This window comes from Echinococcus granulosus, assembly GCF_000524195.1.
Source record: "Echinococcus granulosus chromosome Unknown EG_S00029, whole genome shotgun sequence".
In the NCBI taxonomy this organism is placed as follows: domain Eukaryota; kingdom Metazoa; phylum Platyhelminthes; class Cestoda; order Cyclophyllidea; family Taeniidae; genus Echinococcus; species Echinococcus granulosus.
The window spans coordinates 609,653-681,741 of NW_020170409.1; the positions used below are offsets into that span (position 1 = coordinate 609,653).

The 72,089-nt window shown below is 44.4% G+C and overlaps 4 protein-coding genes across 4 annotated transcripts; 2 read left to right on the plus strand and 2 right to left on the minus strand. All coding sequences in view use genetic code 11, as the record gives it.

The window, feature by feature from the left end:
- Window positions 1–253: 253 nt before the first annotated feature.
- Window positions 254–40,567, plus strand: EGR_04590 (Zinc finger SWIM domain-containing protein 4; the record flags this gene model as incomplete). The annotated part of the gene is made up of 14 exons (XM_024493839.1): window positions 254–580; window positions 631–734; window positions 773–900; window positions 4,352–4,495; window positions 16,787–17,122; window positions 18,546–18,922; window positions 22,237–23,044; window positions 25,435–25,943; window positions 30,401–30,765; window positions 33,945–34,428; window positions 35,416–36,084; window positions 38,014–38,213; window positions 39,078–39,270; window positions 40,493–40,567. The coding sequence occupies 14 exons, from the start codon at window positions 254–256 to the stop codon at window positions 40,565–40,567; spliced, it is 4,719 nt and encodes a 1,572-aa protein (XP_024351767.1).
- Window positions 40,568–40,968: 401 nt separating this feature from the next.
- Window positions 40,969–41,406, minus strand: EGR_04591 (hypothetical protein; the record flags this gene model as incomplete). The annotated part of the gene is made up of 1 exon (XM_024493840.1): window positions 40,969–41,406. One exon carries the CDS (start codon window positions 41,404–41,406, stop codon window positions 40,969–40,971), a length of 438 nt encoding a protein of 145 aa, XP_024351768.1.
- A 163-nt stretch (window positions 41,407–41,569) lies between these two features.
- Window positions 41,570–50,524, plus strand: EGR_04592 (Zinc finger SWIM domain-containing protein 6; the record flags this gene model as incomplete). The annotated part of the gene is made up of 6 exons (XM_024493841.1): window positions 41,570–41,680; window positions 42,690–42,777; window positions 42,865–43,259; window positions 44,502–44,735; window positions 47,202–47,445; window positions 50,208–50,524. The coding sequence occupies 6 exons, from the start codon at window positions 41,570–41,572 to the stop codon at window positions 50,522–50,524; spliced, it is 1,389 nt and encodes a 462-aa protein (XP_024351769.1).
- Window positions 50,525–60,543: 10,019 nt separating this feature from the next.
- On the minus strand, window positions 60,544–67,088 carry EGR_04593 (DNA-directed RNA polymerase II subunit RPB2; the record flags this gene model as incomplete). The annotated part of the gene is made up of 9 exons (XM_024493842.1): window positions 60,544–60,651; window positions 62,327–62,803; window positions 63,608–63,928; window positions 64,054–64,732; window positions 64,856–65,122; window positions 65,163–66,416; window positions 66,451–66,647; window positions 66,707–66,999; window positions 67,040–67,088. 9 exons carry the CDS (start codon window positions 67,086–67,088, stop codon window positions 60,544–60,546), a joined length of 3,645 nt encoding a protein of 1,214 aa, XP_024351770.1.
- Between the last annotated feature and the right edge of the window lie 5,001 nt (window positions 67,089–72,089).

Sequence of the window (72,089 nt, forward strand, 5' to 3'; positions counted from 1 at the left end):
AAACCACCGGCCGATAAACAATAACAATAACCACAATTAAATGCATGAACAAAAAAAAATAATTTTTTAAACAATTTTTGGTTGCTTGCAGTCAAATAAACAAGTTCATTGTTGACCTTGATTTGTTACAATCCACAGCTAAGCGTTTACCACCTGATCTTAACCGCGCGTTACGGACGCGGTGTAAATTCTGTTCGATACGTAGTGTCGTTCGGTTTGGAGGTTGGTTTGGCTGATATATGCAGAACCACAGATGAAGCGACAGCTTGAAGACCCCATAAATGTATCTAGGAGAAAAAGCCGACGTCTGGATTCAGACTTATGCAGTGAAAAATATGTTTCCGAAGTGTTGTCTTTGTTTGACATTAGTGCGATGTCAGTCGCCTATCATTTACCATTCGAATATGTCGAGTCTACTCTGGTGCATGTACCAGATCCTGTTCAGGAGCGTATAATTTTTTATTCGTTTCCTCGGGATAGCGCCGATATAAAAACTTATTCGTCTTTCATGTCATACAAAGCGGGTTCATCTGAAAACTCTCCTTTCTCCATCGGAGAGCAAATATTTCAAAGAAACTGCGTAGAGGATGCCATTCAAATAGGCAATTTGGACTTATTATGCACATTAAGCATTCTTCTACAGGTTTCCATCTAACGGGTGTGGTAAAAACCGATGGCAATATTCGAGGTTTATTAGATTCAAAAACCTACAAAGTTTCCATGACTTTTGACAGGTGCTACAGCTCATTGCTTTTTGTGACACCTTACTTAGGTGCAAAATTACGTCCGTTTGCTGTACATGCAACAGCCGTGGACTCTCCTGGTGCCCGCATGCGGTGGCTCTGGCACTTTTTCGAATAAACAGGCCTGGTGGTGTAAATTATCGCGCCCCAATATCTGGTGAGTTGGCGAGCTTACTTCACTTTTATTGGTTTTGAGGCTTTATTCCTATAAGTTTGGGGTCTTGCAATAAAATGGGTATAGTTTTTATTATTAGCCTCGTATTTTTCCCCGTTCACATTAATTTTATCGTTGACTTGGAACGTAGGATCATATCCTTTTGATTGGCTGATTTACAAATTACAAAAAAGGTTTATCCATCATTCATTATTATGGCTTTTCTCTTTGTTCCAGGCCAAATTATTAAGCTCTAATCCATCATGCAGATTTGTGCATTTGGTGACTTGGGAATTCGATGCATAGGGACCTTAATTGATTTCATGTTTACCCAACCTAAATTCATTGTTTGTTTAGCAAATATACCCTGGACAAATAGTCTTCTATTTAATCATGCTAGTTTTTTTAGTTTTTATCAATGATTTGCTCGGCGTTTGTGACGCGGACTTCGTGTTGAAGTCCCCATTTTTTTCAAAGGCGTAATCATGTGATCTGCCCTGCAGGATGATTTCCCGAGCATTGTCTAAGCAGGAGTCTAGTGCAACCTTTTGATTCATTGAGACGGTATGGGACAGTATTTTTATGCATTAGATACAATTACCTTCCGCGAATCCGAAAGAAACCTTAGCTTTGGGGCTGGCGGTGTCCGCTCCCTCTGGCATTATTGCATTTGCGTTTGGGGTTTTAAGAAATCTGGTGCTTCTCTCACAGCCACCGCACTAGTCGAGTTAAGTCGCGAAGATGACTAATAGCATGTCATTCTGCCAATAGGACACGAAAGAGAATTCTCAATGGGTCGGTTTCTGCGCTCTTAGGCTCCGACCAGTATGTGGTGAGGGCGCCTTTGGAGGAAGCTCAGGAAACAGGGGGTTAAAAATAAGGCTTTTTCGCGATAGATAACCGCGCACAAGTCTTCGCGTCAATGAGGGAGCATGATAGGGCACGCACATGTCCCATCAACCATTAATCTACCCCTTTCCTCTCCACCACGAGCTCGCAGTAGCTGACTAGGAGCAGTCAGAAATATTATTTAGCTTCTCTTTGTCGAAAAAATTTTTCCATTTTCACTAAATCTCATGCTTTTGTGTGGCCTCTTTCTCAAAATCCACTACTTTTTGGAACTTTTCTTTGCTTCTCTAGATGTCATTGTTTCAAATATTCCTCAATCTCAATAAAACAATGGTTTCGTGTAAGCTAATTCGTGCCCTATGGGAGGTCGTATTTAGGATACACCTCATTATCGAGGCACTCTTTTACTGTAGGCCCCAAACGTTACAGCCTCCCTATTTGATACTATTTTTACGCATCCGCTTCTCCTCACTGGCACCGATTTGGAACCATGAGCTTTCAAAAAACGGAGATCATGTTTAGAGCATATTCGCCTCATAATCACCAGACGGTACCCTCCGGAGTTAGTTTTTATCCTCGCTCATGGTGACCATTGAGTCTTTGCCGGATTGTGTTGTTTTGAAGGACCTGGTATTTTTTCAAATGCTAACGTTTTTAGAGCCTACTTGATGTTTGAGGCATGAAGATACCCGTGAGTTTCGGGTGAAATCTTCGATTTGATTGGCTGAAGCGAAACCATCACCTGGCTGGTTACCCAAGATGGCCGAATTCGCTTATCTACCTGAGGAGAGCACTCATTGAAATGGTGGTTTGTCACTTCCAAGTTTTACGCCACTTACCAATCACGTCGGGCGATGTCGTGAATGTGTCCAAAATTCTCCCTTTTTAAGTAAATTGATCTTGCCTCACTGGCTCAAATTTCACGTCTATTGGCTAGAAGTTAAATTACCTTACAGATAAATGACTTTCTTTTAGATGAATTTTTTTCATTCACCCCCAAAGTTTAGGCTATAATCTACGGCTGGCAAGGTATTCTAACGCCCCTTATCGCCTCCTCGCATCTAACATTTACACGGACCTGTGTTATTCGAGTCCTGCGTGGACTCCAGTTAGACGTTTACATTTGCATCAACAAGTTGACTAATGTTTGTAAATGCAACGAATCAACTACCCATTGTCTGACCAGTCTTCTTCCACACTTTGTTGATATTACGACCCCGCATAATGTGTCCTACGCGTTCCGATTCACATGCACAATGTTTACTTGTGAGCCCTCTTTACCCAAATCTGGCATCTGACCGAGCAAGTTGATTGCATGGTAAGCGTATTCATTATTGCAAGCAAATGACAAGAAACCTCTTCTGTAACGTTCTAAACACTTATTTTAAACAAAGAGCATACAAACTTCGTAGATAAAACAGGGATATCCAATTTGTGAAGAGTCTTTGTAAATTTTTTTCACTACTAAACCACTTTAAGTGACTCTTTAATGGGATCCTCGTATTTAGTCAATCATATTCAATCCAGTCATAAATCATGACTGATGGATTTGGAAATTTTGCTTAGTGGAGTTTGGCATCACCACTGGATTTATCGTTAATTTCAGTTCCCCCTCAAAAAGTAGGGTATACTGTTACACATGCCTCCAGTTCCCCATAATTCCAAGTCTTCATCTCAGAGTTACATTCGATCAGTCGGAAAGTCGAGGCTCATCCCAGTTCGAAATGTTGAGCCCGTTAAATTGGCCTTTTTCCCTGAGGCACTTTAGCTGTTGAAGCAGTTTTTGCCTAGCGCAGAAGTGGACACATCTGCGAGCTTGAGTGGGTAAGTGGGGAAATTGTGCTCTAAGTAGTTGCGGCATTGTTATTTACGTGTCTACTCAGCTAGGCTTGACACCATCATCGTGGCTTGAGGTACTGGTGTGTCGTAGCGTCACAACGAGAAGATGGCCGCTGTCAGCCGTTTTGGCGACTGCGGCTGCCTTGGCTAATTCCACTGCTCCGTGCATCAAAATCTCAGAGCCTGAATGATTTTAAGCGCTTCCCTAGTCTACTTCTCGCTCTGCTGGGCACTGTGCCCCCTCTCTTGTGAGCCATGACTTCAGTGCAACTAAACCTCCCAGTTGTCATAATTTCGACTGTGATGGAGGCCAAGTGAACTTGTTTAAGGTGATTAAGGCCCTGTACTCACTATCGCGTTTTGGAGTTATTCTACAGGGGCTATACTTTGCAACATCCTTATACTGCCGTAGTTCGAGTGATACCTCGGCTGTCCGAAAGCCTATCACAAGCCATAGCCGGTAGTACACTTTCGCAGCAATCGGTACACCTCCCTAAATTGTTTACTGTGGCACCAACCCGAAGTGGGTATTATCTCTTTCACGCAAATTAGCCAAATTTTCCGTTTGAAATTTATCCTATGTGGAGCAGCTAGCCAGGCAAACAGGCTGGCTGGCCACCCCGTCCTCTGAAAGAACTGCGACGCATACTTAAAAGTGTGTCCGACGGCCAAACTTCGCACTTACTTGAGGATAGGCCGTCAGCCAGCGCTGTATGAGCCCTGATGGGAAAAATTTGCTCAACTTCCCATCCAATTTACGTTCTAGACACGCTGGTAAAAATGGACCGCGGTCAGCTGCAGAAGTTTGCTCAATACTTAATCGCCTCGCACCCCAATCGCGTGCTAGCAAGTGCTCAACACCTCGCCGACAGACTTCTTCAACGTGACTCTCAATTGAATAAAACCTATGGTGAGTAATTTTGTGGCTTTTCACTTCCATTGACCCCCAAAATCCTACAGCTAGGCATCGTCAGATTTCACCCGGTCTCCTTAGGGATTGATGTACCAAGGACTCATCCTGGGTTATCCTCGAAGTTGTCTTTTGCGAGGATGTAGATTTTGCCCGTACGATGTTTAAGTGGAGAACCATGCCCTTTCTCGAAGGATGGGTCCGTTGCTTTTGCAGGTCTTTCCAGCCTCCATAGTTGTTCACGCTTTCTCCAGCTAATCGATGGATCTAGGAGAAGACGTATCTCCAAATTTGATGGTAATGAGGATTCCTTGTGGTATAATGAAGTCTCATTAGTTGCAGCAATTTACATAGAACTTGGGTGTATGCTAATTCCAGGCGAGGCACACGGATCGAAGCAAGACCGAAGGAGAATGAACACCGGAATCTCACCCCGGTTCCTTCCACATCCCATTCTCACTTTGCATGCCTAAGGGAGAGAGTGGGTGGGTTTGGTCTTTTCCTTGGGTCGCCTTATTCACGCCAATCGGGTGAGGGCGGTAACACATCTGTTGGCACTGGCACCCGCGCGCGTTCGCATCACCTCCCCCCCCCCCCCATTTTTCATACTCCAGCATCTCGTTCAATCCACGGTGTTTATATTTATCCTCTCACTAGCAGGTAGCTAGCCCGATAGAGAGAGAGGCGACAGATAAGTCAGCTGATACGAGAGACTGACAATCAGGTGTGTGCTATCCTGTGCTCCCTTTTCTCTTCCACAAACAATCTTCATTTCTTGGGTGCAGCGTCGAGTGAATGAGCGAGCCAGGGAGGGACTGTGTGAGCGAATGAGTGAGTAAACACCGGATGGTGAGCGTGAGAGCAGTTGAAAAAATCCTCTAATTGGCAGGCCGCACAAACGCCGCTGAATGCTTCTAGTCCACCAGCGTGATGTGTACGTGTACATGCTTGGACTTCATTTAATTTTCACTAGAGGGGGAGGAGCAGTGTAGTATAAGCCAAGACTACAGGGTCACATGATAGTCCATGAGTTCTTTTGGCAAGTCAAACACTACTCCTGAACTGCGCTTACTGAAACACAGTTGTTCCACTTCTCGTCCCCTCTAGAGACACAGAAGTCATGAAACGGAATCTTACCATCCAATTTCACCGCACTTTCATTTTTATACCCTCCAAAACCAAGCCCTAGTGGTTTGCTAGAGGCGGTTATTGGAGCGAAGACTGAGCTTGGCTTTCCCTTATACTTTTGTGAAATAAAAAAGGACCCAAAAGTGCGGCCACAACAACGAAAGGTACTTTAGCGTTAACGACATTGGCAAGAAGATCGCTCTGTGAGGATAAGCGCATTCAGCGCAGCTGGGCACAGCGGTGTGTCTAGACTGTTATATTGCATCTCCTTTGCCGCGCTTTTCGCTTTTTGTCGTGTCACCTCTCCTTTTTCGAGGGAATCGACCACACCCAAATCCACGTGACTGTGTGCGGTGTGTAGATGCGTTTTGACTCAGGATTTACACAACCTCTTCCAGCATCTTTCTACTCTATCACTTGCTCAAATTCCCGTCAAAGTTTCTATGTAATGCACAGTTGTACCAAGTTTTCAAGGAAGTTTAGCTTCTTTATTTAGCAGTTTGAAATATGGCTCTAATTAATCTTAACTAGCTTGTGCGTTTCATGGGTTTGTAGAGGTACCCTAGAATTATTCTTTTACTCCTTACTAAGCCCCTCATTATAAAACTGATTTTCCCTAAATGTACCCGGTTTTGAACCACATCTACCTTTCATTGCGGTCATAAAGACAATCCGTAGTATTGTAACTCAAAATTTGGCAGGAGACGCATAAACAAGAGCACTACAGTCGGAGTATGAATGCAGTCTTTATTATTCACTCGCATAAAAGCATAACCTCTTCACCGCCTATTGTGCGAGAGCTCTATCCACTGCGGGGGAGGAGGAGGGGTACAAGATTGACTGTCTGTGTCATTTTCACTCATCTTTGTTTACTTCAGGCCGGTTCTAAAAGTCCTCCTCGGCAGTAACCAGCAAGAGAGAATGGGAGAGGTGGAGGTGTAGAGCTTCAAGCCTTGTTTACGCACAATTTAATTACTTTAGCCTTTAACTAGCAACCAATCCGACCACCTCGCGTCCGGTTTCTGCATGTGAGAGACAGCATGACTCACATGCTTTGCTGGTGTGCGTGCTTGCGTGTCCCCTCCTGCTTCCACAATTGCATTTTCCGCCTCACCACCACCCTTGCTACTCCTCTCTTGTGAAAAGAGGGGAGGAAGAGGAGAGGGGCAGCGAGGTGGAATGAAGTGGAGCGAGGTGTACGCGCCCTTAACGTAGCACACAGCTGATGAAGAATGAAGCCTCGGGTCGGTGGTGGGTATGCGTGTGGGTATGCTGAGTTGGCGTGTCTGATGTCGATGCTCAAGCTATAAATCTAGCAACAACTAGCTTACCAATCTCCCTTTCCTGTTGACCGCACGAACTGTGGGATTACTAGGCTGTCCGTATAAGCTCTCTCGACCAGAAGGGGTTTTGCACGTGGGAAAGTGAAGCTCTGCTCATCTGAATTCTGTGTATCTGGAATGCTAGACTTCCGTATGCTCTCCATGTGCCATCACCTCTTCATCTACCATTAGTGTGCTGGTCTGGCTGGATGCCTTATACACCTCTGCCTAATCCACAGCACTGACGGCAAGGGAGAGGCGAGTGGCCTTTTGCATTTACGCGCCAGTAGATGCCCTTTTTCCAGAAATACACTGACCGGACACATGCACTCGCCCATTGGTTGTCCCAAGGTCACCCCAACAAACACCTGCGCTTGTGTGGCTGCTAGGTCCTGCTCTTCCGAGCGAAAATTGGTACATTCTGCCCGCTGAGCACTTCATTTCGTTCGCTTCATTTTGACATATCTATCAGATGATCCACTAACTTGACTTCGCCATTTTCCCGATGGTTTTCTACGCTAATCATCTTGACAAACAATGGATCATGTGTTCAACCTTAGCTCGTCATTAATCGGCTGTTTTTATCAACCCGCAATACCTGTCAGGATCGTTGTTTTAAATAATAATGCTTTCGTCGTACTCGCGTGTTGGGAACGTGCGGCAGCTAGAACCCCAGGGCTTTTGGTCTATTAGGGTACTATTTTTTTCTACTCAGTTGCCGAACCTACACGCATTATTATGTGAAACTGTACTGATGATGTTGTGAGACTAATCGCTTGGAGCTTGATCATTGGTCTGTTGAAATGACCATCGCGTCGGCAAGTAAGGTGTCTGGGCTCCACAATAATGGTCACGATATTCTTTCGTCTGAACTGCAAATCAAACTGGTGCCAGCAGGCACAATCTACCGCATTGGGTGCACATAAGATAAGATGGCATTTTCGTCGCAAATGAAATAACTTCTTTTCCTTATCACCACCGTTTCCCAGCTCTTCCACTGTTGGGTTGTAAGGGAATGCTTATGCAACCCTTTGGGTGTATAAATTGTTTTCAAAGTAATTTTTAGACAACAACCTTGTCACGGACCATCTGAGGCCGGGGGAAATTTCGACCTTTCATTAATCTCTTGAAGCCTCCTGGTTCTAAAAAATTCCAGAAGTCGACTATCTGAATGTAGTGTCCTCGCATGGAAAACTGCATTTCAATTTCGTTGTGAATTCACATCCCGATTTGTGAGTACTTTCAACAAATCGCACGAATTCCCACAGCTCAAAAACACGCGCCACGCTGTGTTCCAGATTTTCCTTCCCCATCCATCCCCACTAGTATTCTCATCGTTTATGTGGGTTTGATGTGGCTGAAAAAAAAACAGTTGGCCACGTTTGTCAACATTTTTTTCCAGTCCATCAACCTTTGTGATTTCAGAGCCTAGGTGGGCGGGCCTTACGCTATGCATGCTTCTCTCTCACTGCTTACCATCCGGACGTGTGAGTTTGGGTTTCTACTGATTGAATCAGCTTGTACCTGCACCCTCTAATCGCTTGTCCGATGCTCCCGGATTCGCTTTTCATAGTTGTGTCGCCAGTACTCAAACTAATCTTCTATTCCAAGGGTTCACGTGTCTAGTCATCATACGATCTGGACAGTCTTCTCTACCAAAAAGGACCTTAAACTGGACGAGCTGTTTTCGAATGCAGCGGAGCATTAGCCTGCTTCTCTCTCTTTCATATTCTGTGTCGACTTGAAGTCGCAACATGCCTGGTTAAAGTGTTTGCATTCACAATGCCAACTTTGGAAGCCTTCATGCTCGCTCATACGTAAATACCGTCCCTCCCCCTCCCTTTCATGAAATCCTCAAGCCTTTTTAGCAAAGGCTGTAAAAGGCGCGAGCTTTCTCAGGATCCAAATTATGCCCTACCTAATACCTGGCTTGCTCGCCTTTAGTTCGGGAAGGCGCAGGTGCTAGCATTTGAGCTGGGCTAGCTGAAGCCGGACATATCTTCTTCCCTATCTCCTAGTCTGTAGCCAGAGGGTGATTTGGCTTTGGGCATGCTGCAGAGTTTGCATAGTCTCGTCTGTTTGTCTAACGAGGTCACGACTCAACTCCCGGATCAATTATGCATGCAGTAGGGAAGCAAAGGCAATGGCAATAAGCAAAATTCTCATCTTCTGCGATTCATGAAGAATTCAGGAGATCTTTCATGCAGGAAATGTGAACCACTGCCTTGAAATTATCTTTTGCAGTCCTACGGCCTTTGAAAGAAGCAAAATCCCATAGTCGAGGGTGATACTAATTCTCTGTATTCCTTCTCATTAGATGGAAAGCTTTTACTACTCCGGCTTATGCCGTCGCCAGAGTGAGCATTGGGTCACCGGCTGCGATATTGTTGAGTGCTAAGCTTGTAAAAACCTGATTCGTTTGAATTATGGAAAGGAGATGATGCTGATAGGGTAAGAAAAGCGTCGTGATGGTGCTGCGTCATTAAACTGCGGAGTTGTTGTGTCTAAAAGTGGGTGTCGCGTCTGTCTAGGAAGCCGAGCAAATGCGACAAATGACCTCGTCGACTGAATTTCCACTGTTATGTTGCGTGGAGGTTGCATTGAACTTCGCGAGATGTATTTTTCCTGTTGACTTCAACTCTTGCGTGTGCTGTCACAACTGCTTACAAATTAATTTTTTACACCAGCTACTACTGTAGTCAACTTACCTATGGGTTACCGACCATTAAGCCACTGTCAGTGCTGCCATGATACGTTCATCCAACAGTTTACGCCCGTAATTCCCTCTACATTGTCTATTGGCCAAACTACTACATGCATCCATTGAAAGTAGGCATCGGTTGTTTCAACAGAAGTGGGATCTGGTCAGGACTTCATTTTATGTCAAATAGGAAAATTAACTGCATTTCCATTTACTCGTCTAAAACCCTCTGCAGCTCTGAATAGACTTAACTCCATCTAATCGTTTCCATAGTCTTGGAAACAGTCGGCAAAGGCCGCACCAAACCCATACTTCTGTCTTATTTGAAATATTGAATTCTATCGTCTAGATGTCACGCCGCTTTTCAATTGTAAGTGGTAGAAAACTAAGTCAACTACACTTTCCCTCTTCCCCTCCCCCACAGTCTTCAGGCATCACACCTCGATCCTTAACCCTAGAAGAATCCCAAGCAGTGGTAGTATATCCACAACAGTGTAGGTTGTGGATAGAGCGTGAACCAATCATTGCGTTTTTGGCTTCGTTACTGTTACTGCAACAAACTTCCTTGTGGTTGCAGTAGCGCTAGACAGTCATGATGTTACTCATGCCCTGAGCAAGGCGGGAGTGGGGGCGGTTTGATTGAAGGCAGACATTTTATCGCTAGATTTTTTCATCTGTCTGACTTAATGATTTTTCCGCGAGAATTAAAGGCAGGCTTTTGGCTGTCTTCACACCCTCTCAGCCGAGGGGATCAAAGGGGTCCCGTACACATCCTCCCTTCATGCAAATGTCTACTTACTATGGGAAACTGTGTGAGAATTCGGTATAACCGTGAAGCCTGAGTTTGCGAAAGGAGTCAAAGGCTCGAAGGAAATAACCTTAACCTATTTAGCTCTCCCAGCTTGTGTATTGCGTGCATGGCCAAATGTTGAGTTTGCGTTTAAGTTCAAATATCGTAAGATTTCATTTTTGGGTTGACTTGAGGACGTTGAATCGGTTTTCTATTTCCTCTAATCCTGCCATAGTCGCGTACAGTAGTCTGCACATTAAAATATTTGAACAGAACTTCCATCATAGTCATGGGGTTTGATTCTGCCGAAACCGGTGAATCTGAGTCGATTTACACGTCTAGTCTATGCTGCGTTTCCAACTCCAACTTCGTGGCAGATTTAAACATGAATTTAGGTAATTTTCCCTTGTGCCCGGCTCACTCATTAATCACAGTGATTTTCCGCTAGGATAGCCTGACTTCTGGAGAAAAATATGGCTTGAGCATCATGCAGGTGGTTAAGCTCCATCCCCATCCATCATAGTGTTCAAGAAGCCTTTCAGGCTGTTGAGCATATCAGTTTCAAATTGGATTTTTTCCTTATATTGATTCTTTGGTTGGTAAAACACCATCAATTATACTTGCATTAGGTGTTATTCGGAGAGAAGAAACTTTCGAAGAATTTTGACCATCGGCCCTCCCCTTCAAGCAGTGCCCACTTGGAGGTCTCTGCAAATCGTTTCAGCAGTTCATTTGGCTGCTAAATGCGCTTCTCATCGTTCCTCTAGCGGAAGTGTTGGGAACAGAGAAATAGACTGTTACATTATCGTACACTAGGGCTTCCGGAGCCCCAAAACACCTGATGACTTATCCGAGGCCCTTAGCTGGGGCTTCCGCTAATGCTAACAACATTTGAGGAACTTCTGGGCATTTATCAAATGCACCCACGAGAACCATTTAGTGGTAACTGTCAATGGGCCCAACATATTCCACGCGAATAAAGTTTATCTGCCCTAGGTGACACAGATGCTAAGGCATGCTGTTGATAGTACTTTTTTAGTCGTTCAAGCTGTACTGCTCAGTTGACAACAAGTCTCGACGCTGATAAGGCTTTTTTAGCTCACCTACAACAATTGCATACGGCTATCCTGGTTGAAGGCATGTTACCACCTAAAAGGTTGCTTCCGAGATCATGTAGGAAGTGGCAGAGGCAACTTTAATCGTAGCAGCAAGCACACCAGTTACTTCCGCCGGAAATCGCGTCTTTCACCCATCTATTTGACAGATTTAATCAATTTTTTGGTATGGGACAGTAAAATTTCCACCGTGTACTGTAATCGCCCACCTCTACACCCGCCTTGCCGAGGGGGTTTGTGTTCTACGATCAGCGTAAAGTGTCGCTCAAATCACGTCTTTTGGGATTTCTTGATTGCAAATATTATGGTTTGTGGTGCCGCTCCGTTGGCGTCAGAGAACGAGGAGCACAGGTGATCGCCCTCTGTTGCATCAATGATGACGAGAGAGATGGGCTGCACCCTGACCGTAGCTCGAAGAGGGAAAATGTAGACTTAGTTCTCTACCACTAACAATTGAAAAGCCGCTTAATATCCAGACGATAGAATTTAATATTTCGGACGATCTTCAATTGGGGAGCATAATGAATATGCTAACTCTGATCTAACCATTGACCCGATTCCCCCAAAAGACTTGGCGCTCTATTGGGTAATGCTGTTGGATATGCCTTGTGAGCACCCAATCAGGTGCACCACGGATCCCCTGCCCAACTGGTAGAAAGGCGCTGTAGTGACTCACTAATCCCAGAAACGAGCGCAGGGCTAGTATTCCATGAGGTGGAGGCACTCTACTGATGGGTTCGGTTTTTCACTGGTCCAGTCTTCCGGCGTGCTTGTTGATGAGATATCCCAAAACTGGCGCAAAACCCGTAGCAAAGGTACGTTTATCTTGGCGTAGATGGGATCTGTATTTTTTCATCCGTTTAAGGACGGGCTCTATCGCTTTGATCAACTGCCTTTATTATGAACCTGTTATGATGATGCTGTTTGGACAAGCTGATACACCTTCCACATCGAGCATCATGGTATTCATGATCTCATTATGCATGTTTGGGGTAGTTTTGAGGCCAAATGAGAGTCACATTCACGTGAATTGTCCATAATCTGTGGTGTTGGTCAAGAACTCTCGGGACTCTTTCTTCGCCTCAATCTGAAGATAAGCATCTGAGTGGTTGGGTTTTACGAAATACAACCCTCCTTTCAGTTTAACGAACAGATTAATTGATTGGTTGTTGCTCTGATCCAGAAGTTACAATCGCCAGACAGCAGTCGGTATTCTAGATGGTCTTCCATGCTTTAATTGCTATGAAAGGGATTTTCGAGATGGCGTTCAGCCACAATTTAACCACCACACTACTGATGGACAAAGCGGCATACTTCCTTCAGTTCTTCCCAAATTGAGTTAGCACAGAGTATTATCACTTGCCCACTTGTTTAAATGGGCTCAACGTTTGACGGGAACATAACGACCGCCTACATGACAGTGATAATCTGTGTTCCCTCATCTCTGGATTTCTGGCATCTGTATTTTTTGAATGGGTGCTGTCTGACAAAGTGCCATTGGCCACACTGTCAGGTTCATTAGCATCAAGCTTTTCAAATGTCTTTCGGTTTCTATATGCCATTCCATGGGCGTGGCTTAGAAAGACTTAGTAAGCCGTAACTACAGTGGTATCAGGTTTGAGATGAAGCAAACGTTGACACTTGTGTGTTTCAACTCGTAGGTTCATCGACGGATCCTATTCGACCTCGCTCGAGGTACAAGTGGGGAGGTCTGAAATGGTGGACGGATGTAATTTACAAACAAAAATAGGGCATTTCAATCGGTCGCTAGTGACCTCCTCCAATTTGAAGGATTCACCCTGACGATTGTCTCTTTCCGCATAAGTCACGAACTCTTCATCACCTACTTTGTCAAATTCAAGGGACTATAGTGCAAGTTGAACAATGGTGGCTGCTCTTTTGGAAACCCTGATAAAACGAGGGTGAAGTACTTTCCATGTTTGATCATTCTAATCTGCTTCATGAAGAACTGTCCGCCCATCACCAACGCCAGTGAATTCGTTTCAAGTATCGTCCCCCCATCTTTTAAAACAAGGTTCTAATGTAGGACCGGGATCTGAATAGTGATTAAACTCCGGATTATTAATTTTAGTAACTTGTGTAACTAGGTCTTGTTAGAGTTTTGGTTTTTCGGCTGGAAAAACACTATTGAGTTCCCTTGTTTTAATTTCCTCTGCGTCAACACTGTAGCATCTTCGTGAAGCCCGAGTATGAGCGAGAAGCTTTAAAGACGATTATGTACTGAGTGGCATGGCCAAATATCGGTCAACCGTTGTTTATAAGTCACTGTCACTGATCTCTATCCGCGTCGACAGCACCGGCGTCGTTCACGACAGGTACAACCGCTCGGTTCGGATCAATCGGGAGTGTGGGCGCAGGACTACCGAGGCGAACACTAAACTCCGCCTCTTCTAACAACAATCACCGCAGATTACTCTTTCCTTCGAGTCGACGTGGCTACAGATGAGCGTTCTTTTTGAGCTGTTGAAGTAATTGTCGTTGAGCTTGTGTAAGAGCAAGTGAGAAATTGCTTTCGTTATGCAATAATGCTTGGTCGTACTCATGAACGGAAGGAGAAAATAATTTAATTCCTCTTGGCCCAGATAGACCGCATGCAGCAACTTCTCGTGGTAAGGCACATTTCCCTGCTTCCAATTAAGCTCTAATGCGTTTTGGCGTTCATTTTAGCGACACTTTTTTTTGGGAAACTTATTTTTAGACACTCTCAGAGGTGCTGAAATCCCAGTTTTAGCCCCACCTCGAATACGAGGTTAGTCATCGTCGCATTTAAGCAGTACGAGTTAAGATGTTCCATTTTTTGCCTCTGGGGTCAGTCCTTGTTGTGCGTAATGGGCGAGCTCTTCCACTCCTGCTGGTGACTTCGAATTGCTTAAAAATCCCTCTAGGAAGGCAGATCTTTAAAGAATTTGCCCGCATTATTGTCACTACTCCTTTTTGAAGTTCTAATGATCCATGTCAATTTAGTCAGCCCAAAGCCATTTTCGCCCTCGGTGTCTGTAGAGAAAGGCTCTTTATACTAGAGTAGGTACTCTTTAAAAGCTGTCTTGGTGAGAAATGTCATGTTTGTGTCTCACCCACTGACGGAAGGGCTATTCGCTTTTACGCCTGTATACTTTGTCCAGTTTGGTTCCCTTTAATGGTTTTTTTGTTCTCCTAGTTATTTTTAAGGCAACTTTAGTGGATGTCAGATGAAATGGGTGTAACTTTTAAATCTGGATTGGACGTGAGGCAACTACAGAAAGCTGTATTGCCAACCTACCTGGCCTAATTTTCAGAGTGTGCATTTAGTTTTCCTCAACCTAATACGAGTAATTAGGCGCCGCAGTGGTGATGCATCAGAGGTAGAGGTTTAACATACGCCTTGCTCCTCCTCCTCCCCCTACTACCACCGCCTTGTAATTGTTGTTTAAGGATGTCATGTTTTGCTGGCTGAGTGACGCTGTTAAATTCCCGTGTTGCACGCCAATTCACGTTGCTGTAGCGTTTAGAAGCGCATTAACAATTCCATGTCGGTGTTCTTCTTCGGCCCTGCACCTGGGAAATCGGGCTGAGGAATTGATTCACGAAAATCCGAGAGGTCTGCCAACAGTTAACGTCATTAGTCAAGCTGGTCACCTGGAGGTTTGCATGTGCACCTAATTTGAAAGATTATGTAGAGTTTCTCCCTCTAAGGTATGTTAAAACTCGTAAAATCCAAAAGTTTTACGCACGCGGGTGCACAATTGGTCTGAAGTTATGCACAATAAGTAGCATGAGTGTTTAGGTTAGCCTGGGGGCATTGTTTAATCTGGCGATTTTTAGTGCCAAGGCATTTCACCAAAACGCGTCGACGGCGATCTCTGCTGCCTGTTATCTCATTTCACATGGAAATGTCTCTCAATCAATAGCAACCATAATCTGTTGAACGGCTGTTCTTCCACGGGGCCTTTGGGCTCTTCTGATCATATTTTTAGATCCGGTTGTATTTTTATGGGAGACAATAATGCCTCTCCCATAATAAGAAAGCAACCAAGCTTACTAAAATACCCCTCACATGCTTGACCTGAGCAATTCGATGGGAATGCGAATCCACTTCTGGGCTAGAGTTCAGTCAGCACTATTCTCAAAGTCCGGACAGCCAAAACAACTGTTTTTATCACCAACAGCATGCAAAATTGGCGCTTTCCCCTAGGTACATTTGGTTAGTGGATTATTCTGCGTTTTTATTCTTCGGACTTATTCGCGTCATAAATCACTCGTACGTTACGTTTATTGCAATTAACCCGATTGCCGTGTTTTTTTTCGGGCTACTCTGTCTGCTCTGCCACAGACTTTTGAGTGGCGGTGATGTCTTGCTCCTAATCGCGACTGCCCCGTCTTTTCTGTCTCTGCGTTCGTGTGCGTACTTTAGGCGAGTTACATTTTTCCAGTCTCGGTTGAAAAAGCTCTCAAGCGCGTGAGACCTCTTATAAGGCTCCTCTACGAGACATTTAAATCACTCTTGCCTCTGAAGTCTGTCTAAGCATAAATAATATTCTGCTCCTTGCGCTATGCTACGTCGACGCAAGCCAGCTACCCATCCTTACAGGCGTTTTGCTGGATCGATGCAAAGCAGACTGCTTCACTACTTGCAGAGTCGGAGCGGCAGAAGTGTAAGAGTTGGAAAGGTACATAAGAAAGTAGGACTGTCTTTTAGAGTTTAGGTAACGCTAGTGATGAATAAAGCCAATTATTTTTTTTCCAAAACTCATCAGCCTCAGTGTCTTTTGATTAAATGAACTTTCTATGGTCAAGGAGCTGCGCTCCATGAAACACACCGTGCAACTGTTTTGTGGGGCGAAAAAAGGTTCGCTACTTGCTTATGGCTCTCTTGATCGCGTGCTCTGAGGGTCTTGCGAACTTCCGCATTTAACGTCAATGTGACTGTGAATAAGCCATCCTTGAACTGAACGGAATGTCCAGCAGAACCTGGTGTGGAATAACAAATACTGAAAACTGTACGCCGAAAGACTTACCCTGATCTTAGTGTTGGTGTCTTGATTGTCTGACGCTCTTGATGTTTTTACAGTCTTTTTCGCTCTGGAACTTCTTTGTGGCTGAATCTGTTTAGAAATGGAGTAATTTTGGCATCGAATCCTGATGGACTTGGTGCTGCAAAATACGTCACGTGATCGAAGGTTCCGCTAGCACACTTGTGCCGCGAGTTATTTAGTAATTCCGTGTCTTTGTCCACAGGAGCGCCAGATCCCACAGCAGGCGGTGGCATAAACGACTCCTCCACTTGGTACTTCGACGAGAGCGGGGTTCAAGAACAGCTGCGTTTGAATTTGGCAGCTCTGGCCGCCTACGGAGTGGGTGGTTGCAACGCGTTTGAAATAGCCTCCTCACAAACTGTCTCCACTTTCTCCTCCTCCACCACCACCTCTTCATCTTCGTCCACATACGGAAGGCTCTTCACCAATAACGGTCACTCCGACTTCCACCACTGTCGATTTGGTCGTTTCTCTGCTCGGTATTCCACTGACGAGGGGCCAACTACAGACGAAAACGGCTATAAACCTCGGAATTTTGGTGAGATTTTATCCAAGGTATTTAACGTCAAAAATGTCAGATATCTCAGTGGAAAGGGAAAGGAGACTGGATCATCATGCGTGTCATGGTACGGTTATAAATTATTTGCAGAAAATGGCAAATCACCCTTATAGGGTGGCATTGCACTGTTTGCTTCATTTACACGGATCTGCTTTTTTAGTAGAGTGGAGGAGGATGGAAGCGGATTTGGTGCTCCAGAACTCTAGTGAAGTGAAAGCGGAGAAGGCTGCATCCCAAATGTTGTTTTATAACCTGTGCTAGGTCGATAGTTTCTTCCGAACCTAGAAAATCAACACCTCAATCGTTCTGATTTACTGCATGACGAATATACGTAAAATCTATTCGCAGAATTTGGACATTTTTGCATTCTAGGGCGTCCCAATCAGTCCATCCGAACTCCTCCTGCCGGCATCGGAGGAGAAATATATAGCTTAAGCTTAGTTTGCTTGGTCGGATGAACACTACCGACCATTTGGATCACCACAATTAAGGACTGAATGTGGCCTGGCTGGGTGTCAAAGATCGATAAGTGAAGTGAAGATTTGATCAGTCGGGACGCCATCATTCTTTATCTGAAGCTCTAACTTCTACCGGCCTCATCTCCGTCCATGTTACACACACTTTTGCGTCCATTCTGGTTGCATAAATTAAACTTTTTCCTAGTTTTTCTCTTCCAGATTGATTTTATAGCCAAACTCAATAACCGCGTTTCAATCTTCATCACGTGCTCAATTCTTTGATGTATCTTTCTTGCTGTGCACAAGACGATAGCGTTAACTCAAAGGCATATTCGACGTTTTTTCGTGAAATGAAGTAAAGGTTCTAGCCATTTGCATTTTGCAAGTACAGAAAGGCTGTCGAGGCCTCTTTGATTTCGCGGTACGCCTTTTTCGTCCAATTGTTTAATTTCGGATCTTCTCTTTCGGTCCCTGCCCTTCCTTCCTCTCTCTCAGTCCTCTCACCTCTCAAAGCTTTACTTGTCTTTAGCTGCCTTGATGTTGTTTTCCCTGCAGCAACCCTGATCCTCCCGTTAGTTAAGCCAAGTGGATTAGCCTCATTAGAAATTCCCTACAGATCCGTTACTTGCTTGCTCGTCTGCCTCCTAGCTTTAAGGGCAAGTAGCAACTAAATTGCCTCCCCTACGTTCCCCTAGCTCTAGAAGACCCCTCTTTCCAGGCTCTGGTGTAATCAGCAGTCCCAGTTTCTCAGGGGATTTCTGTTCAAATGGGTTTCTGTTTGTATAGGATTGGAGGTACCTGGGTCCGTAAAAACAAACAGATTCTAATTTAACGAGGTACAGCTGCAGTAAGTGAAATATTCACTTTGTCACTTGGATTTAGAGAGAGAGAGAGAGTCGAGGTTCCATGTTCTGATGAAATATGTACCTCTGTCTTCATTTTAGCCTACCGCTCGTTTGCCCACACCTGGCTGGAGAACTATCGCCATCTTCTACGCTCGAAATTGCCACCTTTCGGCTACACGACCTCCGCCTCCGCTTCTACCTCGAATCACTCGGTCCACTCTTCGGCGCACTCGATACATCACCACAGCGTGATCGGTAGTGGCGGAGGCGGGATTGGTAGTGGTAGCTCAATACAGATTCTCCTCCCAAGCTTCACGCCACTAAATATGAATACTACTGCTCCGCATCACTTTCCTGGCAGTCAAATTGCCATGGTGTTTGCGAAAACCTACGAACTTCTCGCCGCTCGCGACACAAATGGACCACGCCTCCTCGCCATTATCACCGAAGAACTGCTCAATTCCGCTAACCTAATGGTAGAATTCTGCTTCACTCTTATAAAATCCTTTTTTTAGTAAATTTGAGTCTAGTCGTTAACGCATCACAAAACAGGTTATATTGGCCTCAGCTTATAAAGAAAAGGAGCCATTTTGCCAGCGACAGAACGTATCTATCGTTTGTCTTTCTACAGTTTTCAAAGGAACAATTGAATAAAGGACAACAGTCACATTCCTATAAGGAATAAACTCTCTGACATTGTATTAACTACTTCCCATTTCAATCCGCTGATTGTTTTCATCATTTCATTAGTGGGAGTGGTGCAATTACACTCCATCTTTGCCGCTTGGCAGTAAGGTAAAGTTACTGGTATCCCCTGCCACTTCCCAGAGATCAGGAAGGTAAGGTATGCTTTTTTCTGTCCAGCTATCATTATTACGCACTCCGGTAACTCGTTTCTGTTTCACTAGATCACTCAAAAGAACGTGGATTTTTCTGCTGATGCTCAATGCGATTTGTCTAATGTAAATATTAGTAGACCAGGAGCTGGTACTTTCGGTATCCATTTGACGAGTTTTAGTGGAAATGTATCTGCAAAACAGTCTCCCATAGGAATATCTCCGACTTAAGCCGAGTGTTAATGCACCAGGTTCGTGCTTGTGGACCTCGCAACTGAATTTCTAATTGCATTATTCAGTCAATCCTCCTCGGTCAGCAGTTAGCGGTAGTGAGTGACCACGTCTGTCATCAACTACAGCAGTCTTGCCTCATTCCTCATTGCATGCAAAACTTCCGCTGCTCATTCAGTCGTGATTGTGCAGTGAATCCTGCTGCATAAAACTACTGCAGCTGTTGTGCATGTTTATTATCATTAGACAGGCCTTTTCAGCTCCGTAGAACAGCCTGACTTTTATTTAGGCATAAGTTTAAGCATTCCCAGCCTTGATGTACCTTACACCCAATTGCCCATCTTGGGATGATGTGGAACTGGCATGTTCTTGCACCTCTGTTACCAAGTGAGCACTTACAAAAGCATAGCTGTAAGGTCTCACGAGCGCTATTGACAGCATATTGAGCATTCAAAGCATTGGCTTGGGTTTTCAGTTGCCTTCTGTAATCAAGCGTGAGTTAGCGGAGTGTGGTATTTTGCCAGGGGCATTATTTGGTCTTGTGTGCATTGCTCATCATATGCAGATTTCTGAGGGACCACCAACTTGACCACATTTGATTTGCCCACTAAAGTGTGTAATTTGGAAGTACGGTGCCCGTAGTACGCAATAGCTGAAGGTATCGTCTAGAGAAAAATCTGTACTGCTTGGCATACTCCGAATAGTCCTTTCTTCTAGCGGCGTCAATTCAATTCCACTCGTTTCACGATCTTCTTGTTCCAAAATGACCTTGGTTGCTTTCCCTGCGTGCTTGTGCTTCTTGCCACTCTCAAAATTGCAGCTAGACAGAGACTGGATTTAATAGTAACTCTATGCTACAGTAGCGATAAATAGTCGCGGCTCTGCTGCAAATATTTACAATAAACGATCCGCTGCAAGACAAGATGAGTTGCTAACGTCAGAAGAAGAACAACTGTTCAATATTTAACTAGCTGTCTGCCCCGGTCCAGTGATTCACACCCGCTGTCATCATTGGTAAGCCCTTTTACTCTGGCAAAATCTTGGTGCTCCCCAGTTTTACATACAAGGAGTAAGCCTTTTCAACTCATTGTGGCCAAAGCTAAGAACAATGGGACTTCCAACGCAACACATCAGTGGAATAATGCATTATACCTCCACAATGACATTCAGCTCGCTCCTTTTTATCCACGAGTTATTGCTGCTGCCGTTGTAGCTAGGATTTCTGGCGAATGATTTATGCCACGTGGCGTCTTTTTCAATGCTTGTGGGTAAAGTTGATGGTAATTACTTCGCGAAATGCAGACTCCTTGATTTTGCCAATGTGATTTGCATCTAGAAGAGTAATTCTTAGTGCTTGAATAGCACTATTGTTCACTGGGGATTTGGGAACATTGTCAAATCCGAAGGGCATAGGGGCCACAGATTAAAGACGTCAAAAGTGGTTTACCAATGTTAGATTTGTGCGATATGATTTACTCCACTCACTAAAAATGGCCACTCGGGAAATCACAAAGATGGTGCACCCTTATTACCTAAAGGACAGCTAGCATAATCCGCCTCGATTAATTGTTTAGCAACGGCAAAATGACCCACTACTTTTGTCTTTTCCTGGTAATTGTGATATATTCTTGGTGGAGTTGGTCGATGTAAACCATCCTGGCAATCGAGGAAAGTGTCCATTCTATCCCACTAAGGCAATGGCTTTTCCAGTACGGAGTTATCACTGGTCACAGGAAAAGTGTTCTCCAACAACCACCAGCGGAGTTTTTCCATTCCACCTATTCTTAGGTTAAGATGCACATCCATCATTTGATTTAGTCATTTACCCATTCCCGAGTCATTCATTTATTCATTCATTCCGTGAAATCTGATGCGAAAGGAGACACTGTACATGCACCCGATACGACGGCCATTAGATACACAGCCCAATAACTTCTTCAAGGCAGTGCTGAGGTATTTTACGACCAAAATCCTGTTCTTACAATTTCTTGATCGATGTTTCAAACCTTCGTAGCTGGGGCCTCTCGCTGATGTTATTCCTTGTCTAAATAACAGGAAGGAATGCGTTGGCTTATTTTCCGGATCATGGTTGTATGGGCAGTCCAAGCGCGGAGGCAGGCCATTGCCATTTGAGAGTCACATGAAGTGCTTTTTGCATCTCAGCTCCATAGATTCACCATCAGTGGACGACCTTTCTGGAGGTCCAGGCTCTGTACTAACATTTAACCCCACTGATAAAGCGTCAGGCTTGTGGGTTTTTTCCTGGACACTCAATGTCACATTCACTGCTGTTCACTTTTGATTCGCCCCAGCTCTGCCCCGAAAGGCATCTTTCCTCCCAACCTCTACCACCTCCGTTGGCCGCTTGACCACGCTTTCACACGTTTTGAAGTTTAACTTCCCGTTAGCATATCGGGTCTTTTCTGTCCATCCAAAACACTACTACGGAATTTGTCTGGCTCTTAGTTACCAAACCAGTACGTGGAATCTGCAATCGCCTCAAATTTCCGTTTTGGTTGTTCTGCAGATAATAAAATTAACCATTTTCCACTTCAGATATGCTCATCATGAATCTAGGTAGATACGCGAAAATAAGAGCATAAGAGGTGTTTTTTGATGTGCTGACGAAAATGCAACCTTTGCATCATACCCACACGAAAAATATCCACTTGTAAAAGTGTTGAAATGTAGTCATTAAGGCTGTTCTCCTGTTGCCTCCTCAGGCTTTCAAGTCGCGAAGAAATAACCGCAGTGGAGGCCTTGCGGACCGTGGGGTGTGGGACCCCTACGCAGCTGATTTCGATGAGGGTCCAGATGATTTCGATGCCCAAGACGCTCAGAATCGTCATCAGAGGACTGGAGCCAGCACCAGCCAACCACCACCGTTATGGACGGTACCACTGTGGGAGGAGGTGGCACGTCTATGGACCTGTCTCCTCTTGGCTCCTGGGTTCTCTCCCGCCACCCGTGACGGCTGGCGCGAACGGCTCCTCGCCTGGTCTCAGTCGCCGCAGGCACCTCGCGATGAAATCTACTTCTTCCCCTCCTCCTACGCCACCAACAATCCATCACCCATCGAGGATGGTTCTGCTGCTCCCCGCAGTAGTCGAGAGCCCACTTCTGTCTTCCAGCTGGCCCTGGACGTCAGTGCACTGCCTCTAGAGATCTCGGAGGAGTTTCCCCCGATTTCACGAAATACGCTCTCCGAATTGATTCACATCCTGCCTGCAGACTCCCGTCAATGTACGTGTCCATTCTGTGGTGTCTCTATGGTGATTAGGCGTGCGTGGGGCGCAGAGGAGGACTTTGTAACGGCGTGTTTGCGTGCCTCTGCACTCCACGTGATGGGATTTGCCGAGGCTGCGACTCGACTTGCGGTGACTCTGGCGAACACTCTAATTGCGTGTCTCGAAGATGTCTCCCATAGGGGTGCCATGCTTGGAGAGATTACCTCGGGACCCTGTTCACCAACACCGTCTTCACTGACGTCACAACCACCGAGTTTTGTGCGATCAAATTCGGGGGGATCAGGTGTGTTTTGTTTTTTTGATTCAAGATCTATGATTCTATCTTTTTTTGGTGTTGAAAAGACAAAAAAAGTTGGTGATGGAGCGCGAATTGCTACGTTAATAAGTGGCGTTGGGTGTTAGACGATCAAGTTTTCTGTCTTTTTTTTCGTCTAATGGCAATGATTTGACATCTTTAGTCTGCGTGCGTAAAATCCTACTTGAGGGTTATCAAATTTAACCACAAAAAAGACTGTGACTTGTCATTTTGACAGTAGAATCGATTGCAAAATGTCTAGGCGTTGCTCTACTTAGGCGTGTTCTCTCTTGCTGCAGTGACTTGACTACTTGCCTAAACTCCAACCAAGTGAAAGAATCAAGATTTTATTTCTGGGAGAAAGATTGCCTAAGTGGTTTTGGTGTCTTGACCACAAGAGGTGTGAAACTAAGCTATTGTGCTTTGAGTGCTGGATCATCAGTTACACATTGTCGATTCCTGGATGAAGTGTACTGATTAGAGAAGGCTTTTCAGTCGCCGCGATGCTTCTTGTGCCAAAAACCACTGGTAATGCTTTCAAGAGGTAGCTGTTAATTGTAGAAACCTCTGGAGCAACTACACACTTCTTCCAATCCATTGATTTACTGAAAAAATACGTGCAGTAATTGATGGTCTTCACGTTGTGCCTGTTGTTGATCATATCACGCACAGACCGAGATGCACTAAGAGTTGAAAGGTGTTGTTTATCACTTGGTAGTTTATTTTGGAACCTAGACACTTTTTGTGAATGAATCCAATAAAAATCATCTTGAAAGAGGTGTGCTGTATCCGAGACATTGCTTTCCTCACAAAAACTCTCATAACAGACTTGAGCAAATAACAGGCGGGGAAAGGAGTATATGGTTAATCTAAAGGACTGAAGGCTGTCCAATCCAGTTTGTCAAGTATCTGGGCAGCACCCAGTAACCGCCCTTCACGGTCTCCTTCGAATAATTCATATGGACAGCTCCTTCCTCTTTTTTAAATGACAGCAATGCGGTTTTAAATATATCTAGACATTTCAGTCTCTACCGTAGATAGCATTAATCGAGTACGGACTTAGCCAATCAGTTTGGGTGGTTTCAACCACTCTGGGTTCACTTTTTTCCTACCAGCATCCAAAAGTGATCTATGCATCAATTGTGGGGAAATGCTGTTTCTGAAAATAACATTTTGCAAGTTAATTGGATTTTGTCTTTCTAATTTGATGGATGGTGCAAGTGAGCATGATAAGCTTTGGAAGAAAAATTGTTTTTAATTATAAGGGGCATTTAAAGGGGTAAATATTGCCCTAAAGGTTGACAATTCACTCATTTCTTACAATGCATATAACCTCACTCAAGTCACATGAGTTATTTAACACGTAGCTTCCAGCGACCTAAAAATTAGGCCTCTTCCACGTCCCCATCCGATGTTGCTACGGTAGTTGAATTGTTGACAGAGTAGGAGACGGTTTGAAGAGGGCAACTGGGTCTTTGCGTTTCGCCCAGAACTCTACTATCACCTGCAGCATTTAGGCAAGTTGCTTCATTTACCTTGCGGTCTTTTTACTTCCTTTAGTTGAAATTATTGCCTAACTTTCGCCATTCTAGCAATGTTTTAAATGTCGGAATGGGTTCCATGAAAGGCCAAGAAGTAAAAGTGTTTCGGTAGGTGTACAATGTAGTGGAGAGGAATTAATCGGAGGGTTTTTCCGCGTAGCTCTGCAGATCTGTTAATCCTTATGGCGTGCTGGTTTTCGACCAGAAGGAACCTGAACACCTCCCCTTTCATCGTGGGGACGAAATTCGAGAACGTAGTTTCAATTTGCACCAACTGGTGCGCTGAACACCTGTCGTTCCCACGGTCAGCCCTTCTAAATTTTGAGCCGGACAACAGGACAGTTTGTAACATTCCACCACGTGTCCTCCATTCCTCTCCTGCCCAGCCATTATTTACGATTGCTCAACGCGGAGAGACCTCATGGGACCTGGATGTAAACAGGCGAATGGCGGTACTAGCATTCCCCAAAAGCCCTCCCCGTCCCCTACCCTTGAATGTGTGGCAGCACGATTTTACCGGACTTCAACACTCAAACAGAAGAGCCGCTTTCAAATGGTAAAATTTGTCTGAGTTCAGGAGGAGTAATGGAAATACGCATAGCTTTCACAAGGTGGACTTGGCGAAAAAAATCTCTGCACTTGATGAATTCAAATGTCAAATGTCATGCCTTTCATTGCAGATTCCCCTGGAAGTGAAATGAACGTGATTAAAAAATTACATGAACAAAATTACAGCTCCTGTTCTTTAAAACAAATTCCACTTATGGTATGAGTGAAATATCGTGTTACTTTTCCTATGCTCTAATTCAATTGCTTTTTCTGTCCTTTTTACTGTAGGCAAGGCCATCGGACTCAACTCCTCATCGGGCGGCAGTGGAAACCAGTCCCGTGGAGGATTCAGAAGTCCCCCTCCTCCACCACCGCTACAACCTCAACACTTCTCTCCTTTCCAGCAGCGCAACCACTATCCTTGCACATCCGCTGGTATGGGCCTCTCCTCCACCGCTACCGCTAACACCTCCACCTCCTCCTACTTCCACTTTTCGCCACCGTCATCCTCTGCACCTTGCGTCTTCCCCTACAACCATCATTACCACTACCAACAGGGGCGCCATCGATTTTCGCCATGGCAACGAATGCCTCAGCGCTCCGACCCTTCGCAATATATCTACTGCTCCTCTGAGGTCTCCCTCGACTGCCCTTTCCATGAGCATGGTTGGCTGGGGCTGCCCGGAAGACCTGTCATCAGTTTAGTGGAGTGCCTGCTTGAAGCAGCCTTGCAAAAACTTCAAGATCCTTCCAGAAGTGGTCTCTCGCCCAGCGAGTACATACATCTCGCTCTGAAGGTTTGTAAAGTTTACCGAACTTGTGGACGCTTACTTTCCCCTTCTTACAGAACGGATGGCGGAAGGGTAATCCAATCCACACCGTACCTACAATCATGAGTGCCACGTGTTTGTGTATGAGTGTACAGGTTGATGAGAAAGGGGAATGAGGGTAGAGGGGAGGGGTAGATGTCTTCTTTCTGGATGAGTGGGGGTATCGCCTCTGACAGTAGTGATAACATCTCTGCTGTCCACTGCTTTGTGAGTCACGGTAGTCGATTTATTAGCAGTCGACGCTCCCTATCTCACTTGAGTGTGTGTATGTGTAACAATTCTGGAAAGGGAGGCGAGGAGTATGGAGGCAGCAATTAACACTGACGTATCGTAAAAGCGGTTTCCGCGATGCGTGACCGGACTGATGACAGTCGCCATCTTTACGTGCCTTAGTTGGCTATTTCCTCAGCCAGACTATCGATAACGTCAAAATTGAAAGTGGAAAGTATATTTTTTCAACGAGATCGTTTTCACTCTTTTCCACATGCTTCAACGTACCTCTTGCGACGACAGTCCTAACAGAGAAACATCCTTGAAAGATAGTTGTGCTCGGTGAATGAAGTAAGTGTCGGCGGAAGCTAACTCCAACGCAGGAAGAGAGGAGCTCCTTCGGTTGTAAATAGACAGGCTGAAAGAGCCAACGCCCACCTCGCTTAAGGTTTGTGGGTTCTTCTGCTCTGCAAAGAACAAAGTTACCTTCGAACGTAGCGAGAGTTTTCACTTTCCTCTCCAAAGCGCGTTCAATTTTTCACTTAAGTCTCAAGTTTTGCGTCGCGTTCACACGCGAATGAACAATTAGATTGAAAGGTAGAGAAATTGCTTTCACCCCAGCAGCAGCGAAAGCAAGGAAAACAGGCTGCTCATTCTCACTTTGTTGCATCTTCTGTGGGTTATGATCCAACAAACCGAGTATACTTTGCTGTACGTGCGTATACCCTCGGGCCAAATGAACATCTAGTTTAGATAGGCGCCTTATTTTCTTTCTAAGAAATTGAAATGACCGAGAATTCTGCTATTTTTTCTTGAAATCAAGAAGTCGACGTTATTGCTTCCATGTATCCACGGTATTGTTAAGGTAATTATTTATTTTTTCCCATCCATTCTATCACATACTTACTTTTCCAACCGAGTTCAATCTTGTTCTCCCTTGTCATCTTTTTTGTTCTCCATCACTTTTTACTTTGCTTCACTTCCTTCCCAATCCATAAACGGACCACACGCGCCTTTCATAATGCACCGGAAGATAAATCTTAAAGCAGCGATGCGCTCCTTGCCCTGTCGTTAGTTCCGCACACGTGTGTTCTCAACGCGGACGGCCACTCAGAGCATCTAGATTTCTGCGAAGGACAGTCAAAAATCACCAATCACTTTTCTGACAAAACAATCAACTTATATTTATTGTACACTTTCAATGTGTAGCCCCGCCAACGCCACGGACTTTCCCAAACGCTGGAAGGTTCTTATCCGTACTTCTCACTTTTCGTTTCGTGAGTGTATCAAGATAGGCATTCTGCGGTTGGTACGATAGGTATCAAGGCTTTACCGAACAGGATCAACGTACCGGAGAAATGACAAAGCATTCTACCTAATCATTTTCGCTAGTAATGAAAATGTGACCGTCCACTCACCAGCATTTGCAACTAGTGCCCAGCACGAAGGTAAACATACCTGACGTATCAGTACCTTCGCTCCAAATGAGCCTAACCCATCCAGCTGCAAGACTTGGGCAAGGACATATCTGAAAGCGGAGTGCAACGACACCTCTCCCGTAGATTTACTCGATTCACACCCACGCGTATCATTTTGCGAGCAAGTTCGTCGTATTTCAGCAGTATTTTAGCAAAGGAAGATGGCCAAAGGCAGGGGTCATCGGCCTCTTCGAGCCACCTGACAGTGGCAAACTTCAACTCAATTAGGCGCTCTGCATTCACGGAATTTTTCACCTTTATGATCCCCTTGGATAATTACCGATGCAACTATATTCTCGACAGAGCCGCTTATCTCGAACTGACGTTCATTCTTCGCTGCCCTTTCTGCCTCATTGTGCCATTGATGGAATAGATTTGGTAGACTGTCATGCTTGAATTCACCTTATTCGCTGCCTCACATATCCAAGCGCCTTTTTAGTCAGTCATTTTTTGTCGAAGTTAATAGATTGTCTGTTTTGCTCCTTCCACATTCTCCTTAATCCTGAATCATGATAGCATCCCAAGTCACTTGCCCGTTATTAAGGCGTATTTTCTATTGAGGATCAGTCGGTACTTCCTCGACGAATGGAACCAATGCGGCTTAAATCCCAGCATTCAAGCTGATTGCTTTGAAACTACAAGAAAATACCTTCAACATTACACCACACTATAGCAAACGGTTTGAATTAATGTTGCAAGTATTCTGCCTCATTTGGGTTCGTCGGAAGATGGTCATATCTGCCCATCTTTGAATGTAATTTCCGCTTACCCTTTTGTAATGTTAACGAGCCATTTACGAGTGCACCACAGAAGGGTTATTTTTATAGCTCACTAACGTTAAAAAAGGAAGCAAAAAGTGACTTGCTGGGAAAAGTCACGGTCGTATAAAAGCGCGGCTTTTGTTTTCCTCTACTCTCGATTCAGTCTACAAAACTCCACGTGCATTAAGACATGCCTCAAATCACAAGGCAGCTTTGCATTGCAGAAGGAGTGTTAACGTCGTTGTGATTTTTCACTCCCAGTGGAAGCTTCTCCTGAGAAAGTTTTTTCCCCGAAGGCTCGTAATATCTAGGTCAAACGGAACATGGCTTAGTCGGTCTTGCCAGTCACTTCTATGTAGTAAGTTGTGGTTGAAAAGTAGAAGTTGTTAACCAAAATTTATTTCGGAGTGATCCGAACCTCTCCTTCGCGATATTCTCTTTTGAGTTTGCTACCCGAACAGGACAGGAGACTCGCGGTCTTCCAGTGGGGAAACGTGCATTTATAGGAATCGTAGTTTTTTTAATTATCCAAAGATGTCAGGAATGAAATCAGTTTATTGCAAGTTCTGGACTTTGCTAAGATCAAAGGGAAACATTAGGGGGATAGCGCTTTGGTGGGGGAGGGGAGCGATCGTTTATGAAAAAACGCAAAGGGTTTTCCCATTACCAAATTCAAGGTTGGCGTTTATGCAAATCACAGAAGTTGCTTCCGATCTTGCTGGTGTTTACATTCTACGTGGAGCTCCAACGTAATGCGATGGTAAAAGTTCTACCCTCGGCCTTCGTCTGTTTTGAATGCCTTCGCTAACCTGTTTATTTATCCCCTTTTATTGCGCACTCGGCTATGAAAACATCCACACGAGGTTAGGAACGGATACGACGAGGTCACAAACTTGTCGTCAGTCCGTGGAATGAAATGCTTGTGCGCCTAACGCTAATTCAACACATACCTCAGAACTCTTTTAAGCTCTTTTGTCCATTGTGCCCTGAAGATTTGTGATGCAGCCGTCATTCTCATGGTGCGCTATCTCCACTTTCACCAAAATGTCTTCCCTGAAATGTCTTTTTTGGTTGATATTTGCGGTCGATACAGTATCATTTTGTGATGTTTTTTCAAGACAAGTAATTCAGCTTAATAAGTATTCCACACAAACACTTTAAAATATTACTATTTTCTTTTAAATGGATCACACCTGCTTTGTGTGAGATGGGCAAAGAAGTCGTCTTAAAATGTGCCAGGTACAAGAGGTGCACGGTCCATGGTCTATGTTGCGTTCCCAGAAAATTCGGTCAACAATGCCTGCGATGGGGGTAAAAAAAGGTAAACAACTATTGTCTCTATGGCTGACCGTGTATAATCATACAACCCGACACTATGCCGATGAATACTGCCAACCTTCATCTAAGTCACTGGTCGTCAGAAAGGGGTATGCTGCCACAGTATTTGCTCTTTTTGATAAGAAACTTTTAGCAAACTGCGCTTGTTTAGTTAAGTGATTCACTTCCATCGACCCTGGGGGGCTTTACATGGACAGCTGGTTATCTTTCGGCACTGCGGCCCAGGAGACATGTACATAAGTCTAAAAGGCTTGCACCTAGATATTCCCAGTGCTTTTGTACGCCATCCTGCTGTGCTGATCACGCACCAACTCTCGCACAAGGATGTTGATACTTTACGGCACTCCGAAGGGATCGCTGAGACCTTTCAAGGGACGATTATGCTTGACTATGGTTAGAGAAAGTAATCTTTACCCTGTGTAAAGATGCTATCCAAAAATTGCCTTTAATATCTTTTAAACAAATGCTCATTAAGTTTTCCGAGCCTTTCTTCAACCGGATTATGATGCATACTTCACGCCATTGAGCTAAACTAGGATCCCTCATTTTCACGAATAACAATAGTTCCGCTGCCTTGATTTTGCTCTGTTGATTATGAGCTTTCAGAACTTATCACACCATTGCTTTTATGTCTCAGGTGGGGATATTGGTGCTGTGTCAACAACGTAGCCTCCCATCTACCAGCGGAGCCCTGTTAGCCTGCCAGGCCCAGGAGATGCTTCTGATCCACCTGCTGAATACCATTCCGCGCAACGCCATGACCGCGCAGATCATCGGACCTCTTGTTTGTCAGTTGATGGGCCCTCCACCACCCTCGCTTCACCCTATGGGTACCGGGACTCAGGGTGCCTGGTGGTGGTCTGCTCTAGGGCCCCTTGTCCACCCAGACACCTACCCCGTTCATGTCGTCGCCGAGCTCCTCTTCGGACACCTTCTGGCCGGCGAGTCGGCTGGAGCTTATACTGGCGAACTTGCTTACCTAGTCGCTGCTAGAGCTATGAGGTTTGTATCTTGCCCTTTTCTTCAGGGTACTGCGTTCACTTTACAAGCATGTAACATTGATTCACTGTCAATTTATGTCGCATATAGGCTAAATGAGCTCAACACGACACAACAGATGTCGCTTGTCATCAAACTGAGGCCCATCACACGTTTTCGGGTTTTTCCTTATGTAAGACGAGTAAAACCTTTGGATTGTGGTGATGGTTTGATTTTTCCTCCGAAACCTTGGTAGAAAATGTGCTGGACCATTTGAGACTAGTTCTAGTGTTGAGTTATGCGGATGACACGAATAAGGTTACCTCCGTAGGAAACCGACTTCAGTTTAGGTGGATGCATCGCTTTCGCAACTGCTGCTGCGCCGCTGCCTGTGAACTTCTTTTGCAGATAGGCAAATTGGATTGCTACGACCCGCTGATGTTTTAGCTCTTCGAATATGGCAGATACTAGTGCAGCCTCGTCTTATTTTAAACCAAGCAGCTACATGGAACCAAATCATCAACCCTGGATCCGACACATCGCGATCGCTTAGGCGTAGACTAATATCTTCTTTCAAACAGTTTTAGTTTACTTTTATCCAGTAATTTACTGGTTTCTGGTTTCATTTTCTTGCCCCCCAAGTGTCGTTAGCTTATCTAAAGTTCATTCGTCTTTCACAATGAAATGCAATGGTAGAATACAACGCTGCATTTCACTATCGTTTATGTCGGAGCGCCTCGTATCCGTGAGAAAGAGGGCACCACTTGTACGCTTTGTGATTTTCAACGCACTTCAAACCGATGCCGCAGGTAGACTTGAGTGGACGTCCCCTACAATGCTATCATTATTTTTTACTGCCAATCAAACAACTAGTTATTTTTATGCACCCTTTCTCCAACCGATGTCACTTGAATGACCTCTGTCTTGTGCCAATTAGATATCGTTTCAAGAGTCCATAAACCTTTGTACTATCTGCTTCTCCTCGTCCACTCTCTCTGACAGATCAAAACCTGTCTTAGAATTACTTTCCCTTTGGCCACGGGGCCTCCACGTTTGAAATTTTGCACCCGAATTTAATCCGCTTGCTAACATTTTAGCTGCCTATAGTAAGGCGTTTCCTCGTTCCTCAAGCCGCTTTCCCAGTAATATGAAAAAATAAACTCTTAATGTGGATAGCGGTGTGAATGCTTTCCATAAAAATGATATTCTAGTATGACTATCTCAGCTCGCACTTCAGAGTGTGGTTTGACTTTGGCTTTTTTAGAAATCTCTTAAATTGGCGCTTGACTATTTTTTGTCGAGCACATTGCATAGCCATGTATTTCAATGGACCTAAGCAGCATTGTTTATTTCCTCGGAATTAGGCTGTTCCTCGCTTTTCCCCGTTTACAGTCGTTAATTTTATGCCCTTCTCCCTAAAATTAGCCCCATTGGACTGTGCTACTGTGTCTGGGTAGTATTGTCCGTGGAGTTTTAGCATCTTTCCATCAGTGGCGATGGTGGTGACTAAGTGAAGGGCAAAGTCTCACCGTTATCCACGTCCACGCACACACGTGCATACGCACTCTCGCTCCTCTTTCGCGCCTGGTAAAAGTTCATGCTCCGCCCTCACCCACCGGACAAAGCACAGGAGGCTCTGGGCGGATGGGGCTAGGGAAAAAGCGCCTCAATGTGTCTGCTAGCTGGCCCTAGCGACACTCCGTTGCGGTGATCAATAGCTTTCAAGACTGATTCTTCGGTTTACATTATTTAAGCTATTCGAGGCGACCTACTCGTATTAGCAACTTTGGCTGGATTCAAGAAACCATAGCTACGAAACTGTGGTCAGGAGACCTAATTTTGATAGAAGAAATGGGGAAAGGCCTAGCTCCATGCGACGTCCAGTGAAAACATTTCCAATAAACTATTACGATCAAACTTGCTGCCAGGAGATTGGCATTGATGGGGAATAATTATCCCAGAAATGAGACGAATATTTTGTCGATTTCGTCTTTTTTGAGACTTTGATCATAGTATTTTGGCCGAAGGATCTCAAAATAGCAACTTGGGATTTCTAAATAAATAATTAACGAGATTTGGTGAACTCCCTCGCGTACTTACTATACCGACTTGATAGCGCCTGTGTATTTATGCATCACTTCGGTCACTGGCTCCTACTCAGAAGATATGACTCAAAACCATTTCCCTACTTTCCATATTTTCATTCAAGTTGTGCTCACTAAAAATCATTTCGACTTCGCGAACCCGATCACCATTATTCTTCTACTAAAGTTGTTTAATTTGCCTTTAAGTGATTTTCATTTTTGGTTAAAAGGGAACAAGGGGCGAATGCTGCTAAACTAGAAGAGACAGCCACGAAAAACTCACCCAACTGGACTGCGTCGATGTTAGTCATCGGGCTTTGCTTTGTGTGCTGAAAGTCTCCGTGGCATTCACTCATGCGGATCGCGTCTTTTTCCTCAGTCTCTAGAGCATAATTTAGTAGGGTCACTGGACACTACGGAAATGCGAGTCGACTCACCTCCCTCTTCCTGTGGTTGAAGGCTCGTAAACCTCCCCTCCCAATCAATGGTGTAGATTCTTCTGTTTCTCAGAAGGTACATTTTACCTTAGCCATATCCTCATCTGGAACCATTTTTCGATAAGGTGGAATGGCCGGAATAACATTCCTTCTCTGTGTACAGGCTTTCAATGAAAAGCTGGATTTTTAAGCCCCCTATACGAACTTCTTTTTCGCATTTGCAAAAATATGTGTTATGTTATACACGATGCAAAATCATAAATTCTTATTCGGTGCATCGTAGAGACTTTTGGCAACGTCTTTTAATATGGGTAAAGTACATGGTTAAATAAGCTTTTATGATGTTGGGTGATCCCATTAGTTAGCTCTATGGTCAGTTTATCAATCAGCTTCGTAACTACTGCCGTTCGGGCGCTTTTTCAGATTCATTTCCATGATCAACACCTATCACGTGATTACAGAGAGGCGCAATGCTTTCCACGTTCGCGTCCATAAATGCGACTTATGTGTTTGGGTCCATGCGAGTGAATATGGACCCTAACCCCTTCTGACACACCTGCAGTACCTATGGGTTCTCTTTGTATGGCCTTCATTGTCACTCATGGACTTTGTCCACAAACTTTAAAAATGGGGCGTACTAGAGACGTCAAAGCCTATTGATTCTTCTCCTCTTACCTTGAAGACTTCCGGTCCTTGAACCGGTGTCAGATAGTCCTCTGGTTATCAACGCAACCACCACCACATTGACAGCTCACCAACATGGCGATAACTCGTCTCCCCCTTCCACTTACACCACCTCCGCCGCTATCTCCGCTTCCGGTGCATTCCGTTCGCCACCATTGCCCTCCACGTTCTTCAATGCAGCGATGACACCATTTGCCCGTCTTCCCGTGCTCCCCCTACCGCTGCCGCCACCGCAACCACTGCCAAACTACCATCGACAGGGTCAGGAAACACGTCGTCATCAGCATCCGGCCTTTGTGAACCAGGACTCTGTGGCAACTGCCTACCGACGCGACCTCGGTGCCATGGAGGGCAGACAGGCGCGTCTGGCCATCAGTCTGATCCTCGCCTCGCGCTCCGCTGTCTTTCGCATGGACCACTTCATGCGGGTCTGCGATCGACACATCCACACCTCCATCAGCCTGCTCTCGGTGTCGCGTGAGGTACGATGCAATGCTGCCCCGCCCACACGATAACCTTTTAGCCTTTTTCGCGAACACTTTCCCTCAGTTATGTTTTATGCGCACTTTTTTTACGCATGGAACATATCCTGAGGCCGTATCTTGATCATCTCTTTTTAAACCCGTGCTTTGGTAGTGTCAGCCTCCGCGTAGCTCGAATTTTCATTACTCGGATGATGGTGTAAGTAATCGTATACCACTAAAAGTAGTGATTTCGTTTAACCACGTGATTTACCGTTCATTACCTGTGGTTAATGATAGCAATGCAAATTTAAATGTAAAAAGCCTACCACAAATGTCCTTCGCCAATAACAGTCTACATTCTTTTACATTTATCTTACCGCAACATGCGAGGTAAGGTTGGTTCTTCTGAATGTATCCTTACTGAAAAGAGATGTACACCCAAGGCGCAGCGCAACTTTTTGTTGCATTGAAGACAGCTTATTAAAATGCGAATAAAACTTTTCGTATTCTGAATGAAAAAAGTATTGCTTAAGGCATTCGGTTTCCTTGTCAGTTGTGTCAAGCGCATTGTAAATGGACAACTTGGTTTATTGTCAATTGGTGCTGTACCTAAAGAGAGTGCTGGCTATAGTGGAGATGAGTTACTTTTCATTCCTGCAGCTGTTTTTTGCAGCACGTCCTTCTATAAGCCTACGAATTTACAAAGATTAATCTATCGGTAGCTCGTACCACCAAACATAGGTCATTTTAACTCAACGGATATGGCCTCATAATATTTTGCATCAATTTGGTGTAAACTCTCCTAATTTCTCACTTCCCAACAGGAAGATTCTGGCTATTGAGCTGCGGTAGTTTACCCTCACTGATCTTCTAAATAAGTCTCGCGGAATGCTTACCTGACCGATGTCCTCAATGGACTCATCGAGTGAACCTTTTTTCTTCACTCTTATCCATAGCAGCTTCGCTGGTCCGAATAAGTGAAAGTACCACGTTGTTTTTCGGTAGGTTTTGGCGGAAGCAATAGGCCACCGTTTGCACTCCTCAACGAGCGCATTTTCATTGGATGAGCCAGCCTTCCTGCTTAACACCTCCGCTGCTGCTGCCGCCGCTACCGCCACCACCACTGGAATCTCCGGGTCCGCCAACACTGGCACCTCACTTACGGCAGGTACAACCTCCGCTGCTGGCAGTCTGGGTTTTGCGAACCTCCTGCCGGTCAATTTCGTAACAACGCCGCTGCCAACAAATGCTCTGCAGGAACGGATCTCTCTAGTCTGCGCTGCCTTTCACTTGGCGCTGTGCGTGACGGTGCGCACTGCCTGGCCTCGAGTGCACTGGCGTCGGCGAGAGATGCTCGGTTGGGCCGTGTCTACGGGCCTGCTGGCTGGTCCGCCAGCACTTCTGCATCTAACTCAGGCGTGGAGTGTCTATGCCAGTCCTCGAGAGGCCGTTACGTGGCTAGCACCCACCCTCCTCGCCTGCATAGCCTGTATTTCACCCGTTGGTGGGGCCGCAGGCGTTGGTGCAGGGGCAAGCAGAGGTGCTGGTGCGAGGCCCACGCGAAGCAGCGCCGAGGGCATGCTGTTTCTCCTCCCGCGCATCTACAGCTTCTTTTCCTTCACTCCCCTCGCTGTAGAGCAAATCAAAGTTGCGGTCAGACAGATGACCATTCAGGTGGGTTCCTCTTTCTTCACTTTGCTCCCACAATTTCGACTTATCTTTTCTAATTTAGCTGATGCTTTACAGTGTTTGGTTTACTTCCACGTGATCGCATAGCTATGCTGAAGACGCCTTAAAAGCGCTTCTTCTTAACTCTTTCCACTTGATTCCTGTTCTTATTTCCCTGGTATTTGCATTATTTTATTTTTCAATGTCGTGATCAATTGAGCAGCGCTGGTTGCATCAAAGTCATTGCCTCCTTAAGCGGGTAATATCTTGTCCCGGCGACTTTACATAATCACCCGTTAACGCAAAATTCAGGTCGTAGCTGCACATTCTCATTGATGGCATTTCGCTTGGCAAATTGAAATCATGTAAACCCCTTTAGTATTTACACTTCTGTAAATCACTACGAAAAACAGTCAGTTTTATTTTGCATGCATAAACATCCGGCTGCATCTTGCCATTTGGATTGTTTTTTGTTAAAAAGTTATAGAAGGTCTAGGTGCCAGCAGCTCCAATATCTAGGAATCGCTGTTTGATTATGGACAACACTCATTTAGTCTGAATCTCGCAGGTACTCCAAAAAACCCGCAGCATAAGTTCATGAGTAGGTGTACGATTCTTTACTAGGCCCATGGTGAATTTTCGGCTGACAATCTCAAAGCTGACTTTTGCCGATTGGAGTTAAGTAGACACTGGTAAAGTACATCATCTGATTATTTCATTTGCCACTACCAAAGCATAAGGGCCCCGTTTTTGCTCTCCTTTGATTCACCACCTGACTAAATGGCGTTCACGTAGGTTGCACCAAGATTCCCCTGTGTGAGAAACGCTTGTACTTGCTACTTTTGAGATCATGTCAACACTCAAGCAACTTTTGTTGCATCTCCCCCTGAACTTCCGATTGCGCCTCCTGGCGAATATTGAAAGTGGATCGCAGAAAGACCGTGGAAATTATTGTAAAGAGGGTCCCTGTGTACAGCCAAAACTGCATGTGATAGGGCTGCGAAACAGCACCAGTCATGAGTGCGAGGAACACTAGACCTGTGCCGAGAAAGAGGGAGACTTGCTGGATTCTGATCTGCAGTTCAGTCTCGGTGCATCCGGGCATTGGGAGGGGAGTGGTGATGAGAGCTATCAACAGGCAGAGCAGTCCGAAGGCACGCAAAATTTGCAGTAACAGTTGCGACCTCTCAAATGCTTTTCCTTCGATTGTAGTCAGTATTAGGGCCAGAGAGATCAGGCAAATGGCTGTTGTTAGAAGAGCGACGCCGAGTGCTTTTGTGTTCATCGTCTGACTTCGATAGATTTGTCGCTCTGACTGGCAAACTACGTGGTCTCTCCTTCCTATGGGTCCCCACTCTCAACTGGCAGCTAAATCACGGCACACGTCAGCTGACTAACTGATCGACTGACTGGCGATTAAATCCAGTGGTCAACGAAGTGGCCGGCTAACTCCTTTATGCGAATTTTTGGGTCAGAGCAAAAACGTTTCACGCAGACGCATAGAACCTTTTAGATGACAGTTTTATTATCTACTTAAGGTTTTCATTTTTATGCACTTTGACTCACTCATTAGGCTCAGGTCAACTTTGATCTAAACTTGCTCTTAAATGAGACAATCGGTGTCATGACCTTTAATTTGTTCGATTCAGAGTGTGCCATAATCGACATGCGCAACTTCCTGTAACGCTTTTGTCGATGCATACAGACTAAAGTTGCCTTTGGCTTACTGGCTTTTACCATGCATTTTGATTCGACCCCTGAAGCACTGCTACGTAATCTACAGACAGTGCGACAGCTCCAACCTTACTTCCTCACCCTTTCTCCCTCCACCGACGGCTCCACTGGTGTCCCACATTGACGCCATTTGTATTAAGCTTACTAATTCTTATCTGCAAACGACATGAAAGCTATAGGCTTATATATTTTTCTCTATAGCATCTTAAAGAGGCTCACCTCTGTGCCTACAGCGGTGATAACTGCCATTATTGTTCCGGTATATGCGAGAACGTAGGGGAAATCGACGTGGTAGATCAGGTCTATAGTGGCAGCAAACACGAGGGCACCTGTAGCGATGCTAAGGAGGATGAGGAGGATTTTGCGGAACCACTCTGGTTCTACCCGGCCTGCAATTCGCAGTAAGATGAGAAGTAAACCGAAGATTACACACATCACACCGATTGACTGCATGCACAGGACCCAGTTAAAAACGAGTTGAGCGGTTCCAAATTTGAACACTGGATGAATGTAGTCGTGAACCGTGAAGTAAAGACTGGCTGTGAGGCAAACTAGCGCTAAGGCAAGGGTCAGTGTCAATTGTCCCTCGATCTTCATGTTTTGCAGCCTAGTGTCAGGTAAGGTCCAGACTTGGAACTCATTTCAGTGAAGTAAATCAATGAAAACTGCGGTGTCAGCTGATCTTAGAACCAGCGACCGTGTTTCAGCGAAGATGACTATACCATAGTCAAAATTATCACTAAGCTTTGGAAGGGAATGGGCTTGCAGCTTATTCGGCAAACAGAAACAAAGCTTTGGGCTTTTAAAATGCTATTGAATACTTATTTAAATATTTGTAAATTGGCAAGAATTTACCAGGCTGAGTAAGCTATAGTGCGAGTTTGACGTTTTGAATTGTACCTGACGCTGGCGTATACTAGAGAGCGATGCATACCTCTCAGACTGGATATGCTTGAATCGAAACAGCATGTAAGAGGTAATTTAAGAAATTCGTGCAATTTCAAGTATTCTTTAACTGGCGTTTGTGGACCCTTATGCACAAGTAGTAACGTGAATTGAGAAATCGTCTGTTGCTACATCGAGTGGGCAAACTATGTAGCAGTTTCACGTGGCCAATCTCTCTTCTCTGTCAAAACGCACCTCTGAGAGATCGTCATGACTAGCTTGACAAACTATCGTATCGTATGAATGTCTGCTGCCATCTTGTTATGCCATAACCACTATTGGTTGAAAAACCATAGGTAAATTTCTCCACGTAATCTCAGAGAAGCGCCTAGACCCCTGCGTCTTGGAAGCCGCTATGTTGAGATTGTAGTTGAAAAAGCACGTAACCTTTTCCCACTCCTCGCTTTTCTTTTTGGATACACTATCGTGTTCTTGACTTATGGCGTTTCCCAGGCCTTAGTGGCCTTTAGACTCAACCTCATTGAGTTGCCCCCCTGTGATATTTGCGGACAAGTAAGTTATGTAGGCTTCAGAAGTCCACAAAAATTTATTTCCCAAAATTCGCAAGAACGAGGTCTTAAGCCTGCTTAAAACATAAAACCTGGAAAATGTAACAATTATTGAGTTTTTATATGCTAAATTAAGTTAAATGGATGCCATTTAACACCCCAGAATTGGTGAAATTTCGAACATGATGCCGGTTAATGTAGTAGCACTTAAGTGCTTTGACAACATGGAATATATTCCTTAATTTCATTTGTTTTAACATTTAAACAGCACTTTTACTTCCAACTTTGTTGTTTTGCTTGATTTTATCACAGCATAATGATTTGCAAGTCGGACTTGACCTTTACGGTTGTTAAATAAATCTTACTACTGACTATCTGTTAGTAAACTTTTATTTGCCATTTTTTAATTTGGGGTATCTCAATTGTTAACGTTTACCACGAGCTGATAAATCTCCAAATCCACAAATTCTGACGGTTTTTAGAATTTCGATAAATAAAAGCGGGGGAATTTTGTCTGCTCAAGGTCAATTAATCTAGCTCCCTCGAACTATTACTTCGAATTGTGGATTAATGTTTGTGGCAGCCCCCCAGGTCATGAAAACCAATAATTTACCTCAACCCTTCCTAGTTTCGATTCCAATGCACACTGGAATATAAAATTCAATTAAAAATGTTATTTATCCTGCCTAATAAGCTATTTCTAAACTACTGTCCCAGTGCCTTTCTAACCACGACCAACAAGCTTTGTGCCAGCCTTTTTTACTTTCACTGCTTGTCACCAAAGTAGCGTTCTGTCTACCGCCCATCACGCCGTCTTGATGCCTTCAGGATAACCCGAGAGCTCATTCACCATTCAAAAGGTTATTGTGTTTTTCGTATGGCGGCCCTAGTCACTGTGCCATAGATCACACCCAAACTTACTCATTTTTGTTTGTTTTAATGCAGAGGGCTGCTACTGTTACCACTTTTTATTTTGCATTTATTCTGGTTGCAATAGCAGGACACTTTTGATAATTTAATCCGCTCGTTGTAAGACTTCTCACCTAAGCAAGCACATCTGCACGCCGCGCTAACGCTGGCGGTGACCATCCATAATCCGCCCCGCCACCTTTTCAGCAATTCCCTAACGAACTTGCAACTAGCCGCCATGCCAATATTTTCTAGGTAGGATGTAAGGAAAACAGACGAGTGACCTAGCCTCTCACACCATTGATAACCACGTGCAGTCTAGCGGCAACCCACGTGTCCCACAGCTAAAGCGGGCACGACACGTCTTCATCCCCACCGCCACCAACGATTGAGTGGTTCAGACTTACAACAAAGAAGGCTGATAAGCAGTAGCTTCAATTGGCATTCTATTTTTTGGCATTTAATGAATACACATAGTCGGCGTCTATGTAACAGTGAGTGTTATTAGAAAGATTTATTAACAAAAGCACAATATTTTTCCTAAGAGGAGAACAAAAGAGGGAAAGGGGAAAAGAAGGAAAGCGAGTGAATGGGCTTAACTGGACGCGAGAGATGCTAGTTAGATCCGGGCAGTGGTAGTCTGACACGCAGTTTACTGTCTTTTTAAGGCGGGAACCAGAGGGAGAACACGCGAGGGGGCACATGAAAAGCGATGATGCAATTAGTCGGGTATAAATCTTGGGTTAAGTGCGTGGCATGCAGGTCCTGGGTAGGCGTGTTCGACGATGGTTCCCTAACGCGTAGAACGAACCACAACTACACGCTCACTGGAGACGCACCTGGAGTAGACAGCAGCCAGAATGGCCACAAGGACGGCAAATACCATGCCTACCACGACGAGGAAGTAGGGCCACAGTCCACCCCTTCTAGCCGTGTACACCAGGACGCCGATCATGATAAGCGCCACACTGATGTAGAGGATTACGAAGCGTGCTGTGATCATGCCCGAGGGCACAGCAGTCTGGCAGAGCATGACAATGTCGAGGATGAAGACAATGATGAGACAGATTAGACCAATGATGATCAGGAAGGTGACCGCAGTCATTGCCTCCTTGTCGTGGGTCGCGCCCCCGAAGGCCAGGCCGTAACGCCAGTCAGTGATAGCCAGAGCGATGATGATGAGGCCGATAGCAATGCCCAAAAGGGCCGCGGTGAGTCTTCGCATTTCCATGGTCACGAGAGTACGTCTGAAAGTAGGCTAGGTTCGTCCAAAACTGCCCCTCTCCGCTGCTGCACACACACAGCAAACACGCGACGCGCATATCTGCCCTTGCCCTCCCTCGCGCTGGTTGTCCCTCCCCTCCCATTGGCTGCTGCATATCGACCAATCAGGGATGCGACTGGTGGCGGAGTTGTGTGGCTTACCGCGGATCCATTTGCCCGTTTCTATTATCGACCTTGCCGTGTGCGGAGGCGAACCAAGTTACCATGGTAGTCACAGTCGTGTACGCGCATATTTATGTCATTTGGGTCCCTATTGGTGCGCATTCAAGGTTGACAGTCTGACTAAGTTGGACTTGTTTGCACACGCATGCAAAGTTGCTGCGCCAAATTTCATCGACCCGACATTCCACTAGAGATTGCCTTCTCTTCAAACACTTGATCCAAACCACTCTGTGCCAATTTGTCATCACTCGTTAGACCTAAAGCACAGCAGGGCATGACACGGTTCGGAATTTAGAGTGCAATCTACTCATTAGTGAGGTATTTATTAATTCACTTCTAAAAGGTTTTTTAACTCCAAGCGAAATCCCATGTCGTGTTAGCTATTTCATTAAAGTGCAGGCTTTTCAGGCAATGACCTCCTGCTATCATATCCAAATGCGAGTGAAATTGCCATCACTTAAACCCTACACTGACTGTTACGATCACAGGGCTTCTGGACCCGGATCTGACTGCATTTCGTGTGGCTTTTGTGACCAGGACTCTATAATCCGATGGTCGCCACTGTGTTTGGACGACAAGTCATGTGACGCGAGACCCTCCATTTAGCAAATAATGTGTGTCAAAGCGGGTGAATAATAGGCAAGGCAGCAGTCTGCTTTGTGCATGTGTGGCCATGTGCGTGCACACACACACAATGATTTAGTGGATTCTGCCTGCTTCACCTTCCGAGATCGAAACAAAGGCGGCTGTAAATTACCAACAAAACCTATCGACAACCCTTATCCTTCTTTGTTTCCTCATATCCATCCCTGAGCAACACTTATAGAGCCATCATTGATTCCGTTTTTGAATCCCTAGACGGCACTGGCAGGTACCACTTCTCCACAAGACTGGCAGCTCACCTAGCTGCAAGTTTTTCGTCTAATCATGTAGCCTTCTTACGACTAGGAAAAAATAGATGAAATGAGCCCTATTCTCTACTTGAATAATTCTGCCTCCTGGTTCCGTGTTCTGTTCTCATTGTGGATCTAAGCTAGTGAGGCTAAGTTGCTGCCCTGAACCTTACAGGTTTACATGCAACAGCAAACAGTTTCCCAGTTAGTTCAATATTCTGTCCACTTGAAAGCTCTCTCAAAGGCAGTTGCGGCTATGAGAGGTGAGATGTTGAAGGAAGTTCAAAAATTAGATTAATAAGAAGTGTATCACGTTTGGTTTAGGGACTCGCTTACCCACACCACCACAGCTGTCCGATCAACTAGATACCGTCCGAAAATACGGCGACACTCACTCAGCCCTCAGCAAGAATCCGCATGTCTGGCCAAATATCAAAGGTCTCTTGATATCCCAGAAACAGTCCACCTCCTCCGAACTTGTGTAGAACCTCTCACTCGTCGCTGGCCCAAATTTGATGCCAGCCCCCAACAAAGGTTAGCAAACTACAGCGGTGTGCAGTTGACTCTGTTTAGCCGAGCCCAAATCATCGGACCTGATGCTGATTGTTTAGCACGTCTGGGGCAGCAAGACCACGGTGAATCCGATAGTGGTGTCAATAGAAGGTGTTTCATTCCTCTAGAGGGCAAATTGGTCAAATTCACGGAGCGATGTATTCCTCCAATCACTTGCTTGCAGTTGTGGGGTGTCTGAGGGGGAGCAACGTCAAAATAATTGACTTGAATGACGTGGCTTCTTTCGAACTCAAAGACTTTGATCGCGATATGGTTTCCAACTTCTTTTTTAAGTATCTTCATTGAAATTTAAAGGACCTAAGTGCTCATTGTTCTCAAGATTTCTGGTGGCGTCAACCCATTTTAAGGACCGCTGGTGGAAGTATTACGTAGGACTCACAGGAGTCCGCAAACCACATTTGGCCGATCCGCGAGAATAAGTGGGAACAATTATCCATTAAATTAACTTGTCTGTGTGATTATTATGATGCTCCGGTTCTTGGTTTTTTGACGGAAATCGAAATCTGGGATCAGGAAGGAAAACTGCTGCTAGCAGTAGTGCAATGAGGGATTTGCTTAGTTGCTGTTGTTTTTGCGTCGACACGTAGAATGAGTGATCTCCGAAAACCACTGTGGCTTTAGCTCCAAGCAATGCAGAGGTGGCTATCGCCTTCATAGGCCAAAGTTGATGTAAGACTGGACTGTGGATAGAGGTGGGGTGCTCATCCGATCGTCCATCTTCATGAAATTAGAAAACGGTCCAGTTGTTTCCGTTTTGCACATTTTTGTCGCCTAATCTGGAGCTATCTGCAACTTTTACAGTCACATTGAGTTAATTCTTATATAAGTTTTGCTTGCCGCAGTTGTTATTATTTGAGCTCTGATGCACTTGCCCCTTTGACCTCTTGAATGCAGCTAGTAGTGGGATTACGGTGTTTTTATTTTGCTCATTCTTTGATTTCCGTCGTCTTACATTCCTTTAGGTAGCCTTATTCCAGCTTACGAATAGGCATTCTGGCTTTGAATGTCAGTTCCCAGCACCTAACCGTAAGCGGATATGTCCATAACCCGATCTCCCTTCTCCAATTTCACAGCCGTTCGTACCGATAACGGTACTGCTCAACTAGTTTTCGCCTCAAATCAGAACGCTTATTTTTGCATACGAAAAAACGCATTTTGCCTTACATTACGAAAATGACATTATCCATAGCACAATGCGCCGTTACATTGGCTCGTGGCCAAATGCCAGCAGACTGTTTGCTTTTGGCACTTAAGCTACCACTGACTGATGAGGAGAGAATGCTCTCCCACCTTGAAATATCTGTCACTTCCCCTTCTATTGAAATACATCACAGTTCCGGTCTGAACCCTGCTGAATCTAGGTTGAAATTATCAATGGCGCTCTGATCCTACGTGCTTTTTGATTGATTCACAGGCGGCGGCACAGGACCCGGTAAATTGTGCCCTGACAGCTCTTCAGCTTACCGAGTTGGACGCGGCGAGTTTTGAGGCAACCTACCAGTTGGTTGTGGAGGCGGCCAAATCAGGCAGTCTGGGACCAACTCACCTCTTCTCCGCAGCCCGACACCTCGATGCTCGTGGCTATCCTCTCTGGGCCTTCCCTCTCACCGTTCACGCAATGCGTCTCTTCTCCCTCAGCGGTCTTCAGGTGGGCCCTTTGCTTTATCTTACTTTGGTATCGCAACTACACCTACAGTTGGGGCTAGTGCCTTTAAACTGTTTATGCTGTCGAGACATGCGAGACAACCTTCCAACGTAGTCTAGTAGAAAGACTATCAGTCATTTTAAAAAATAAAGCATCACACCCACCCCTGGGAGTGCTTTTCGCTCTTCAGATTGGCCAATAGCGAGGGGCAACTTTGGCTATTCTTCCATTGGTGTGCCTGCTTTGGTTGCTGTCTCTAGGGCAATCGGCTCACCTATTCCCTTCTTTCTGTTGTGATACGGCTGTCTCGTAGTTAGCATGCATGCGGGAAAGTTTGATAATTTTCGTCTTACTGATAGACAGATGGGCCAGTCGATGCCTCAAAACTATTAGGCTCCTTTCAAAAGTATTGACTGTATACGTTAAAATTACTTTGTTTATGGCCTAGATAATGTGACTAACAATTTCCGGTCGTTTGTTAACCCTTGTCATATGCTAAAACATGGTTGATATTTGCAAATTGGTTAAACAAATAGCCAACCTTTATGCTTTATTCTGAAGGATTTCAATTAGGGCATAAGAGGCAAAACCCAAGAGATGATATTTTAAAGCTTTTTAAGTGTTGTCTTTTGCATCGTCAACTCGGAGTGAATAACCGGAGTCCACAACTTTCTAAGATATTTTTGTGTATCGCCGATTCGGTTACCCCCAGATTTTCTCGATTCCGAAGGAAGTTAGTCAAATAGTTTAGTTATTTGCTCTAAAAATTTGGAGTCACCTAATCATGGAATTATGAATTTTGTGTGGGTGTTCGATCTTGAAACGTCTTCCTGTTCGGGAGTTGTTGTCCACGCCATCATCGCGTAATATCGTGTGGAACATTCACCCTTTCCGCGTTTGCCCGCCAATCCAACTTTTCTGGATAACAGCATTGGAGCCTAAATACGAGGCATTTGTCTCCTTTTCCCTTTTAACTTGTCAACCTAACACCGCGGAGATGCACTGCCCAATTGACAGTGAGCGGGGCCGAAACATGGTTGGTTGACGGGGTCACGAACACTAACGCATGGGCACGTGCGTTCCTCATCTTGACTACCTCTCCCAATTTTACAGCCGCATGTGTCCCATGCACACATCGGGTTTTCCTTCCCAAGGTGGTGCAAATTGCCTTTTTTTATTTATTGGCTCCTCTAAATAGGGAGGAGGGGTTCTGCCTTCTGTCGATCGTATACTCGATCTGTTAGCCCTTTTTTCCTTTACCCAGCGATCTTAGAAATTTGTCCTCTATTCTATCCATTCAAGCAAATTGTTCCGATCAACGAACCACTTCTCAGGAACCTAAATTTGGGTTTGTTTATAAGTGCGCCTCTTACATAAGTGGATGCATTCACTAGGTCGCTGCAATATGGAGACCCATTCAAAACCTCTGGTAAGGGACGGATACAAAAAGAAAACATTTAATTTTTCATCGTTTTGTCATATAGGTAAAGGTTGTAAAATTAACCGTATTTGATTGTGTTGCAGTGTAATTTACATCCGAAACAGACAGTTGCCTTTCGCTTTCTCATTTGCATTAATTGTCCTGCCGGCAAGCAGCCTGACTACACCCAAAGGACGAATTGGAATACTACATGCAGCGACTATGAATAGGCAAAATCACACCTTGATGCGATTATATGCCGAGTTTTCGACATATTCCAACTATTTGGGTGCATCCACTCCATCAGCTACCGATTTTTGCCCACTTGCTCCGGAATGGAACAGCTTAACTGCTTAGCTCGAACAATTCATTAGGAAGGAGAAAACCACTTATATGTAGGAAGCATGGGAAAGGAGAATAAGATTTTCTTTCCTCATCGAAGAATAATTAGTATTTTTAAGTTTGCATTAGTCCCACTATTCCAAATATTCGAGGCTTGTATCAACAGCTGCCGAAATTTGGTAGCGGCGTAAGGTCGTTCTAGAGATATTTTTTCATCCCAGATATAAAAGCCTCCGTCAGGCTTGGGCTTAGATAATAAGGTTATATGCTCAAAAAGGGAGATATTTTGCCTTCACACCGGTACAGAAAGGCCTGCGGTCACACATGACCGCATCAAATTGGGTCAAAACCACCCTAATAATCAAACTACAAACTCATACACCATATAGCGTTATGGTTTAAGGGACATTGTAGGTTCTTTCAGGTCCTACCCAATTCGTGCAACAAACCAGTTCACTACATTAGTGATTCTTCTAATAGCCTTAGCGATGTGATTTACCAATATTGACACCAAATTGATATCGAGCGTTCGCCAAGAACCCCGATTTTCCAGTCAGGCCCTGGAGATAATGAATGTAAACACCAAGGCGATGGAATTTGGAACATTGAATAGGGTAAACAGAGCCACAGTGCAGTGATGAGATGTAATGCAAAATTACGTACCGAATTAAGGCACCAATCATCTGCAGTTGTTTTTCCATCCGTAGGAGAGCCATCCAGTGGCGCACGATGTGTTGTGGTCGTGTCTCCTGGCGCATCGCATCGGTCTCACAGCGCTCCAGGAGATTCTCAGCCACGTGGTACGAAACGTACACTGTCCAACTCTCCTGGCGGATATTTTGCATCGCTGTCGTGCTCCACCACCACCGTCTCTTCCACCACTGCCCACGCCCCAGTACCATCCCCATTCCCACCACCACCCTAACCATCACCATCGTGTGGATGGCAATCGTGAGTCCACTCGAATTCCTTTTCTGCATGCTTTTGACGTCACATTTGGCCTCCCTCCAATTTGAGCAATAGTTCGGTCAGATGGTGTGGTCTCTTGATGTATTGGAATTCGCGGACTCGTTACCTTGCGTCAAAACCAGATGTTTGAATTACAGCCCCAGAGTTGTTGGATGATGTATGGGTCTTGATAGCAACCTCAGAAGGACTTTTAGCCTGCTAAGAGAAAGGATGTATGCGGAACGTCACGACACCAAGATGGTGACCAAAATCAGTGCGGGTAAGATAACAATCAAGACAAATGTCATTCTGCCACCCACTCCTCCCTCTTATTGGATGTCCTTCTCCATGCCATCTATGGTTACCATTCTACTCTAAAAACCCTTTGCGAACCAGAAACGAAGATCATCCTTTGCAGGTACGCATTTGATCCCGACGACGGTTTCGATGGATTCAGAGAGGCTCCTCCCATGTGTATTGTGTTAGTGAGACTCAATGACTGTACCAACCAGGACTGGTACAGAAACAGAAAGCTTAAAGATAGAACCAGTTCAAGAAAGTAGAGGAGATAACTTCACAAAAATACCATTCCGTACCCACTCCTCTCGACCACCTTGATGTGGGACTGTTTATCTGGATCTCATTCAGCTACTAGGAACGTAGGAGAGGTATCTTTTCTTCACATAAGTATCGCAGACACTTTTCTAGTAGACGTTCTCAAATCTAAAGTCATATTTTTTTTGAATTACTCCACTTCAGGATGTGCGATTAGTGTGATTTTCAAAAGTACGCCTGATTTTGATAGCCTCTCTGTTGTAAGGCTTACTACATTAAACGGCCCTCTGTGGTGTCCGTGTTTGATAGTCTGCCATCAATTTCGGACTTTTCTCACTTAGAGTGGGTGCGCTTACCGTTGTCTCTACTCCGAAACCCGGAAGCTAGTGCCACAGATGGAAGAATGTTGGTGGTTAAAATAGAATCCTAGACTAGCATTCCCACTTCACAGTTGGCTTCGATTAGGGGCTCGTGTTATGAACGTAGATATGGGAGCCCTTTATCTGAGGACTTAAACAACTCCAGCAACCTATAATGGGGAAGGCTAATTTCTTGTTTCTCACAACTGCGATGAAATAAAACATGTTGCAACATATCCTGGCATTTACTGCACGTTCCTCTCCCCTCTATCGTCCTTTCGGGAGTAATATTTGCCCTACTGACTGTCGAAATAATATTAAACAGCACTTTCATACAATCTAGCATAAACTAGCAAGCTAGCAGAGGTAATTTCTCTGTTAGACTACATTTCTGAGTATCAATTAGTACCGAACTTCTATCTTAGAATCTTCTGAACTGGTAACAGATTCCTGCGCATTCCAAAAGTCGAATGCAAGCGCAAAGTGCCACACTGAATTGACCCAATCACTCACAAAAGCCAGTGCGAAGGGAGCGAGTGAGCCACACTTTTCCCGTTGGTAGACATACGTGTTCGCCTTGTCGTTTACATAGCACGCGCTGTTGGGGTTGCCCTCAAGAAAAATTGAAAAGGAGAATCCTAAAGTTACCCGGTGGCGCAATCATGCATAAAGTGTGGGGTATTTTGATCTGCATCTGCAGTGTGTTTAAGCTCTCCAAATTCTCTACCAACTGGTGTTGTGTACGCGAATTTGGGTTCTATCGAGCACCCTCAACCGAAGTGACTTGCTGACAGAGGCTTCGGTACGGATGCCTTTGTTAGTCAGCGTATGAGTAAGCCGCAGTGCGGGGGGGGGGGGCGTACCCAGCGGCCAGGTGACTAGTGCAGGGTCCTGAAGGCCCAAGATGTTTTCAGTCTCCTGATATCAGCCAATCAGGATGAAAAATGGTTAAAAATAGGAAACTTCTAGAAGGTAAAAACAGGAACGTTTTCTGGCGTTGCGGGCATCCCCAGCCGCCACCTTTCAGTGTTCCTCCACAACACCAAGTGACTTAAGGAGTGGTTCGTCAGTGACGTCGTCACTGTTAGCAAATACATAGCTTAACTGAAATAACCTTTTCTGTCCATTCCACTTGACATTTAGCAAACATTATTCTCTACCCCTCGATGATAAAATCGCGAATTTTTTTCTGACTGATGTTCCTACACCTTTTTTAGTTCTGTTCTGCAAATTGGTGTTGAATAACTGTGTCTGTCACATCCATACAACCTCGTAGTAGAATACGTTGACCAATTTAACAGTTAGTGCCACGAAACTGGCATAAGCAGGCTGGTAAACCTATTGCAAAATGAATGACGTTGCAGGAATATCATTTTGGATCTTCTTAGGTTACAGAAAAGCGTTTAAGATTAACCTGTCAAGGGATCTTCCAGTGGAATTACTTCTCCAGGATCTAGTTGCTAACTTGATTTCAGCTGATTTGAAGTCATTCTCACTCCCGCTTACCGCTTTCTTATAATAAAAGGGATATTATTAAGATGTCTTCTCAGGCGTCATTTTGATAGCTTCGGCTCCTTGATTGTCCCCTACTCGGAGTCCTACCGATAAGTACCAGTTGAGACCCAAATCTCTTACTGACAGTCGTTACACCTTTTTTCCTCATCCCTCGACCTCGCACCTCAAGTCCTAAAAATGGCAATACTGAAAACCCCAAAGGAGTGCTAGTTGGGATACTCGTTTAGAATAATAGCATCAAGAGATTCATCGTAAAATATTTGGGGATTAGGTGTAGGGAAGTATTCGATGGGTCTCTGAAAATATAAATTGGCTACTATTCTGCACCCTCTACAGATGTATACGCGGGCTACTATCCGACCTCAAAGCAGGCACAACCGCCTCTCTTGCCTGTAGACGCACCACCATTGAAACCGCTACTGGAGGCTACTATCAGCGCATTCGTAGCGACCACGCACGCGCGTCTAGCCAACATCTCACCGCGACAGTACGCCGACTTCTTGGATTTTCTATCTCGAGCACGCGACACTTTCGGCCTCCTCAAACCCGACGGACCGGCGCAATTCCGCCAGCTCGTCAGCTGTCTGTGCCACTCCTATCGCGGGAAGAGGAAATTGATAGCGCTTTTGAACGAGCGCTTTCATCACACTTGAACTGTGACTCTCCTTTCTTGACGTAAATGAATGCTATTGTACATAGGACCTCCTTCTCAATCACCTTTTCTACAGGTATCCAGTAATGTGGAGACCGAAAAAGTGCAATCGCTCATTTGGTTTTTCAGCACCCGTTCGTGCATCACAATATTATTCATTCATAGTCATTGTCATTGGGATCCCTATTTACTTCCTCTTCTTTCAATCACCATGCCGGGATGTTCAACAGACCCAATGCTTTTCACCGATTTAAAAGCCTTCTCCCTTCCTTCCACTATATTTTACTTGAAAATTTTTTTATAGCTGTCATATGTGTTTCACTTGAGGGGTAATTAAGGAGGCTTTTGATGACTTGAAGATCATGGATTCAAAACTAAAATTTCGAATTATAGAACGGAAACCGTCCATTTGATTTGTTACCTAAGTAATCATAAAAGAGCAGTAAGATGCGTATAGATGTCATCATAGCCTACGTGGCTTACCTTGATCCGATGATAAATGAAGTACAAAATAGGTAGGAGAGGAGGTTCGGCGGGTATCCATACACCAAATTACTGAGAGAGGTGATCGGCTCAACCCACGACTTCCAGTCTTATAAAAGGAAGGCAAGAACTTCAGAGTGTAGAAGCCTCATTTATTTTCCAACCTAGTCTCCGACCTCTTTGGGACACTTGTCTCGGCTTTGGCATACACTATGCACTGTTAACGTAAATATGTGAGCGTGACAAGGTCGCCATCGCAACCAAGCGAGGTGCAATCAAGGCGCGATGTATATGTACGCCCTGGTGGACTGGAGTTCCCTTTTACGTGGATGACTAACATACTTGTTTATCTTTTTTGGGTGGCCTTGACCTTAAAGTGAATAGCAGTGCGCATGGCATATCTTCATGTTATATCGGTCAATTAATAGACCTCAAAGAGAAATGTTTGGGATCGTAGTAACCTTCAGCAGGATGGGAAATTTTATTAGTGAGACTGCTTCACTTAGCCATCAGTGCTGAAATCAATCTTGGTATCCAGTGTGCACAAATGTTCTCGAATGGTTACCGTTCCCACGGTGGGGTACGTCCCATTTGTAACCACATGACAAATTATGCATGAAATATCCAGAGTCGGGATCTGTACGCGGTGAATGTACACTGGAATGAGCCCCGAGGCTTCCACCTGGGAGCAAGCTCCCATGGTCAGGTTCATTACTGACGAATGTGCAATTGTCTTTGATAAGATTGAGGTATCCTACTACTACGGCTGTTTGTTTCATAACCGTACCATAAAGTCTTCCATACAACCAGATATACACAGGTTCGGGTTCGGTGCCTTCGTTCGCCAGAAACTTCGTCTCTACCCACTTCCGTGCATGTGCTCACTAACACTATTGTAAGTTATCTTCACCGAAGACTTCTGAACCGATTCGCTGCATTTGTACCGCTTTTTAGTACTCGTAGTATGGTGTAATTGCTACTTACTACAGCGTTTTATACCACCACAATCACAAAACCAAGGATACCGGTTAGACTCAAATGCTCCATATAGATGCAACTGTAGTTACATCCTTAAAATTGGGTTTTTTATTGAATTTCCATAGGTGCGAACCTAGTCATGCTGGCAGTTGCTTTTTTGTGAACAAATAATCATTTAGATTTGAAGAGTCTAGTAAATATGACCTTACTGAACGCGGGCGTCAATCGTTTCCACCATAACCACGCGAGAGGGTAAGATAGCAGGTACTATCAAGAATAGCATATTAACTTATCAAAGTATCCTGAACATCAAATACAGGCCTTTTGAATTGCATCGGTCCCAGTGCATCAAAGGTGTGTAGACCTTTTTTCCCTTCAAATACAACTTTCATTCTACAAAAAAAGTGGACTGCTGCACAAGGCCTCGATCTCTTTAACCAGATTCTCCTGAAGGGCTGATAAGAATTTCAGACCGGGAGTCGAGAATATTCACTTACTGAACAGATTTTATGCACAGGAAGAGCACTGCCATGATGTAAGAGTAATGAGTTAACCGGGACCTTATCAGATGGCCTGCTAGAAATAATAGGTTTTATTGGCTGTAAAGCATTTGTGGCAAACTACTCCCTTAAAAAGGTCATGAATTTTTGATATCAACTTGGATAACCCAGTTTTGCTTCATTTCTTGCATGCCGCAATCATAACTCCTCCTTTTTAGGCTGTCATTTTAGAGGCGAAGATTCAGAGCGCATTGCCTTCAATAATCTTGTAGATGCATTTTACCTTTGCTGAGAAAGTTGTCATGTATTCAGACATAAATCCAGTCATATTTTGAATTTGCGTAGCTGAACCGGAATTTCACTGAAACGCGTTTATTGGAGGGCAAAGTCACTGCCCTCGTCTACATTTTGTGTGCTGCTCAAAAATTCATTTTGAATGAGCACGAGCCCATTCAGCCCTTTGAATGGTCCAAGCATTCACAGAGTTGTGATTCGGTCAGAATGAGCATACTGAAACGCAGATAGGTTGACGACAGATTTCTGTGGAGACCGAATTGACCTTCGACAAACTACAATAGGATACTTTAGCCGAACCATCGCCAAAACATTTTGCCCCCTCCTCGCCTTCTCAAAGCACTATCGTTTCTTTGAGTCTAAAAATCCCTACCCATTGTTGAAGTAAGTGCGCAAGCAGTGTTTCAGATCTCATGTATAGTGAAGGAAGAGGGAGATTATGCATGTGCATGACCACCTAGGTGGACACAAAAGGCCGACACAGTGACCCCTTGAGCACTGGCCATGCACCAACACATCACAGCTTGAGCTTTCGGGTGGGCCGACAGACACGGAGGCTCTGCCTGCCACAAGGCACGGATTAATTATTAGTTAAAGATTGTGAATTTTTTTGTTAACGGAGGGTGAAGACCCAAAATTTGTACGGGAGACGCAAACACCGATTCATGATTACTTCTTCTTGCAAACCACTTCCTTCAAATAGACATTTAACAGTAAGGAAGATTAGTGGTGTGTACTTACCATCTATCTAATGTTCGGTTAATGCAGGGCAGTTGTAGGCAAAAAATGAACCCTTACTGCTGCTACATTAGTTTACGTCCACATGAAATACTTGGAATGGTACTGCACTGTTAGCTTCGACAAATGGATGTTTTAGTCTCAGGATGATAACAAGGACCTTCAAAACGAAATTCCTTTAAATTACTACCTAAAGTACAACAGTCGGAAAGAGACCGAACCGTTTATGACCGTGATATTGCTAATCATCAAAGCTCATCCCAAAATTTGCCTTAGTGTAAGCGGTGTCAGGACAGTCGAAGGATCCTACGTTGCGTTCCTCGAGGCACGGCGCTTATTTTATTTTGAGCTTTGTATTCGAATTAACGTAGGAGTACTCAATACCGAGGAACAACATACCAATGAATTGGATGCTATCAAGTTTCTACATGCGACCCATCGGAATAAGTATAATTGAGGAACATTCTTTTTGGATTTATAAATGGTAAAAGGGCGAAGGATTTCGTGCAGAAAATTTTATCGAGATTGTAAATTATCTATGGTAACCATTGTCCTCTTTCTCTCCCCATAAATTTATCACCCCATATTATTGCTGCTGTTATAGATGTGAACTGAGAACACGATCACACATATAATTTAGGCCGTGTCCTCACACAATTAAAGTAAATCATGACTCCGACGCTGATGCCTCACATATTAGTAATTTTAGTCCCGTGCATGGGTTCTGTTTGCCTAATACACACCTACATCGTCATCTCTCCACGTGGTGCGTGTGGCTTCCTAGTAGACAACCTCCATCTGGTTGCCTCCATTACTTGGGTGTCAAGTTACCAAACAACATTCGATTCACCAGCATTGTTGTTACTTCTGCTTCCCTGTAGGGTCGGTTGCTTACCTGGCCAAGTAAACGCGGTTCATTAGGAGACGTATTTTGCTGCTGGCTGAGGCCAGGTCGCGGCCACTGGAGCACTCTCACAGGTCACAGCAGAAGGTCTCATATAGTGAGTGATTATGGTACTTCGAAGAATAGAATGATATCTATAAGTAATGTCGACATCTCCTCACTTATTTCACTTGGTGACTGTGGTTCTTTTAAAATTTCAAATGATCGTCCTGCAATTGAAGAAGTGGAATTAATCTTCCTTTATTAGCAGAGTAGAGAATTTGGAACAAAGCCATGTAGTTCTCATTAATTTATTCATTCCGCTTTCCTAACAGAGAATTTGCATAGGCGTGAGGGAAACTGACACGTGTTAAACACATACGGATAGCCGAAATGCCGTTAAAAGGTAGCAAGTCGATGGGGAGTGGAGTATTGAAGGCGGGTAAGAGAAGCGCAAACCTGATTATCGCTGCCAACGGTGAGACCGTAATTCACTCAACGACCAAGCCAATTCCGCTCACTCATTCTGTTCTGTCTGCTTGTTTAGCCTCTCAGGAAAGGAATAAGTTTAAGTCTGCTGATTTACTTACTACTAAACGGAAAACGACTGAGCGAAACCCATTAAATTATATGCGATTAAATTCAAAATCAAGTCTCGTAGTCTTCACCTCAGTCGTTTTTTGCCTCTGAAGTAACTTTTATACGCTGTGGAAAGTGCTGAACTGATGTGACCTTGTTTGTAGCGGAGAGTGTTGTGCTAAAAATGACGTATTTTGGAGTAATTAGGAGATCTGCGCAGGCGATAACCTTATGATTGTCAGGCTATGAAACTCTATCCCTGCAGCAAGCTGGAAGACGCCCGCAGCCCTATTGATTACCCCCAGCATCACAAAGCCTGTGTGTACGTGCATGCGTAGTTTTTCAGCCCTTTATTCGTGAATATTTTGGCATACAGAAAACGTGGGGAGAGGTTTCGTGCATGTGAATAGGTAGCGCAAAGAGGGGCTACTAATGCTAACCCAATCAGATTTAGAGGTCATCTTTCCTGCAGGCTTTTAATTGGTGACCTCGGACACATCACACACGTGCAACGAATGGGATATTCCTGTGCTAAAGGGGCCAACTTTTTGGCGAAATTCTGGGTTGACGATTGATTATGAATCATAAATGCAGCCTCTGGATAACCCGGGTGAACCCGTTGTTGGTTGCTGAAGTGCTATTTGGGGTTGCGTAATGGGGCACGAATTGTAATGCGGTCGTGCTTGTCGCTTCCATGCCATGTTCATTGATTGAGGCCCAGATAAAGTGTTCCTATTATTTTTCATTCTCTTATTCACAATCCTATTACGACAGAGACGTGACTTAATAAGCACATTATGTATGCCATTGCACACCAATTAATACACACACGGGGCTCTGTAATCTGATTGGCCTGTGGAGGCACAACCTTGGTGCATGCAAAATCCTACCATGACATTTAAATGCAAACGTATCCTCCAGAGCCCTGCGCAAGTATTTTAGCGATCTGCCGAGTATCTAGGATTAAAGGTTACCCTAAGAAAGTCTAGTTAAAAGTTTGAAAATGAGAAAAGTTGTTTAAATTAATGCCTCCCTATCGGAGTATCTTAACCAGCTGGAACTGGTGGCAGTACACTATATGATGAACATGATAGCGGATGTTGGTGATGTTTGGAAGCTAGATCAGCTGCCACCTACAAAAACATAATTCACAAGACTGTTACAATAGCGACTCGAGAATACTCTGGAGACGAAAGAAAATACGAGGGCAGAATATGCAAGAGGGCTGGTGGGGGTGACAAGCCCATCCGGTGAAGGTACAATGGCGAAGATCCACAATGGCTCCTTTTAACAAAGCTAAGAGTTAAGCAACCAACTTATTACATAGTCCCTCTCCACCTTTAAGCGTCGTCCCAACGTCCCCCCTTGGTCAACCTCCCGCGCCGACCACCACAGCGTGTTCGGTGCGGTAAGGGAAACATCCATGAACCAATGACGCCATTTGCCAAATTTGCGTGCCACTAAGAAGGTATCTAACGTCAAAGCCACTGCTCCGTCTTGTAAATTCCACCGGACTTAGAGATTCGCTCGGTATGGGAACTGGATTCGGGGACGGAGGAATGTACTGGTCCTTAGCTAGCCCTAGGAACACCAGTTTTAAAAGGGTCAATTAACAAAGGACGGAGTTTAACATGGTTTCGTGGAAATAGGGGTTTGCGTTTATTCCTCCTTGCAAACTTATCCTCACTTAAGTGCTGCCCAGCCATTTCAATCTAGGTTTTATCAAGCTGGCAGAGGAGTGGAGGAGGTATTCCGTGTTTACATACTTGATATCTTCGTGCAGGAACGGTGGACAGCTACGCAATAAACTCTTTTAGATGGTTTAAGGCTAATGTCGCTTCATTTGTTATTGGCTTTCCTGCAGACCATGGAAATGGAGTAGTTGTCGAAGGTAGACACCTTTTTCACTCCTGTTAGGGGTCGTCACCGATTCTTCCATCCACAGCAATGTGCACTTCTTCGGTCCCGCTAAGGTTGATCACTCAGCAGTGGAAATTAGGATAGATGTTCTTCATGCTCTGGTTCGCTTTTGGCTGCCACCAATGTAGCACCCTAAGACTTCCCTGAGGACGAAAGCAGACATAATGTTCGGGCAGGATACATTTATTTGACGTACAGAGGAGATTGGGGCTTCTGGCGTGGTACAAAGCCAGCCCACCTGTCTAAGGTACAATAACGGAGCACCTAAGTGGCCCCTTTACCAAAATCGAGAGTTGAAAAAACACCTAACGTATTGCATTTACAGCACAAATAAAGGTACCTAGTGTATGCTTTTTTATTAGTTTAATCTCAGCTTATCGATAAATATAGTAGTCATGCCGATATCTTAAACACCCTGTTTGAAATAGTGTGGGACTTTTTCTTGCTCACTGAAGCTGATAGGTGAGACTAGAGAGGCTCTGTAAACTCAAAAAAAGTACACCTGTCATGTCGAAGTAACTATCCGAGATAGTCAAACAAATCAAGTTACTAGCACTCATCACATCACCGACCACACAACCGCTTATAGGTTTTATGGGTTTGAAAAAAAATTTGATGAATGGAGTGTGGTGACGATGTTGCGCCTGCGGAATTGGCCATATTTGTCGGTAGGGCTTAAGTCCCGCCCCCTACATTGAAAAAGTTGATAGCGGAGACACTCTAAGTGATTTAATAGAGAGTTGCATGATTATTAAAAAAAGATGATGAAAAAGTTAGGACATTTGTCGTGCGGTGGAATAGTGCTTGTTATAAGTTAACGCTCAACTGCAAGGCATCATTAGTCTCCGAAATTTTCGCTTATTATCTTGGTGGTAGAGCTCAGCCCACCAGCCCTTCCATTGTCTTTAGTTCAAACCACCACAATCATTCAAGATCTACTGAATAGTGTAAAAAAGTAGCACAAATCCAAAACTAGCTGGCCTTAAGGCAAAATTAGGTGTGCATGTTAAGTATTAGGGATCATTGAAAACAGACCATCGATCCTCCTCAGCAAGTAAGCCTGCCCACTCCAGGATGATGCCCTTCTGCGTGTCAGGGGTTAAGGAACATTATATCCGCACCGTGGTTAACAAAATGTTTTGTATACATCGTTAAAGAAATGATAAACTGCCTAATAGTTTAAGGGGCTCTTAGTCAGTAGACGTCCAATTTGTTCTCGCCACTACAATGCAACTCCATCCTTTGTTGGACCCCAGGGCAAGCCGACACGAGAAACGGAACTCGTGCATGGCCCCCGCAACCCCTACTCAAATTAGTGGCATCACATTAAATAATTTGGCATAGTGCTTAAAGTATTCCCCTAAAACGGAGATGTTACTTTGTGGTATCAGTTTCCCGGATGGTTCGAAGCAATCGGGAATGTGATTGAAGTACTTACAAATGGATGGAATTGTGAAGCTATGCAACCTTTCATTTAAGATCATGTAACAGAATTTTACGTGCTTGAGCCGTATGTCACAACCCACGGACCCTTCAGTCTCCCTTAAGTTTCGGTAGCCATCTTGGGTGCACGAGGTACAGTTATCATTCTACTTGCGGTCCATATACGTGACGCTCCGATGTCACGAGCATACAACACGTGTTCCTTTTCAGTTTTTTGGCGACTGTTTGGACCATTTTGTACCGAAACCGAATTGGTTGACTTCAAAACAATAAAAAGGTGTGAGGTCTTCTTAGTCTGGGCACACACTTACTACCTTGGTTGTCGAATAGCGGTGGAATTGATAAAAAAAATACTACTGACAATTGGCGCAATATGGGAGCAGTGAAACATCCAACAGACTAATTTACAAAACCCAAAACTGACTGCAGATGGGTATGAACAGTTGTGCTGCTGTTAGCATCTGAAAATCACCACACACTTGTCAGCAGTCGAGCTTGTTAAAAATTTGGCGCTTAGTTTCACAACTTGCCACGTTCGGAATGAATTCCTCTTGAATACGTAGTTTAAACCTTACCACCTTTAAGCGGATTGCCAAATGGCCATCAGTCGTTGGCCTAGTGATTACACTAGAATGACACAAAAGCGTCAAAGCCATAGCGTACACTGAAAACATGATTGATTGAAACTGTGCGTAAACAAACTAGTCAGTTTTATGCTACCGTGCTGGCGATTAGGAATATCCATCTCTAAGCACCCGTAATGCCATGCTTTACAACTTTCAACATGGCCTTTACACAAAAGTCAGCAATAAACGTTTGCGTCAGGTAAAACGCCAGTATGAGTAGAATAAACAAACAAGAGCAACTTTTGAGGGAGGCCCCACAAAGGCTCTTAGGAAGGTTGACTACTTCCCAGGAGGCATTACAGGTGTCCAAAATAGCCTTCAAATATAGGCAACTTGGAGGTGTAGCTGTCGCATTTATTTAGGAATATTAAGAAGTAGCAACAACAGTCGAAGAGGAACCAAGGGACCCAACGTCAGAATGCGTCACGAGCAGGAGAGGGCCAGCAAAGTTGAATCGAAGAAATCTAAATGTACACCCGTCTACGTGATACGCGGTAACATTTATGGTGTCATTGAATGCAACAACACAGTCCAACTTTGTTTCTCTGCGCATTTAAAAGTGCTTGCCTGTTTTACCACTTCAAATTTAATTCAAAATTTTATGGCATTTGGAGATGAGATGGCGGTACAATACACCGCTGGAAAATGTTTTAGATGAATACGTTGATTGTAGTGATGAATTACATGCAGAGAAATCACGTTTAGAAAGACCCTCGATTCCCAAGCATGAGGAATTGCGTCGACATGGAAGATAATTCACGATAGTTTGGTGCCAATGTGCCAAACGACTTCCGGTAATAAAAAAAGTGGCGTGAGTGATAATAAGACGACTAGTTCACATCTGCATCAGCTAAAGTTCTTAAAACCAGGCAAGCAGAGGTCACCTCCAATTAACAGATGGCAATAACCTCCGGACTGTCAATTTGTCCTTCACTTCCTGCGAGTTGTAAGAACGCGAGGCTGCTTGTGATATGAGGCGCCTTTTGCATTCCAACATCAGACGTATGAGCACACCGTCGATCTCCCCTGTACGGCGCACTCGCTAACCCCCCCGCAACTGGCGAGACAAGCACCCCGCATCCCCGAAAGACAATCCCTTGCGCGTGCGGCGGAGTTCAAACGGAACCGACTACTCACTAAAAGCCAAGCAATCACGGTCCCGGTCCATCAGCCCGATGTACGGGAGCCCAAACGCGCGCCAAAAAGATGCTACCAAAGTCGGTCAGGTGGGTTAGCCGAAAGTCCAATTATTCTAGACTAACACAAGACAACAAAATTCATGGTACACATTGGGGCGGGGAGGAGAGACTACCTCATTCTCGCGGTGCTTCACCAAATGACTATCAATTCTTCCCGGTATTAGAAAATCACCTACAAAATAGTTCATTTGGAAGTAAGTACAAAACATGACTGTGCGCCGGGGGATCACGTGTATGTGATGTTGGTGGTGAAAAAACTAATAGAATAGGTATTTCTGTAATTGACGGTAGGATCTGGAACCACGTGATAAAATTTTATTTGTACAAACACGTGTGAAAATGACAGGGTCCAGTAGCAGCAGCAGCAGATACGTTATTTAGAAGGGGGTAGAATTCGCATTCACCATCATGCGCGGTGCGATGGACATGGACATGAGCTCTTGGAAGAGAAGCTTGCAGGCATACGGTAAAGCCACTTGAGATATCTACAAATAAACCAGGGAAGTAACAGTAGCCCAGTCAAAATTAGTCCTTCGCACGCATTAAGTCAACTCTGAATTTACAAAACAGTGACCCCAAAATGAGGCGGCTGTTAGTGTAATCAGCGGGCAGGCTGTGTAAACATTCACAGAACTGATTTGTGCGAAGTGGTTGACCAAAATAAGAACGCGAGAGTGGGGAAAATATTTGTCAAAATGTGTGTGGAAGGTGATCAAAACGAAGTATCGTTCGTTAAGTTAGGACTACACCCGCATTGGTTTGAATTACAGTTGATCAGGTTTCAACCAGAACTGGAGACGCACGTCTATTGGGAGTGTAGATTAAGTAACTATGATAACGAACACGTTTATAAACTTGTAGCCAGTGAAAGTGCGGATTTAGATTGGCCCATTGTAATGGCAGCGAAAAATAATAGTAGAAGCGAATCTAATAAAAAAATTAAATGCAGAGCCCAAATCAGAGAAAGTGACCAAAAACGATGACCTCCTAGCTCCCAGCCCGACGATCACACGGTACAAAGGTATGAAGAGGAACTGAAGCCACCTTTGGGTACCACGCGCACGCGCAGATGTATCACTTCAGTCAGTATGGAATAATCACCCCGGTGTGCCTAAATTCCCACCTACCGAGAAGGCTAATTTCTACCAAAGCATCACCTAACAATAAGCTCACACCGAACAATAAATTTAATAGCATAAATGTCAGAATGTGGGGAAACAAAAAATGGTAGCTAGTTTTGTGACCTCCTTCTTCCACAAAATGACGCAACTGCATCCTAATAGCTGAATCAGATATCAAATTCGTACAGAAAAAGCTGTACAGAGTTGATAAGAAACACCGATTCCGCTTTAAAGATGGCAAAGCAACAAATGAACACGTCTCCACCTGTACTCTTCAGAGCGTGCATGAGAAAGAGATGGAAGTGATGGGACAAACCTAATCGCATACATTTACATAATAGTGAAGATTGGCGTAACTCCGCAAGGGCACGTGCACAAGCATGAGCTGCAAATTTCGGAACCTTGCTAATACCAAACAACTACATTTGCTCAGAACAAATAAGAGCCAGAAAGTTATTTAAAACACTCAAAACACCTTAGCATAAAAAAGATAGGGATAAATATAACACGGAGCAAACACGGGAGCAGCCAAGTTTGGAAGGAAATATTTGCTACCATGGTAAGAAGAACCAAAAATGGGATTAGAAGACAGTTACTATTTCTGATATTGCATGTTGATATTTACCTTTATGGGAAAACATCATTCCGTTTACCTTTCCTGATTTACGCAATGTCGAACAATAACGCTACGCATTTTCACAGAAAGGTAAACACTTGCATGATCAAGCGACACAGAACTCCATTTAAAAAAGAATGAATTTACTAATTTCAAATATATGAATACGAATGCAGAGAAGCATTACCATATATTAACAAACTTTTAATAGGTATGAAAGTTGGGAGTGCATTTATTGGTACAATCACTCAATCACAGATGGATATTCATTCAGTTACCCCAATTGATACATTTTAAATACAAAGGCAGACCAGAGAAATTACTGCATCTACCTAGCAATTAAAACCCAGAACAAAAGTGGGTTTATGGTTAAAAATAAGATGGCTATGTAAAAATTGCGAATATCAGACACGACGAGCTCACCTGTGTGGTGTTCTGGCAAGTACTACATTCGAAAGTCTTGTTGCGTTGATGTGCGATAGCCATCAGTCCGCACAGATTGCACACATAAACTTGATAGGGATCGCTAGCAAAGAAGAGGCGCTCCCGGAGAAATTGGGCTGCACCGTGGGCGATCTGGCAGTCACGTTCCATTTCACCGAACCGTAAGCCACCGTCGCGACTTCGGCCCTCCATGGGCTGACGGTTGAGAATTTGGACGGGTCCACGCGAGCGCGAGTGAATCTTGTCGTCGACCATGTGCTTCAAACGCTGATAGTACGTGGGACCCAGGAAGATCTGGGAGTTGAGCTTACGACCTGTGAAACCATTGTACATGATCTCGTTGCCTGTGTGTTGGTACCCATACTCCTGCAGGAGGAGGGAGATCTTCCGTACGTTCACAGCATCATTGAAGGGAGTGGCATCGCCAATCTCACCCTTATTCGCGCTGACTTTGCCCTGTGGATGAACAAGCGATTCGGCTAAATAAAATATGACCTATCTTTATAATGAGAATTCAGACAGTGCCATATGGAGTGTGCAATTTGCCGAAATAGGCTAAAAAAGCATCGTCTAAATAGGTTTTACGTAAGTTTGAGGACATTGAATTGCGGTAAATGGAGGGATTTTGAGCCGCCACCGGCAAATGCCATGCAGTGCATTTAGAGGTCGGCGTCAGGGCTGATGCAGCAGATACTGCAAGAAGAGATTTTTTGTTTCAGCAGTGAAATCTCACACACATGATAATGAATAAGGGAAGGGGAAAAAGTATAATGGGGATAACTAGTCCCTCTGTACGCATAAGCCTGGGTAAAAATTGTTGTCAGTGAATTAAAAGATGAGGAGTATGTACCCAACGCGATGAGGTTTAAACCGCGGTCAAGAATAAGTAATTCCAAAAACAAAGTGGTTCGAAGTAGAACTCCCATAGTTTAACGATGCCAGCAAGACGACCATAAGCTTGAAAGGCCAGATCATTTATGAAGATGAGCAACGCAAAGCAACTTAAAGTAGCAACTAGTATTTACGGAGAACCTTTGATACTGCGAAGATTCAATTCGAAGATAGCAACAGTCCTAACATCGGACGAATTTATCAGGCAAGGATTTAAGCGTAAATTGCGTAGAGTAAAAAAGGCAAACTAGCAAAGTTGTTGTCGTAAGAAGTTTGGGGCAGTTGAAAACACGACAGCGTTCGTTTTACGGAGCAAGTTCGACATTGGGAAACAAGTGGAATTGTTTTAGATTATTGGTGTAGGCTTACTTGAAGACACTCTATCAGGTGACCAATTGTCATTCGACTGGGAATGGCGTGAGGATTGATAATAATGTCGGGAGTGATGCCCTCACAAGTGAAGGGCATATCCTCCTGTCGGTAGAGGATGCCGCAGGTACCTTTTTGACCGTGACGCGAGGCAAACTTGTCACCAACTTGTGGAGTCTTTGTGGTGCGCACACGCACTTTGCAAAACTTATTTCCTTCGTTGTTCCAGGTGACCATTACCTGGTCCACAATACCGTACTCGCTGCGGCGCATAAATACCGAGGCATCGCGTTTCGTGTAGCGCCTTTGACCGCCATCCAGCTGCAAAAACAATTTCTACTTTTAAATTGTCAGCAGGCAATGCAATTCAAGATCAGATAAGCTGAACTATTGCGGAGCAAGTCCAAACAAACCTAACCAATGTGTCAGAAGAACATGAAACGAACCTCATCTTCATTTTCCGGTAGGGAAATAGTCTTTCCAATAAGCACATCATCCCCAGAAACACGAGTGCCGGGTGCGATAAGACCATCATCGTCTAGTTTATCGTAGATGGCGTGGCGCATGCCCCGGCAAGTTTGTGGATTTGGTTTCTCGAAGACCTCTTCTTGATCCATCCCATGTCTTGCCTCCTGGTCCTTGTAAGTTCGGTAGAACTCCGATCGGAAGAAGCCACGCTGAATGGCACTTTCGTTAACAATCAGCGAGTCCTCCTGATTATACCCAGTGTAGCAGGCGATGGCGACAATGGCATTGATGCCGGCTGGCAGCTCTCGGAATCGCAAATACTCCATGGAGCGTGTAGTAACGAGAGGCTTCTGAGGGTAGTAGAGTACGTTGGCGAGAGTGTCCATACGAGTGTGGAAGTTAGAGATGTACACACCCATGGCCTGTTTGCCCATTGCGCTTTGGTAGGTGTTACGCGGAGATTGGTTGTGATCGCAGAAGGGAATGATGCTGGCACAGATGCCCAGAATCATGCTTGGATGAATTTCGCAGTGAGTGTGAGTTTTACAGTAATTTACTGCGGCCTGCATTTCAGCTGGACCCATAGCAATCATGGCTGTCTCCTCCTCCAAAATGTCAATATATTCCACTACACCGTAGAGTACAAGCTCCTGCCAGCTAAACCAAGGGATAGATCATATAAGATTAAAAAACGGTGCCTAAGTCACAACCTTTATCGATTGCAGCAGTGCAGTCACTTAGTGATGTGGAAAAATGTCAGGAACAGAGTACGCAACTCACCAAAAGCGGTTATAGGCCCTATTCTTTAGCTGATCGATGTGAGTCCGTTTGAGCATGAGCTTGCCCTTCTCGACAATAACAAGCGGGCGGCAGATGCGACCAGCATCGGTGTAAATTCGGATCTCCTGATCGCGATAATCTCTGACCATGCTGACCTCACTCACAATAACATCCACCTGGCGTCGAAGTTTCCGCAGCGTGACCATAAGGTGATCCGGAGAGTTGTGTATTCCGACCCAGCAGCCGTTGACGAAGATTTTACAGGTCCTAAAAGTTGGTGAACACTGGGGAAAGAATATATTCTTACTTCCCAATCGCAGAGGGGGCGATCTCTTCCAGGTTCTCCATACTCCACTCCTCAAGAAATTCCAGAATTGGTGACGGCTGACTCCCAACGGATATGTACGCCATGAGAGCCAAATTCTTAACCAAACCAACGGCGGAACCCTCGGGAGTTTCGGCTGGACAAATCATGCCCCACAGAGTGTTGTGTAACTGACGTGGTCTCGCCAACTTTCCATCTCTGCCGATTGGGGAATTCAAGCGTCGAAGATGCGACAGGGTGGAGGCAAAAGTGAGTCGATTAAGAACCTGAGAAACACCCGGTCTAGCTTGATTAGCCTTCTTCTGGTCTCCCCAGTTGCCCGTAGCAAGGGAGTACTTTAAGCCATCTGTTATGATTTGACTACGAATGGCGTTTTCAAGATTGAATTCCTTTCCCTTGTCGATAAACTTTTGAGCATATAGTCTGATTTCTTTGGTCAAGTTACGGAATAGTCCACGAAAGAGAAAAGCGAGTAGAGGACCCGCAAGATCCAGTCGTTTGTTTCCATAGTGATCCCTATCGTCAACATCGCGCCGTTTAAGCGCCGTGAGAAGGAGACGGTGCACCATGTAGCCCAAAAAGAAGGCCTTGCGAGTATCGCAGTAGTCAGAGATGCCAACATGAGGAAGTGTTTCCTTTTGCAATATCTCCTTGGCATACTTGATACGCTTTTCCTTTGTGACACCCGGCCGAGCACCACGTGAACCGATAAAGTTAAGTGCAACCTTCTGATCTTGGATAACGAAAGCCTCGTCGAGGGACGGCTTTATCATTTCACGCATTTCACTATCCTCAAAGTCGTAGATGATGTGTTCCAAAATGTCGCGATCGGCCACAAAGCCAAGAGCCCGAAAGACAATCAGAACAGGTATCTCCTGTTTAATATAAGGGAGAATAGCGACAATACGTTGACCGATGGTTGCGCGCTTATTGTTGTCTTTACCACCACGCGCCATCATGTTAACCCAAAGCGTGCTAGCTGGACGAGAACTGTGCTCAAGGCAGGATCGAATTTCAGTTTTGTAGGCGTATTTGCTGTCCTTTTGTTGAAATACATAAACTAAAGTCGTAAGACAGAAAAATGGGTAACTACCTGTATTTGTAGCCATCTTCTCTTGAGCTATCAAAACTTTTTCAGAACCATTTATAATGAAGTAGCCACCAGGGTCAAGCGGACATTCATTAAGTTCTGCCAAATCACGGTCGCTCATAACAGCCAGAATACAATAACTCGATCTAACGTGGGTCAATGAATATGAATATCCCCTACCTCAACATGATGGGAATTTTGCCAATAAACTTCTTTTCGAATTTCTTTTCATCTACGTAGCCGTCTCTGGTGACTTTCTTGACAACGTCAACATATAGGGGGGCAGCATAGGTCAGATTTCGAAGTCGCGCATCGTTCGGGGTCATGGGAGCAGAGGAACCATCCTTCTCCCAATGCGTCGCTTTACTAAGGTAAATCTGCTCAAAACGAAGCGCATATTGTACCTAAACCTCATAAAACTAAGATCCCAACTCACCGGCTTTTCAATTATTCCACCTGTATACTGGGCTTCTGCCTGGAATTCTATAACAGGGGAGTCTTCAACAATTTTCTGAACAGATGTTTGAATGAATTCATCAAAAGAATCCAACTGTTGTCGAACCAAACCCTTCTCATCGAAATAACTGCTGATAACAAGCCAACAAGCCTCTTGCCATAAATCTGGGGTTATTTCATCGTCATCTCCATCTTGCACGTTTAATTGCAGAGGGATATCTTCTATGTCATCATCTTGAAGCTCCTCAATGCCCTCTTCTGTATAATACAAATCTAAATTTACAGAACATAAGGGAAAACAGGAGGCAACTACCAGACATGTTTAGAGCCTTTAGGTGTGACCGATGTAAACAAAAGGTCATTACGCATATGCACAATGGGTAGTCTGCTAATAGCTGAACTGGCAAATTGTGCGATTTAATTAAGCCAGGCAATTGTTTTTTTTTATTTGAATTAAGCAAAGTGCAATGCCCTCTGTCAATACATTAAAAAAACCCCAAGGGACAAAGGAAAATACGATGATGTATATAGCTAGATAGATTGCGGATGAAAAACTGTTGCATTTGTATCCGCATGTCTTGATATATTTTTGAGTAGCCAAATAATTTTCGTGACTACCCTCTAATTTTACATTATGACACATTTCCAGAACTTGAACTAATACTGAGCATCAACAGTTATTTTCCCACCATTTATATAACTATAATAAATGACGTATGCTAGTGTGCATTATGAACAAAACCTTAGTTTGTTTTATGAACGACTGTTTATTTCGGAAGTATTTTTTCCCTATTACTCAATCTATTGCAATAGGTCCGGCATTTCCCTGTTCCGCCAATCCCTTCATACCCATTAAATAAGAGGAATGATAGATTAGAACATTTTTTATTAAGTAATGCTACGAATAGTGTACAGCGAATCGCAATTACAAAAGTTTGAATTTTGTCACCACCTTAGGGCAATTGTTTTTCTTGCAGTCATGAGGCATGTGTATACTGGCCACTTTTCACCTAAACAGTAAATTTAAGCAAAGTAATCTTGCAAAACTCTCTTCTCTTTTTTTGAGCGCCATCCCCAGTATTCTTTTGATGAGTGGTCTCTGCATGTGATATTTCGGGTGGTCTTCCTTCTTCCCTTAGTGCATAAACACCGCCTTCGTACCGGACCGTTGGTGTACCTTTGTGCGAGTGCATCCTGTTTTGATGTATTAAAATTATTTGAGTATGGTGTTATATATCCTGTGTACCAGGTAGTTTGTTGTTGAGATGTGATTCATCACTCAAAATGTATCTTTGCTTTTAAGAATGATGGAACTTCCGATGTGCTCCAGGTGGCGGAACGGCTCGCATACCTGTACCAGGACTACTCTGTAGACGTTAGACTGACTGTATTTGTCCTAACAGGTATTCTGCCTGATATATGACCCTCGTAGGTGTTTCCGTTTGATGATAGAAGTTTGTTTCATCCCTTCTTTCAGACTGGGCATTGTGGGTTGCGATTTCCGCTTTTATTAAGAAAATATTGGTTGGTAATTTAAAAGCAAGAACTGATGCATCGTCCAGGGCACAAACTACAGGCTTGTGGCTGTACATCCCTAGTGAAAGCCTTCAGCAGTTCCATCAGAGTACGATTTGCTCTTTTCATCTCTCCATAACCTCGCGGATGTTAAGGTGTAGTGCTTATCTTAGAAATCATGAGGGTCTTCCACAGTTTAGTAAAGAGTTGGCTTTCGAATTTATTGCCTTGATCACCATGGACTGTTTTGGGCACTCCTTGTTAACGAATTTAGCAACTTAAAATTTGAGACAATGGTTTCAGTCACCTATATCTTCACTGGTTCTACCTCGGTCACTTTTGTGAAGCTGTCTGCTATAACAAGGGTATATATGTTTCCTCTCTCTATGGCCCGTAGGGGACCCAAGATGTCAATGCCAACTCCCTTGAGAAACTTGTGCGCATCACTGTGAGGTGAGATCCTTTAAAGCCGCTGTGAGCAACGCAGGTGTGGCTGAGATCAAGTACATATGGGGTGAGTAAAGGCTATCAGCCCCTTTTGCTCGAGGTATACAGCACCTTCTTTTCTCCCAAATGGTCCAATTACGCATGTAACTCTTCGACAACTGCTTGTACTTAGGGGTAGAGAGCCCAGGCGTTCTAGTACTATCTTGGAATAATACAACTTCATCCTCCAGAGATAGTTCCGATCACTGTGGATTTGTAAGAAGATCTAAGCAACCCCCCTTACACCAGAGCCGTGTCAGGCCTGGTACCCTGTGTATTTCACCAACGATGTTTTGTGGGTTCGATCAAAAACTTTGTAGTCACGGAAACATCACCGCTTTCTGTCGGGTCTGGTGTGCGAGAGAGGATGCCTACATTACTTTGTGCATTACTCTTCCTGCACCGTACAATGAGATCTTACTATTGCAGCTCCCCGTACCAAAGTGCCACCGATTGGTCCATCTCCTGCATGGTTTTCACCTAGATCAGCGCCTAGCGATCCGTTCTGACTATGAGCTTCCTCGCTCCCAGGTAATGCCTGAACTGTCTTGTCATCGTAAATATAACGAACAATTCATGGCGGGTTGCACATTTCTATCTCATTCGTTTGTTAAGTTTTGTGCTTAGGTAGGCGATGACGTGTTCCTTTCCTTTGTTTCTTTATAAGAGTACACCGACTGCAGCTGCATCGTGTGTCAGTATCCAGTTTAAACGGCGGGACACCTGGTTCGAAGATTGGTAATACTAGCAATCGCGCCAGCACTTTAAACTCTTCGACATACTCTTTCTCCCATTTGAAACCCTTTTTCCACTACTCCTCCTCCAGTTTATGCTGCGGGCTTGCGATCTTGATAAAACCTTTGCCAAAACGCATGTGGTAACATGATAAGCCCAGTAAACTACGAAGTTCCGTCGGATTTGTTGGTGATGGCCAGGTCCTCACTTGCTTACTGCGGTCTCCGAAAACCGCCATCCCGTCTGACGAGACAGTGTGTACCATGAAGTTGAAATAGTACTGCAAAAATTGACATTTCTTGGGGTTCAGAGTCAAACGTGCGTATGGCTGAGTCTTCGAGTGGGACGCTGTCAATATCATTGATGCTTTCTTTCGGTGCTAAAAAAGGTTATCGTGGCTCTAGTATCTTGGTGTGTGAAGAAGGTTCCTTCCACAAAATTTAGGGCTATTTCAGTGCTACCTGTAAAATCGGCACCAAGAATTACGTCCCAAAATATTTTCCGGAATTCATGTTCCATCTTTCATAAAGAAAGATGGGAAAACAAGGACTTTATGATATCGTCTTTGATACTTTTTTCTCGAGTACTTATAAACGGCCACGTTTTTGAAAGTTACGCATAGTTTAAATAAAGAGACCGCAAATCAAATCTCTTACCGTGTATTAGTTCAAGCACTCGAAGTTGAACACATAAATGACGCAAAAAGTTTACAGAATCATAATTATCGCCTGATAAGCATGTCAGTAGAGAAGACCGGTTTGCCTTAAGGAACACGGAGAAAAGCATAGACTAAAAGTGAACGAATCCTTAGGAATTATGTTAATAAAAACTTCAGGCTAGTGTCACCGAATTACGAAAAAGATGTGTCATTATGAAGTCGTGTATTTTAAAGGAGACTTTTAAATTTAGTGTCTAGAGAGAATGGAACCAACAAGAATTCGAAATTGTGCCAACGTGTCTGCGATATTTCATTGCCCTTGAAAGACAACCCTCGGCGATTACATGTAGCTTAGTAACCATCACAAGCACGTGTTTCTGACACTGGCCATTCCTTTCAAGCTGTAAAAATCTTCGATTTACTTAAAAAAAGAAAATTACTTGCAACCATCATGAACAATAAACTGTTGAGATGGAAGACGGTGTCTTAAGTTTAGCTGACCTGAAAAATTGCATTGTCTTTCCCCCCTCGGTGCGACAAAACAGGCGTACAGGTCATCATTGGCGGTGAATTTCATGACGTAAAAAACAAGATTTAGTACATTAGTCTACTGATGCGATTACCGACGTCGTGTCTGAAATTTACTTTTCCATCACCTAAGAACCACACCTATTAGTTTATTCACATCCATCCTGTTATCACTGTTTTCGCATTTTCGTGCAATTGACGCATCGGCGAATTTGCGTTTGGAAGACGACGTCAGTAATCGCGTCAATAAACAAAGCAGTGAAGAGACACGGCAGAAGGTTCCTCCAAAACTTCACCACCGATTAGGTGTGACCAAGAATGGCATCATGTGATCCATGGCTGCATAGATCATTACTGTTTGAGAAAGGTTGGACATCTTCACCATCACTTGCCTCAAAATGCCCCAGGGTCAAGAAATTGTACCCAGAAGAAGATCATCAGTCTCATTGATTGGAGGCCTTTTGGTGTACAGGTAATTTAAGATAATGTAGATGCTTATAAAATGTGCCAGGGTGCTTGTTATACCTAACACACAGGAAATGGTGTTTGAAAAGTAATTCGGCTTGAAAATCTGATTTGGGAACTCCTGAAATGCTGGCCCTTACGTGCTTGTGCTGAGATGACAGAACGAACAGCAAAAATAGACCCTGGAGGGATGGAATTCTAGAATGATAGGTACCTAAAATTACTTATCAAGATGGATGCTTAGCCGTTTGCAAAGTTAACACTCGCCAAACGGTGAGATAACTGGAATGCGACCGACCTAAAACCATCGTATACGACTAGATGCGATCGTATCTTGACGGCCAGCCGATGAGACTCAAGGATAACTGATAGACCTGTTGGTGCCATATAAGGTGTGATGGAAAACAAAATCTGTCCCGTGAATGTTGTTGGTTGGATACATAGAGGGATGGCGACTGAGAGGCGCAATGCTATGAGACGGTAGTACACCGTCTTGCTAAACTACAAATAACTGTAGTTATATGAACTCTTTGTCACCATACGATTCTTTTTCCAAAGTAGTGAAAAGTCCAAGTGCTCATTTTTTAACGCTTCCAATGCATAGGAAATCCCAAATTTCTATTTTTATCACTATGAAATAGCTTCTAAGCGGGCAGTTCAAAATCGGTCTACATTTCTGGAATTCCTTTTAGTATTTATCAAAGTATAAATGATCAGGAGTGGTTTTTACAAATGGATACTGTCGAATTAACGTATGTCGACTCATTCTTATGCTTATAGCGCCACTGCTCACTGAGCCGACACAATACATCCTAAAAGTTACGATGATTGGCACAGGAGTTCAGAAGGGAAACATGAAAAAGTGGAGCTGTATATGTTGAGGCTGAGGTAAGGGGGTTGAAACAGCAGCGTGGAATTTGAAGTTTCTTGCTAAGAATCAGCCTTTCAAAGTCGAAACTAAATCCACTCTTGATAG